Source organism: Lithobates pipiens, unplaced genomic scaffold (genome assembly GCF_037356315.1).
Source record: "Lithobates pipiens isolate NorthernLeopardFrog02 unplaced genomic scaffold, aLitPip1_a1.2 Scaffold_23, whole genome shotgun sequence".
Classification (NCBI taxonomy): domain Eukaryota; kingdom Metazoa; phylum Chordata; class Amphibia; order Anura; family Ranidae; genus Lithobates; species Lithobates pipiens.
The window spans coordinates 37,252,002-37,324,090 of NW_027507785.1; the positions used below are offsets into that span (position 1 = coordinate 37,252,002).

A 72,089-nucleotide genomic window follows, 5' to 3' on the forward strand; every position below is an offset into this window, starting at 1 on the left:
ACTACCTTAAGCATAACCATGTTGTGTCTGAGGGTTCTGTCCAGGCGACCTTCCTAGTTCTGCGGTGTCCGTCGAGACAAGATTCCGGTAGCTCCAACCTATCAGGGAGCAACAAGGTAGGCTGGAATGAAGGGAAGCAAGAAGGGGGGGCAGAGAGGAGGATGGGGACAAAAAACAAAAAACAGAAACACAGAAAAAGAAAAATGAGGGAAAGAAAAAGGAAAGCATTAGTACATCGCATAAAACAAATAACATCCTGTGGTCTAGGTCCACCTGCGCCGCAACAATGCAGCACAGGGGTATCAAAAACTGTTTGCCCACCGCCCCCCCATTACAGGGGAGCAGCCAGCGCCCGGCAAAGCGCCCAATCCTGGTCTATTACCCAATACGGGTAGTCCTACGTGGGGAACGTAACTGGACATGGACAACCCGGAAAACCCCGCCCTTCACTACTCAAAACGCTGTAAGTGTCCGGGGGATAAAAAAAACCTTTTAAGTCACTGATATGCCATAAAACTTGTAGTGCACAATAAGCAACTGTGATCTCTCACGGCAGTTCCTTCGGCCTTGCGCCGTGCAAATTCTGCAAAAAGTGCTGTCAGCACACCCCCCAAAAAAAAAAAAAGGGGGGGAAAAAGAAAAGGAAAAATAAAACTGAAAACAATACTGACAACTAGAGGAGCCGTAGACTAGGCAAATAAGGCACACTTCGCCACTGCGTATACAGTTGGTAGCTCAGCCGTAAGCTGTGGGCTCTTGGTCAAAAGTCATCCAAGGGTTAACATGAAGAAGATGGCGGCAAGTGGAGCGCCGCTAATTCCCTGCCATGGGCTCTTGTCGCATAGCCGTCGAAGATGAGCGTTTGCGGTGCCGCGGAGGTCGGTTGGGTCGGGCCTGCTGCCATGGTGGGGGAGCTTGCACTGTCTGTATATTCGTGGAGAGCCTCCAATCAGGAAAGTCCACGGGGTCCAGGTTCAGTTGCAACAGAAAACGCTGAAGGTAGTCCTTAGTACGCAGAGTGGCTGACTTCCCATCTCATTCAGCATGGAGGTCAAAGGGGAACCCCCATCTATAAGTAATGCCTGCTGTGCGGAGGGAGTCCAAAAGAGGGTGTAGTGCCCTGCGCTGCATCAATAAATTATTTTAAAAACTTGTGTTGTGTTTTTTTATTTATACGTTTTTTCACCAGGTGAATGGGTAGGGGTACATCGTACCCCATACTCATTCACATAGGGTGGGGGCCCCCTTATTAAAGGGGGCTCCCAGATTCCGATAAGCCCCCCGCCCGCAGACCCCGACAACCAACGGCCAGGGTTGTCGGGAAGAGGCCCTTGTCCTCATCAACATGGGTACAAGGTGCTTTGGGGTGGGGGGGCTGCAGGGCCCCCCTTACCCAAAGCAGCCCCCATGTTGAGGGCACGCAGCCTGGTTCGGCTCAGAAGGGGGGGAGCTCGCTCGTCCCCACACCCTTTCCTGACCGGCTGGGCTGCATGCTCGGATAAGGGTCTGATGTGGACATTGGGGGGACCCCCACGCCGTTTTTTCAGCGTAGGGGTTCAACTTTAAGTCCATACCAGGTGACGGGGCTGGCGATGTGTCAATCTCACAGGTGGAGGCAGCGACATTGACTTCCTGCGCTAATCCCGTCTACCTGGAGCCGCGTTCTCAGTGTGTGGGCAAGTCCGTTCATTTCAAAAGTCCGGCGGATTGTCCGTCAGACCTAGTCCGCCGGAAAAGTCCGGTCGTGTGTGGGCAGGCGCGCTCGTTTGGAAAGTCCAGCGGACCTCCGCTGCAAAGTCCGGCGGTTTGTCCACTGGACTAAGTCCGCCGGATAGTCCAATCGTGTGTACGCGGCATAAGAGTCCCCCCTTACATCCATGTCCCCATCAGAGTTTCCCCTTACATTAGGGTACCCATCAGAGCAGCAATTACATCAGAGTCCACCTTAGGAGCCCCCCTTATATGAGTGTCCTCATCAGAGTGCCCCTTAAATCACTGTCCCTATCAGAGTTCCCCTGTACATCCGTGTCTCCATAAGAGTCCACCATTACATCTGTGTCCCGTTCAGAATCCCTCTTTACATCAGGGTCCCCATCAGAGCTCCAATTACAGCAGAGTCCACCTTAGGGGCCCCTCTTACATCAGTTTCCACATCAGAGTGCCCCTTACATTACTGTCTCGATCAGAATCCCAGCTTAAATCGGAAGCCCCCCCCCCCCCTTCACCATCAAAGTCCCTGCTTACAACAGTGTCCTGCCCAGAGTCCATCATTACACCTGTGTCCCCATCAGAGTCCCCCTTTTAAATCAGGGTCCCCATCAGAATTTCCCCTTACATCTGGGCTCCCATCAGAGCATCAGTGTCTCCCTTATATCGGGGAAGCCATCAGCGGGGATCAGCTGCTCTGGATCCTCAGTCTGTACACATCAGCGGTGGGCCAGATAAAATCCTGTGGGGGGCTGTATGTGGCCCACAGGACCCCGATTAAGATAATATAATCCTAATTTCTTGCAAGGTGACATTTTGCTCAAGAATGGTTGCACAAGCCATATCCATTTCTGGGGCTTCACTTTTGCTGTTTACCAATGACTTTGTATCTTCTTCTTGTTGGGTACTTGTGTTCATAAGATGCAGAAACAACATGGTGACACAATGTGGATGCCAGGTGCTTTGCAATGGAGAACATGAGTAAAACACAAACATGGACTTATTTAAATACAGCTGTCCTGTATCATAAGACTAGGGGCAGCAGAGCAGCGGGGAGTCTATAATTCTTCTTTACGTGGAAACAGGAGGAGGTTTAGTAACAGCGCTGCATAACTGTGCTTCTAAAGGACAACAGGGTCAATTCACTTAAATACATGAGTTATTGTTACTGCATTCTTTAGTTTATCTGATGATAATTTTCTTATGAAAACATCCAACATTTACAAACTTGTCATGACATACAGTAGGTGTGGAAATGGTTGAAAAAAATGTCATTGGGTATTTAAAGCTCAATTCCAGCTTCAGGAAAACAAACAAAAATGGATCCCCCAGCAGCTGTTAAAACAAATAACAAAAAAAAGGCTGTTCCAACTACTAGACAATCTCCTTTCTGGACGCGGTCACCCGCAGACTCACTCAGGATTTGAGCGCCGTTTCTTTTCCTGGTCGAATGATGCCCATTACCATGCACCATACTTTCTGTGAGCCCAGGCTGTCAAGATGCTACTCCCTTCCTAGGACTCACTGGATAATGTTGCAAAGAAAGGTACCACATCATTGCTCTACAGCAGTGGTTTCCACTGCTGTGGCCCTTTGCTTGCCATTATCTGGCCCTTGGGACACTATTTCACCAACTGACACCAGTGATGGAGAACCATTCCCCCTACTGACACCAGTTCTTCCCATTGATATGAAAAATGAGCCACTATTTCCCCCATTAAAACCAATGATGGGGCACTGATGGTGGGGCATTTTCTACCCCCGCTGGCCACAGTCTGGCCCTCCTAAAGCCTGAAGGACAGTATACTGGCCCTTTGCTTATAAAGATTGGAGACCCCTGCTCTACAGCAATAAGGATTCACCCACTGCTAGAGAAAGAAAAAGGTGAAGGGGAACTGACCATCACCAGACCAAACTCATCTGGAAAGAAGATAATTATAAGAAGTTTTTTATCGATGTGGGGTGCTCAACTGGGTAAATGGGGGATCCCATGGAGTTGGGATTTTACCTATTAAAGACTCTTTTTCATATTCTCCTTAGAAGTAAAGTAAAGTTGGCCTTACACCTGTAGAATTTGGTTCTAAAGATGGAATATTTGGAACTTTCAATCACTTAGAGATATTGGGGATGATTCAACAATCAGATTAGAGCAAGTGTAAAAAAATTGAAGGACAATTTTTGTTGAATCTAATAAGAACTAATGAATTTCTAATCATTAAATTTGCTCTCAGACTAGAAAAAAATCATAACTAGTCTTATGTGCATTAATTTGCCAAGGTTAATCCAGAAGTGGTTCGTTCTACGAAAATGGAGACATTGGTGTGGTACTCAAATAAAAAGTAATTCAAAATTGGTCACATCACCCTAATGGTCAGGTGAGTGTTTTTTATACTTGTGTGAATGAAATTCTATAGGAGTAAGACCAACTTAACAAGTAGCCCAACATTGCTCAACAGCAGTTAAGAATCCCCAGTGCCCATCTCCATCAAGTGCAACAAAGAAAATACCCACTCAGTGCAATTTATAACTAGCAGTGCAGGGCAGTGCAATTCATGTAACAGTGCAAATATTTCCTAGTATACTCTTCAGCTACTTATTTCACCATTTTAGGTTAGGCTTGTTGCATTTGAAGCCACACTGCTGTTCACGGACCAGAATGGCCTTCGGTATTGTTAGCTAGACAAGACAGGAGCATTGCTAGGTTCCTCTAGGGCCATGTGGGAAGAAAAAGGATCAGACCCCCTTCTTTCAGCAATGGAGGTTTAAAGTAAAAGGGCTGCAATCTAAAGTAAAATTGTCAGCCCTATGAGATTACTTGTGTAGCGATACCCCCTTAGGAGCCGCTGCGTATTCTGGGTACCCTGTTCACTCCAGAGCCCTGAGCAGAGTATTGTCCCTGCTGACACCACCGAAATACCTTGGTCAGGTGACTCCCTGGCTGTCACACAAAGGATAAACACACTGATGGGATAAATGTTTAACCTGTATTAGTTTCACATAAATAGCAAAACAGGTAAAGGGAAACAATTGTTTGAGTCTTTCAAACAACAAATCACCAACAGGAAATGTCAATATAACACAATACAATACCACTTTGAGCCACTCCCGCCCATCCTGCAGGAGTGAAGATTAAAAGATGAGCTCCCAAACTTAGAGGTTTTCCCCAAGTGAGCAAAAAAAATGAGAAGAAGGAACAAACTCTGGGCTAGCTCACTTGTGGGCTCTCAGTGAGAAGAGTCAGGGTTTCACTCTCAGGAATTTAGGCTTTAGCAACTTTTTAGCAGAGACCCCAAGCACATGAAGAACTCTTTTACTGGCTAGTTGAGGCTCTTATATTGGTGCACAATAGAGATGTAGTCTCTTCAAAGAAACTAAGTTGCCCAAAGGATGGTAAAATGGCAAATGGAGTTCCCCTTTAATAAGCACTGGTAAGGTGAAGAGTCACTCTAATGCCACGTACAAACAAGCGGAATTTCCAACAGAAAAAGTCTGACGGGAGCTTTTCATCGTATGTTCCGAGCGTGTGTATGCCTAATCTGACTTTTTACATAAAAAATTCTGACGGACCTAGAAAGAGAACATGTTCTAAATTTTTCCGACGGAGCCAATTCCTATCGGGGAAACCGCTCGTCGGTATGCTGTTCCAACGTACCAAAAACGACGCATGCTTTGAAGCAAGTACGAGACAGAAGCTATTGGCTACTGGCTATTGAACTTCCTTTTGTTAGTCGTGTTGTACGTCACCGTGTTCTTGATGGTAGGAATTTGGTGTGACCGTGCGTATGCAAGACAGCTTGAGCGGAATTCCGTCGGAAAAACCTTCAGAGTTTATTCCGAAGGCAAAAACGCTTGTGTGTATACGGCATTAATATGTGAGATTAAGTGAAGTATCACTTTAAGGGTGTCAGATGGTAACAGAAATTGCTGTGGAAGGAAAAAAATGGGAAACAGATTGCGGCTGGAGTATGTCCCTTAAAGTGGAAACCAATTAAAGCGGCGTTCCACCAAAAAATTGAACTTCCGCTTTAAGGGAAGGTGACCCCCTGACATGCCACATTTGGCATTTCATTTGTTTGGGGGTGTAAACCCTCTAAAAAGAGGGTTCCAGCTCCCACTTCCTCCCGAGGCTCCGCTGATCTGGAAGTCAGTTCACCTCTCCCCCCTCCCTCTCAGCAATCATCTATCACAGGTCCCAGATGATTGCCCGGCCAGTCACAGCGCGCTGCACGGCTCATGTATGCGCAGTCGGGCACCCACAGTGACAATGCCGGCACTGCAGAGAGGAGGGGGAGATGAGCGGGGCTTCATTCCCCCGCATCGCTGGACCTTGGGACAGGTAAGTGTCCAATTATTTAAAGTCAGCAGCTGCAGTATTTGAAGCTGCCGACTTTTTTTTATTTTTTTCAAGCGTAACTCTGCTTTAATGTCTTCCTTGGATTGCTCAAGTCTGAAGTGGAGTTTGTGTAGAATTCCTGCCTAGCAGGGGAGCCAAGAGGTGAGTCCTGGTATCCTATAGGCAGTGTTGATAAAGGCAGTAAGGAGGTTAGACTGCAGCACTGGATGGGTTATAGTTTCTGTGCCTACGGATATAGGTAAAGCTCCTAACTGTCCTTAATTTCGAGGGACTGTCCCTCATTCAGAACAAAGTCCCTCTGTCCCTCTCTCCTCTTCTTTTGTCCCTCATTTTGATTTGATCTATATAGTTGTATATAAAATGTGTTACTTATCTAGCAAAAAGGGTTTACAGAGCTAAATCTTACATCTAATTGCTGCATTGTTAATTCCAAAAGCAAATATAAAGGAATTGTAGTTGTAAAAAAGCACTTGTGGGTTTAACTATTATTTATCATTATTATTGTTATTATTACTATACAGGATTTATATAGCGCCAACAGTTTGCACAGCGCTTTACAACATGAAGACAGACATTTACAATACAGTTCAATTCAATTCAATACAGGAGGAATCAGAGGACCCTGCTTGTTAGAGCTTACAATCTAGAATGGACGGTCAAGTGAAACAAAAGGTAATAACAGTGGGGGGATAACCTGATGGAGAAAATGAGAATACAGTTGTTAGATGGAAAGAAAGAAAAACACGATGTGGGAGCCCTTAAAGCTGCATAACCCAAAAGTATACAAAAAACAGGAAGTTTCCCGTGGGGGGGGGGGGGGGTTAGCAGCAGAGAATTTGTATGAAAATGGTTGATGTAAAGAATCATTTATTTTACAGACATTAATAATTTCAAATGAACAATAATGAATTCATCCATATAGGTGGTGCGACACAAAAATATACATGGAACATCACTCATAGCAAGGAACACTCTATGTACAAGCATGGTTTGCCTATTGTATTTATAACATATGTATCCACATGTAATCAACCCCAATGTATTTCAACAGTTGTTAGATGTGGGTAGGATAGGCTTCTCTGAAGAGGAGGGTTTTCAAGGATCGTCTAAAAGCTAATAGAGTAGGAGTCAATTGGACAGATTGTTTTAAGGGGTACCATAGGATTGGAGAGACTCTGGAAAAGCTCTGGTGGTGAGCAAAGGAGGAGGTGACAAGGGAGCTAGAGAGCAGGAGGTCTACGGAGAAACGAAGAGAACAATTTGATTGGTATTTTGAGACTAAGCTAGTGATGTAGCTGGGGGCTAAATTGTGGGTGGCTTTGTAAGTTGTTGTTAGTATTTTGAATTTAATTTGTTGGGTGAGTGGAAGCCAGTGGAGGGATTGGCAGAGAGGAGTAGCAGACACAGAGCGGTTGGTAGGGTAAATGAGTCTGGCAGCAGCATTCATAATAGACTGAAGGGGGTTAGACTATGTAGAGGTAAACCAATATGAAGGTAGTTGCAGTAGTCGAGGCGAGAGATGACCAGGAAATAAATTAAGAGCTTTATTGTGTCATTGGTTAGAAAGGGGCGTATTTTGGAGATGTTCCGGAGGTTCAGGTGGCAAGATTTGGACAGTGATTGGACGAGGGGCTTAAAGAAGAGTTCAGAATCTAGGACTAAACACGGGACCTTGGCATGTGGGGATGGACTGACAGTTTTTGCCATCGATTTTAGAGAGATCAGGGGAAGAGACACGCGGTAGAGAAAAATTATAAGTTTGGTTTTGAATAGATTGAGTTTGAGGAAGTGGAGTGACATCCACACTGATATATCTATTAGTAAATTTGTGATACGGGAGGAGACTGAGGGAGTGAGCTGAGGGGTAGAGAAATAGATTTGGGTGTCGTCAGCATAGAGGTGGTATTTGAAGCCATGGGAGGCTATCAGCTGACCCAGGGAGGAGGTGTAGATTGTAAATAGGAGAAGCCCAAGAACCGAACCTTGGGGAACCCCAATAGAGAAACAAAGAGGAGAGGAGGAAGTAGAATTGTAAGTATCGCTAAAGATGAGGTTGGATAAGTAGGAAGAGAACCAGTGAAGAGTACAGTCACGGAGACTGATGGCGTGGGGTTTTTGGAGGTGGAGGGGGTGGTCAACCATATCAAAGGCAGCAGAAACGTCCAAGCGTAGGAGTACAAAATAGTGTCCATTGGTTTTGGCCGTTAGTAGATCGTGTGTTAGTTTCTGTGGAGTGTTAAGAGAGGAAATCCAGACTGAAGGGGATCAAGTAGGCTATTCTCGGCAAGGTGGTCGCTCAGTCGGTTGTAGAAGAGATGTTCAAGAAGTCTGGATAAAAAGGGGAGCAAGGAGATGGGGGCGTAGGTTGTAACCACTTACCGGCCAGCTCATGTACATATATGTTGGCAGTTTGAAGATGAATATCTCGGTAACGGCAGCAGCTGCTGCCACAACCAAGGCATCCATCTTTAGAGCTGGCGCTTCGGTTTACGATAATGGTGGTCTCTGTGGCGGATTCACTGCAAGATCACCATTATCTGTGGCGGGAGAGGTGCCACCCCCCTGCTGCTCTCCAGCGCCCTCCGCCGCTTACCGGAGCCGTCGACAGCAGGGGAGGTGATCAGGTCCTGTCCGTGGCTGTGTATGGAGATGAGTGAGGGGAAGGTGGCCCCCATCCGTCTCCATACTATAGCAGGGCGGAAGCAACATCAAAACGTCACTTCCGCCCATACCTCTTAAAGGCACATTTTTCTGTTGTAATTTTTTCAAATGACAATTTTTATTTTTATTTTTTTAATGCATTTAAGTCCAAATATAAGCTCAGAGGTCTTTTTGACCCCAGATCTCATATTTAAGAGGACCTGTCATGCTTTTTTTCTATTACAAGGGATGTTTACATTCCTTGCAATGGGAATAAAAGTGACCCATTTTTTTTTTAAATAGTGAAAAAATAAATAAAATCAAGTAAAAAAAAATAAGAATTTTTTTTTTCTAAAGTGCCCGGTCCCGACGAGCTCGCACGCAGAAGCGAACGCATACGTGAGTAGCACCCGCATATGAAAACGGTAGTAAAACCACATATGTGACGTATCGCCGCGATCGTTGGAGTGAGAGCAATCATTCTAGCCCTAGACCTCCTCTGCAACTCAAAACATGTAACCTGTATAATTTTTTTAACGTCGCCTATGGAGATTTTTAAGGGTAAAAGTTTGACGCCATTCCACGAGCGGGCGCAATTTTTTCAAGTGTGACATGTTGGGTATCAATTTACTCTGCGTAGCATTATCTTTCACAACATAAAAAAAAAAATTGGGCTAACTTTACTGTTGTCTTATTTTTTTTATTCAAAAAAGTTAATTTTTTCCCAAAAAAGTGCGCTTGTAAGACCGCTGCGCAAATACGGTGTGACAAAAAGTATTGCAATGACTGCCATTTTATTCCCTAGGGTGTTTGAAAAAAAATTCATAATGTTTGGGGGTTCTAAGTAATTTTCTAGCAAAAAAACTTGTTTTTAACTTGTAAACACCAAGTCTGAAAAAGAGGCCTGGTCTTTAACCACTTCCTGTCCGGTGCACGATGATGTACATCGGCAGAATGGCACGGACAGGCATAAAGGCGTTCAGGTACGTCTCTTTAAGAATGCCACCGTGCCATCACGCGCGCCGGCGAAAGCGCACGCCCACCGGTCGGGACTCCGGTGAGTCCGGTCGCAGGTCCCGCTGACTCAAACGCAGTGGGGATACCCACGATCATCTCACGGGGAGGCAGAATGTGGAGATGAGGAAGTAAACAGCATCTCCCCATTCTGCCTAGCAACAAGTGACACAGATCTCTGCTCCCTGTGATTGGAGCAGAGATCAGTGTTCACTAACACACAGCCACGCCCCCCACAGTTAGTAACATGCCCCTAGGACACACTTAACCCCTACACTGCCACCCCCTGGTTAACCCCTTCACTGCCAGTGTCATTTACACAGGAATCAGTGCATTTGTATAGCACTGATTGCTGTATAAATGACAATGGTCACAAAAATGTGTCAAAAATGTCCGATGTGTCCGCCATAATGTCACAGTCACAATAAAAATCGCTGATCGCCGCCATTACTAATAAAAAAAAATTATTAATAAAAATGCCATAAAACTATCCCCTATTTTGTAAACGCTATAAATTTTGCGCAAACCAATAAATAATCGCTTATTGCGATTTTTTTTACCAAAAATATGTAGAAGAATACGTATCGGCCTAAAATGAGGAAAAAACTTTTTTTAATATATTTTTGGGGGATATTTATTATAGCAAAAAGTAAAAAATAATGCGTTTTTTTTCAAAATTGACACTCTTCTTTTGTTTATAGCACAAAAAATAAAAACCGCAGGGGTGATCAAATACCACCAGAAGAAAGCTCTATTTGTGGGAAAAAAAGGATGTCAATGTTGTTTGGGAGCCACGTCGCACAACCGCGCAATTGTCATTTAAAGCGGCACAGTGCCAAATCACAAAAAGTGGTCTGGTCTTAAGCCAGCAAAATGGTCCGGTCTGAAAGTGATTAATTGGAAGATCGGTTGGGTCCAGTGAAGGCTTTTTAAGTATGGGGCTGACTAGTGAATGTTTTAGACAGTTGAGGAAGATGCCAGAAAAGAGGGAGAGATTGCAGATGTGGGTTAGAGAATGTAGAACAGAGTCAGAGGGTGAACTAATGCAAATCTACTTTAAGGGGGTGTGGCGGGGGTGTGTCCTAGGCCTACATACATTTGCTAATAGGTGTCCCTCTATCCCATCTCAGAAAGTTGAAAGGTATGATATAGGCCTGTACTGTAAACAATTCTAGACTCTAGCAACTGGGTGAAAACAACAGGCTGGAGTGCAATGGCAGCATTGTGCGAGTTAAGAACCCTCTCACCCAGTTCCACAGAGCAGCAGGACGAAGCGATGACCTCCTGTGTGGACTGTGGAGGGGGCCCCATTTGTCCTCCTCTGGGATGGGTGTGAAGGTGGCAATCTTGTGACTCCCCCAATCCAGCATGGGCCCATGTGGACCCACTCTGCTCTCTTTCTCATTTTCAGCCTCCCAATCTCTCCCATTTACCCGTGGACCCCCGGGCCTTTCCCTTTTTAAATGCTTCTGCCCCTTTGCCACTCCTCATGGGCAGTGTAGTTCAGCTACTGCTGATCTGGATGAAGAAATCCTGCTTACTGCATACAATTCCCAGAGTTCCCACCATTTCTGTATGGGTTGAGTGATAAATAGATTGCAGCACACTGTCATCTTGTTGCAAAAAACTGTTCTGCATAACAGTAACATTGCACAGTGTTACACTTGTGTAAGTGCAGGTAAGGGCATCAAGACTTTGGGCAAGCCCCCTGGACTTCTACCATGGCCTAAGCTGCGTATTCCTCCTTGTTAGTGATCGGACTCTGAATCTATTAAATGAAAATGAAATATAAATTTTAAAGTGTAAGTAAATGTGGAAACCTAGTAGCTGATTTTTTTTAATTAAAAGGGTATATTCTCTACTTTATTAAGGAATCCACCTAATAATAGAACTGCAACAGAAAAATACAGATGTGGCTACAACACACTACAGACATGGTCTTGTGGTCCACAACAACCAAGCTGGCATACATTGTGAAATTGACAGTACCATGGGAAGATGGTATAAAAGAAGCTCATGAGAGAAAAAAAAAGATCAAGCACTCCAAATTGACAACTGAAGCTACTCGGAATGGCTGTAAAATCAAGATTTTGCCTGTAGAAGTGGGTTGCAGTGGTTTTGTTGCTACATCTTCAAGCAGCCTTCTGTAGAAGATTGGAGCAAGGGCTCACGCCTTCCGAAAGCAATTGTCCTTAACCTCCCTGGCGGTATGATTCAGTCTGGATTTAGGTGCTGAAAGCGGTACAATTATTTTGCATGGAAATTTGGCGTTTTACATTGTAGTCCTGTAATTCTTAGGAATAATTCTCTTAAATATGTTCAAACCAGAGTCTAGCAGACATGCCGGGTATGATAAAGTTTATAATATAATAAAGAATAATAAAAAATATTCAATAATGTAATGAAATCCTAAAACACTGAAAAGGGGACACTTTTTGGTTGCTATGGACAATCTCCAAATTCCAGGCAGAAAAAACAGTATTTATAATATAAAAGTGCATGCAGGGCACTGCACAGACCACTAGGGACACAGGGGGTGTGTATTTTTTTATACAGTACTGTAATCTGTAAGATTACAGTGCTGTGTGTGTTTTGTGTACTTTTACTTTTTTGAATTTGCCGCCGTTCTCCGCTCCCGTGCGCCGTAACGTCGCAGGGAACGGAGCTCGGCGGCATTCGGCACTGTGAATCGAGCGGAGGACAGCTCAATCACACAGCGCGGAGGAGGCGTCTGCCTCGGGGTTACCGCTCCTATCGGTAAAATCCTAACCCGAGCCAGACTCGGGATTACCGCTAGGGGGGTTAATAAATGTAACAGAAAATTGGATTTGGATTAAAAAGAAAGACAACAATTGAGCTGCAAGATGAGACATGGAGCTATGGAACTGACAGATTGTATCTGGGACCTCAGATAATACTGCTGAGCCTTCTGGAGACAACATAGGCCAATTAATGAAATGTGAAAAAGTAGGGTGCCCACTTGATGACCCAATGAAATACCTATCCTCCCCTTTTCCACTTCACCTATTCCAACATCAGCGGTGCTGACTTACCATAGAAAATAAAACATGAATTTCTATTAGCGCTACTTTGTAAAGGTATACAGATAAAAAATGTACTAGATACAAAAAAACTCAGAACCAAGAACCAATAACTAGACACCTTATTATGAGGTAGGATCACTGGAACCTAAGCATCACTTAATTAGTGTCTAGTTGTTCCACTGGAACAGTCCATAAACTCTACTCATAGAAGCCATAGTTTCCCTACACCGCATTTATGATGTCCAACTGGTCTAAAACAGTGGCATGCAGTTTGGCTATATAATATTAGGTTGGATGTACATTTGGCCACAGGGGCATAAAAGAATGATTTGCATGTCCCAACCCATCATCGAAAAATGAGGAATAAACCCTTAATTTTTTTGGATCTGTGATGGAAATAAGACAAGCATTTAATCTATTTTTTAAGAAGGCTCTCCTGTGTTTCTAACCAAGGTCTACCAAAAGATTGATTGCCTGTCATACTTTGGATGATTTCTTGCAAAGAGGATCTGAGACTCTTAGTGGAGAGGACCTGGGGAACATGTTCTGGATGGCAAGTTCTAACAACGCCTCTGAATCTCTCATAGATCCAAGAAAAACTGGTCTGAAAGTTCATTCTTCTATTGTTCCTACCAACTCTTGATTGAATAACTGAATGATATATAAAAAATGTTTCTATTATTGGCTCAGAAAGATTAATGTTCTGTTGCCTTGTGCTAACTTTTCAATATGTTACCCATTAATAAAACTCTCAGTGTAATTAAACCATAATTCATGTGTTCCTGAAGTTCAGATTCCAAGAAACAAGCTGTCAGTAGTGGAAAAGACAACTGTTTATTAGTTCCTGCTGCGATTCTTCTAGGCAAATGTTAAACATGTTAAATGATTTCTGATGCAATTATTTAGAAATATAGTGTATGGGGTAAACTAGTATAGGAATATCCAGGCTATGGGTGTAATAACTGAATAGCTAATATTATCCAGTAAGTCTACTAAGGACCAGGGCTGGCTTTGGGGGAAGGAACACTGGGCACTGTTGTGGCCATCCTTTGTTTCATCATGATGTCATCGCTTGAAGACTTTTGGACCCTGTAAGAACCCCTCAAAGTAGACTATGACCACAGGTTCAGGTAAGAAATTGGAGCTATTATCTCACAGCCTTTATATTGTGATGACGACAAATGTAGGAGCTAGAATCCGGGCTGGATTTCTGCATAGCCAAAGTATTAGGAAGGTATCTGATACACCTGACAGTGTCAGATATGGGTAGCAGCCAGAGATCTGTAACATGGTAACGTTTTAATGCCGATCCACTCCAAAACACGGTGTCGGAAAGGCATGTTCTATGTATGTTTCCCACACTGCAGGTGAACCCACAGAAGGCCCCCTTTTGAAAGCTTGCGGGTGCCAATGACTTGTTAACAGAACCCCAAACACATCTGGCAAATACCATGTTGTTTGGTGCAGTACATTCTGAAAAAGTAGTGCTTGCACTACTTTTACCACATTCCAGTGCATTTTGCAGCCCACTGTACAAGAAAATATGGCAACCACCCCAACCTATAGCTAGCCAGTGCAATAAGGTGCACTTGAAAGGGCAATACACATCACAAACAAACAAAAGATTTCCCAGCTCACTTTCCGTCCAAAACGAAACCAAAGAAATTCCCAGCTTAATTTACCGACCAGACTGCAACCAACCAAATTACCCTGTCTAACAGTTTGCGTTAAAAAAAACAGGGGTTTAGTTTGCACACATGTGCAAATATATGCGTAAGCTACAGAGCCCCATCAAGGCTCCCCAGTATTTTTTTGTAGTCCTAACTCTGCATGCTGAGAGCTTCCACAGTGGAAGCACATGCATTAGTACGAAGCTGTTGCAGAAGTCCCTGAACACCGATGTGACCGGCGACATATCTCCTGGAGATATTTCTGGGTTTGTGAGCTCCAGCGCTGTGATTGGCCGGAGCTGCCATGACTTCACTCCCGTGCATGCACGTGGGCACTGATGGTCACGGCACAGCTACTGAGGAAATAGCACAAGTGAGCTGTTTCTTCAGCCCACATGTCCTGATGACATTGGTGCATATGCGGATATAGTGAATATCTCCTAAACGGTGCAAGTTTAGGAGATATACACGATACCTACAGGTGGGCCCTATTATAGGCTTACCTGTAGGCAAAAGTGGTAGTAAAGGGTTTACAACCACTTTAAAGGCACAGGGGCGCACTGGACACAGCCTATAACACTATGACAGAAAAGGTGTCCAGTGTGTGCCCTCACCAATAGTTCAACAGTACAAACAAATGGCCACCTATACCTGGCCTTTGCAGCAAAGAGCACATGGAAGGACAATGCATGCAAAACAAAACCAAATAAATTCCCAGTTCAATTTACTGTATGTTATGCAATAGTATGCTTTATAATTATAATGCTGGGATGCCTTGACGGGGCTCTGTATCTAAGGCATGTATTTGCAAATGTGTGCAAACTAAACCCCTGTTTTTAACACATACTGTAATGCCGCATAAACACGATCGGACTTTCCAGCAGACCAGAGTCCGTCGGACAATTCGATCGTGTGTGGGCTCCAGCAGACTTTTTCTTCCCAAAAGTCCGGCGGACCTAGAAATAAGACTGGCTTCAAATTTGTCCACTGGACTCGGCTTTTAGCGGACAATCCGTTCGTCTGTGTGCTAGTCCGACAGACTAAAACCGATGCTAGGGCAGCTATTGGCTACTGGCTATGAACTTCCTTATTCTACGTCATCACGTTCGAATCCGTCTGACTTTTGGAGTGATCGTGTGTGGCCAAGTCCGTTCGCTTGAAAATCCGGCGGACCTCAGCTGCAAAGTCCGTCGGATGGTCCGTCGGACCAAGTCCCTCGAAAAGTCCGGTCGTGTGTACGCGGCATTAGGATAATTTGGTTGGTTGCAGCCCGGTCAGTAAGTTGAGATGGGAATTTATTCGTTTTTTTTGTTTTACGTGTTTTTCCCTTCCATGTGCTCCTTGTTGCAAAGGCCAGTTATAGGTGAGGGCAGTGGCCATTTGTTCGTACACTTATCAGCCAGCCTGCAAAAAACAAAAGAAGAAAAAAAACAAATTGTCCCTGTCTACCAATTCAGGTAAAAACAGAGGGTTTCGTTTGCACACATTTGCAAATATATGACTAAGCCGCAGGCAAGGCTCATTTGTATACTGCGGTCCTAACTCTATAATTTTCAGAGCCTCCTAAATAGAAGCACATATAGCAGGGAATAGATTAAAGTGGATGTAAACACTTTTATATACCCAGTGAAGTGAACAGCCTCAGATGATACACAGGGATGAAACAAATCTCCCTACATAAGTTTTACATCAGGGGTAGGCAACCTCGGGCCTCCAGCTGTGGTCAAACTACAAATCCCATCATGCCTCTGCCTTTAGAAGTCATGCCTGGGATTGTCAGGGTCTTACAATGTCTCATGGGACTTGTAGTTTCAAAACAAGTGGAGGGCCGAGGTTGCCTACCCCCGTTTTACATGTATATCTGCTGTCTTCATCTGTATATATCCTTTAAAAAGTGCTCTGCGTGTTAGGAGATCTTCTCTACCTGGTTAGCACTGCAGTGAAGCTTGGGCATACGGCCAAGACAGCTGATTGGAGGAAAGGCACACACCCCCTCTCCTTATAGGTAGAGACTTTCAGCTCTCTCACTTGAATAGTTCAGCTCTGTGCTGAATCTCCCCAAGACAAAACTCAGGCTGATTTTATCATGTGTGATGGAGTTATCAGGGTGATAACAGAAGAACGGAGCAGGAGAAAGCCATGGGATATAGTGCTTTGAAGAGAGATAACAAAACACTACAGATATATGTGCCCAGCTCAAATTTCATGAATTGGGTTTACATCCACTTTATGTGCAGGTGGGCCTGGAGGGAACCCACCCCTCTTTAAAGGCACAGGAACGCATAAGAGCAAGAGCACAAAGGCAGCGAAGGCATCCAGTGCTTCCCTGCATCCAATTATAGGTTGGTGTAAATATTTGCAAGAAAATATTTACACTGTGTTATGTAAGATCAAGTCTCCAGCTGGCAGAGCCTTTTCCAGGAATGTATGCAATGGGAATATGGATGGTTATCAATTATAGGTTGGGGTGGTTGCCACTTTTTGGTACAGTTGATTGAATTGCTATATGTGCTCCTACTTAGGAGACTCTGAAAATTATAGAGTTAGGACCGCAGTATACATAGAGGAGCCTCAATATGGGTCCTGCGGTTTATGCATATATTTTATTATTTATATATAAGTGTGCAAACAAAATCCTCAGTTTTTAATGTAAATTGTTAGACAGGGTCAACTTGATTGCTTTGCAGGCATTTTGCAGCCCATTCAAATTAATGGGCTGTCAAAACTGGACCGCGTGGAAAGGCTTTGCAATGTGCACATTCCGATGTGAGCCGGGCCCTTAAGCCTAGGTTCACATTGAATGCGGTTTTGAAGTCGTGCAAGTCCAACTGAACTCACACGCTTTCAAACCGGTATTTCAGTGCGAGTTTGGGGACATCTGTGCGGGTTCATGCCCCCCCCCCCCCCCCCCGAAGTCGCCAAAAGTAGTGTAGGAACTACTTTCGACAATCGGTGCTGCGTCGAAAAACTCGTCACCACACCAATTTGGACAGTGGCATTGCCGGCAAAAGCGTTGCTTGGGCATGCAATTTGACATGTCAAATCGCATTTTAAATCGGCCCGATGTGAACGGGGGCTGAAGCCCAAGTGAACCTTCAGTTTAAATGAGCTAAATACATTCCAGGTGCATAAAAACTAAATGTGCATAAAGTTAATTCTTTAACCACTTGCTGACCAGCAAGGCAGATTACCGTTCTGACAGGAATGAACACAGTGATCTTGTGTTCCTGCTAATCAGGAACATGAACCTCTGTGTTCATCCAGTGAATCCATCCCCCACACAGTTAGTAAGCACCCCCTAGGGACACACTTAACCCTTTGATGGCCCCTGGTGTTAACCCCTTCCCTGCCAGTGTCATTATTACAGTATCAGTGTATATGTTTAGCACTGATCACTGTAATATGTCACTGGTTCCCAAAAAAGTGTCAAATGTGTCAGTTAGGTGTCTGATCTGTCTCCCACAGTGTCACAGTCCTGTTAAAAATCGATGATCGCTGCCATTACTAGTAAATAAATAAATAAATAAATAAATAAAATTGTCATAAATCTATCCCCTAGTTTGTAGATGCTCTAACTTTTGCGCAAACCTATCAATATACACTAATTGGGAATTTTGTTTTATACCAAAACTATGTAGCAGAATACACATTGGCCTAATTTGATGAAGAAAATCAATTTTTTACTTTTTTTTATTGGATATGTTTTATAGCAGAAAGTAAAAAAATATATATATTTTTTTTATTTTCAAAATTATCAGTCTTTTTTTTGTTTCTAGTGAAAAAATAAAAACCACAGAGGTGATCAAATACCACCAAAAGAAAGCTCTATTTTTGGGGGAAAACGGACATCAATTTTATTTGGATACAGCGTCACACAACCGCGCAATTGTGAGTTAAAATAACACAGTGCCGTATCGCAAAAAATGGCCTGGTCAAACCTTCCGGGGCTGAAGTGGTTGGAAATCACAAATCAGGGACAGCTTGAATAGAAAAGCCTCTCCCCTACCAGCATGCTACAGAATAGGAGAATTGCCCTCTGTGGGGAAGCAGTGATCTTTTGCAGAAGTATGACATGTCCCCTGCTGAGTCAGAGCAAGAGTTCTCCAATCAGTGGAGAGAATGAAACTTTGCTGAAGCTATAGACAGGGAATTCTCAGACCTTTGCAGAGAGACCACTACTCGCTACAAAAAGCAAAGGGACCCACTCTGCAGCTGCTGGCAGGGTACAGGCTTTTCTACTTACACTGTATGTTTAATGCCACGTACACACGACCGGACTTTCGGCGGAGTTCCGACGGACTTTCCAAATGAACGGACTTGGCCACACACAATCACACCAAAGTCCGACGGATTCGAACGTGATGACGTACGACTGGACTAGAATAAGGAAGTTCATAGCCAGTAGCCAATAGCTGCCCTAGCGTCGGTTTTTGTCCGTCGGACTTGCATACACACGAACGGATTTCTCAGTCCGCGGAGTTCCGGTGGAAAAATGTAAAACATGTTCTATTTCTAAAGTCCGCCGGATTTTTGGCAAGTAAAGGTCCGATGGAGCCCACACACGATCGAATTGTCCGACGGACTCGTTCCGTCAGACCTTTGCTGTCAAAAAGTCTGGTCGTGTGTACGTGGCATAAGAGTAAAGAAAAACTGCAAGGCATTGCACACTTTTTGTTTTGATACCCCTGCCAAGTATTTAGCTGATTTCAACTGAAGGTTCAACTGGGCTTTAAGACATACAGAAAGGTAGGTATATATCCTCTTCTTTTGCAGACCAGCTTTAATGTTCTTTGGATCTCTTAGTGTCAGGATTCAGAAGCAGAGATCCCCAGATCTGTATAGCTACTCAAGGAAGCCAGACTATATATGCTTAACCCTTTCATGACTAAGCCTATTTTTGGAATTTGGTGTTTACAAGTTAAAATCCATATTTTTTGCTAGAAAATTACTTGGAACCCCCAAACATTATATATATTTTTTTTTTAGCAGAGGCTCTAGAGAATAAAACGGCGATTGTTGCAATATTTTATGTCACACGGTATTTGCGCAGTGGTGTTTTAAACGCAACTTTTTGGGAAAAGGGACACTTTCATGAATAAAAAAAAAAAAAAAACAGTAAAATTAGCCCAATTTTTTTGCGTAATGTGAAAGATAATGTTACGCCGAGTAAATAGATACCAAACATGTCACACTTTATAATTGCGCGCACTTGTAGATTGACGACAAAGTACGGTACCTAAAAATCTCAATAGGCGACGCTTTAAATTTTTTTTACGGTTACCAGGTTAGCGTTACAGAGGAGGTCTACTGCTAGAATTATTGCTCTCGCTCTGACGATCGCGGCGATACCTCACATGTGTGATTTGAACACCGTTTACATACGCGGGCGCGACTTCCGTATGCGTTTTCTTTGCTTCGCGAGCTCGCGGGGACGGCGGGCGCTTTGAAAATTTATTTTTTATTTTTTTATTTATTTTAAAATGACTAAATTGTTTTAAAAAATAAAATAAAAATTTGATCACTTTTATTGCTGTCACAAGGAATGTAAACATCCCTTGTGACAGTAATAGGTGGTGACAGGTACTCTTTATGGAGGGATCGGGGGTCTAAAAGACCCCCCACCCCTCCTTTACACTTCAATGTATTCAGATCGCCGAAAACGGCGATTCTGAATACCGGATATTTTTTTAAAACCGGCGCCATTGGCAGCCGAGTAAACGGGAAGTGACGTCATGACGTCGCTTCCGTGTTTACGATGAGGAGACGGGAACGAAGCTGATTACGGCTTCGTTCCAGTTCCTCCCCAGCAGCCAGAGCCGACGGATCACTAATCGGTGCTCCCGATCGAGCGGGAGCACCGGTAACAGCGGCGAGAGGCGGCGGGAGGGGGGGACGTCCCCTCCCGCTCCTCCGGCATAACAGCCGAGCGGCTTTTAGCCGCATCGGTTGTTATGGCTGGAAAGCCAATCGTCCGCTGTAAAAAACGGTACCGGGATGATGCCTGCAGGTGCGGGCATCATCCCGGTATACCCCCCGGAAGCCGAGTACGCAGATCTGCGTACGCTCGGCGGGAAGGGGTTAAAGCAGAGTTCCACCCAAAAATGGAACTTCAGCTTTTCCAGTTCCTCCCCCCCTCCGGTGACGTTCAACGCAATGTCCGGCCCCTCCTCCACCCCCCCCCCCCCCACTTGCTTCTGGGAGACACACAGGTCCCAGAAGACAGCAGGGACCATTGAGGACGTGCATGTGCATGTGCAGTAGGGATCCAGGCTGTGAAGCCGCAAGGCTTCACTTCCAGATTCCCTTACTGAAGATGTCAGCGCCTGCACCTAGCAGCCGAGGGACAGAACGGCTTCGGGTGAGGACATCAAGGGCATACTGAACAGGTAAGTGTCCCAATATTAAAAGTTAGCAGCTACAGCTGCTGACTTTTATTTCTATTTTTTTTCAGCTGAACTCCGCTTTAAGTGAGATTTTTTTTTTACAATGAAACAAAAAACATCAAAACACCAACACACAGCAGATCCTCCAGGACATCACTCAAAAGTGAATCACCACCACACTGGGACTCAATAAAGCTTACCATAGCTATATGACTCTAATATTATGAAGATTCATATGTCGCTTGTGTTAGTAAGTCTTCACATCAGGCAATATGGTCTCCACAAGATGAAATCAATCACTCCAGGAAGGATACTATAATGGACACCAGCTCTCCAACCAGCATCATCAGGTGAGTACCCGAAAATAAATCACAAACGCCACATAGTGTGAACTCCGATAAGACAACTTTAATAAAACCTAAAAATTATACTCACATTAAATATAAAACACAATCAGTGCTGTATAAAACCATCAACTGTAATAAGCCTTATCACCTAATTTTCAACTCTGACCAGCTTCCCTGTCCCTGCTGAAGAAAAGCATCCCCACAATATGATGCTGCCACCATCATGTTTCATGGTGGTGATGGTGTGTTAGTAGGGATGGGCCGAACATCCCTCGGTGCCGCACCAGAACGCCTCGAACAGGCAAAAAGTTCTAGCAAACATACAAACATGAAAAATAAAAAAGACCAAATTTGAAAGGCTTATATGCAAGTTATTGCCATAAAAAGTATGGGGACCCAGGTTCAGGTGGAATTTACGGTAGAAAGAGATGCCATCCAAGGCTCCGCCTACACGTTTTGTCATAATGACATCATCCTTGCTTTGGAATCCTCTGTTACACATCAAACAGCTGCCGCCATATGTTTTATCAGAATTACAAACCGTCCACAGTATCTGAAATAACATTATAATTCTGACTTTTAAGAGCTGTAATACACACTGCCACGACAGACAGGAATAATTAATTTACAATATCTCTTCAATGAGACAGGGATACTTTAAACTCTGGCTTAGAGCATTAGAGATAAGTTAAATGATTTAAAAATATATTTTTGCAAGAAAAAAGGTAAAGCGGTGCAAGCAGAAAATTTACAGAATAATGTTTTACAAAAGAAAAGAGACAATTAGGCCTCCTTCACACTACCATTCATAGTGCCTTGAAAAAGTATTAATACTCCTAGAAATTTTCCGCATTTTCTCATGTTACAACCAAAAATGTAAATGTATTTTCAACTCTGACCAGCTTCCCTGTCCCTGCTGAAGAAAAGCATCCCCACAACATGATGCTGCCACCATCATGTTTCATGGTGGAGATGGTGTGTTAGTAGGGCCGAACATCCCCCGGTGCCACACCAGAACGCCTCGAACAGGCAAAAAGTTCTAGCGAACATACAAACATGAAAAATAAAAAAGACCAAATTTGAAAGGCTTATATGCAAGCTATTGCCATAAAAAGTATGGGGACCAAGGTACTGCCCCAGGGGACATGTATCAATGCAACAAAAAGTTTTTAAAACTGACGTGTTTTCAGTAGCAGTGATTTAAATGATGCTTAAATTGAAACAAATAAAATTAAATATTCCTTCAAATATCATGCCTGGGGGAGGGGGGGGGGGGTCCCTTAAGTCTGCCTGTAAAGTGGAGCATATGTGCAATGTGTAGAACAGTGCCACAGCAATAATGATATTTCTAAAGGAAGTGTAATGTAAACTTGCTTGCAGCTGTAATGTATTGCTGGCTCCCAGCAAGATAGATGAAAAATCAATGAAAAAAACGGCGTCTGGTATAGGTTTTACGGAGAACTCTACTCCAAAATAAAAAAAAATTGTCGTGGAGTCCCCCCCAAAATCCACACCGGACCCTTATCTGAGCATGCGGCCTGGAGATCAGGATGGGGGGGGGGCTGAGCACTTCACTTACAGCACACTGTTCCTCCTCCAGAACTTCGCTTGCTGGTGACCGTTACTCCTTCAGGTTAGCTAGCCCAACATGGGTAGGCCTGACACTACTTCAGCAATGAACTGCCTTTTTCAGGCAGGGACCCCGGGCACCTGTGGTGTAGAAATAGTTCTGGTGCTAGCTATCCTCTATTAAGCTACCACTCCCTGATAGCTCTTTTCAGGCCCTGCCAGCCAGCCTGACTGCAATGACCTCTTTCCACTACCCTTTTCACAGTCCTCTCTTCTGTTTCTGCACCCATGTTTACGTGCAATCTCCCAGTTACATAGTAGGTGAGGTTGAAAAAAGACAAAAGTCCATCAAGTCCAACCTATGTGTGTGATTATATGTCAGTTTTTCATTGTATATCCATGTATGCTGTGGTTGTTCAAGTGCTTATCTAATAGTTTTTTTAAACTATCGATTCCTCCCCCAGGTTAAACCTCTTTTCTTCTCATTTAAATGAGTGGCCACGTGTCTTGAAATCATATCGCCTCTCAAGCGTCTCTTCTCCAGAGAGAATAAGTTCAGTGCTCACAACCTTTCCTCATAACTAACATCCTCCAGACCCTTTATTAGCTTTGTTGCTCTTCTTTGTACTCGCTCTATTACCAGTACATCCTTCTTGAGGACTGGTGCCCAGAACTGGGCAACATACTCCAGGTGCGGCCGGACCAGAGTCTTGTAGAGTGGGAGAATTATTGCTTTATCTCTGGAGATAATTCCCTTTTTAATGCATACCGATATTCTGTTTTCTTTGTTAGCAGCAGCTTGGCATTGCATGTCATTGCTGAGCCTATCATCTACTAGAACCCCTAGGTCCTTTTCCATCCTAGATTCCCCCAAAGGTCCCCACCCCAGTGTATAGATTGCATTCATATTCTTGCCACCCAAATGCATTATTTTACATTTTTCTACATTAAACCTCATTTGCTATGTAGTTGCCCACGCCATTAATTGGTTCAGATCTTTTTGTAAGGTTTCCACATCCTGCGGAGAAGATATTGCCCTGCTTAGCTTAGTATTGTTCGCAAACACAGAGATTGAACTGTTTACCCCATCCTCCAGGTCATTTATGAACAAATTAAATAGGATTAGTACCAGCACAGAACCCTGGAGGAACCCGCTACCCACCCCTGACCATTCGGAGTACTCCCCATTTATCACCATCCTCTGAACTTGCCCTTGTAGCTAGATTTCAATCCAGGTAGTCACCCTATGGTCCATGCCAATGGATCCTATTTTGTACAGTAAACGTTTATGGGAAACTGTGTCAAGTTCTCTCAGGCGTGCCTCCCCAGTCCTCCCAACCGTGCTTACTCACCAGCCCTTCTGGCTGTGACCAGTAGACCTCCCTGGAGACTCTTAGAAGTGTTCTATCCCTCTGTCCTCTGCTTGCTCTCTCATGTGCCTCTCCTTCCAGGATCTCATCACTCCTCCTGGTTGCACCCCGGCCCCAGCCCAGGGTCGTCGTCCCTCCAAACTGGGGAGTTCTCCATGGGCCCCGACAGCCTCCACACTCTCTCACTCCAGCTCTTCCACCCGACAACTCCTCCCCAGCTGGGCTGACTCCAGGTATTTAAGGAGGCCTGGCCCCTGCTAATCCAAGCTGGGCATTGGTCAAGGCTCCTTAAAATACCCCAGGCAGCCCCACCTCTCTTCCCCTCCTCCCATTCTATGACTTTCTAGAAGGAAGAGGGAGGTGACAGTGAAGTGATGTGGCCTGTGAGTCACCAACTGCTACCCTGAGCCACTCCCAGCCCAGAATGAAAGCAAACAGGCCTAGCAACCAGCTAGGCCTGCCTAAATTTACCCACTCTGCCAACAAAAATCCTCACTCTAGCACCTACCCAACTAAAGGGTGGTACACTAATATAAAGGAAAAGTTTGATGAAAAAGCACTTGTCAGTTATACCAACAATTATTTATTTATTTTTAATCCATTTTGGTCCATGGATGTGGAAAGGTTCCACTATACCTCCAAACCTTTTGAGATGGGAATGAGGGACACCTATCAGCAAAAGTATGCAGGCATAAGACACACCCCTTGCCACGCCCCCTTAAAGGAGAATTGTACAAAAGAACAAGATTGTTTAATGCCACAAGTCCTTTTTTTACCACTACTATTCCTTTATATTGGCTCTTGGAATTTACAAATGCAGCAATTTAGAATTCAGATGAAATGTTTAGCACTTGAAAACTATTTTTGATAAATAAAAAATGCATTTTATATACAAGTATATAGATCAGACTAAAATGAGGGACAAATGAGGAGCAAAGAGGGACAATCCCTTGAAATCAGGGACATTTGGGAGCTATGGTTCCACTCTAATAAAACACTTCCAATTACAGGAGCTGTGCCCCGCTTGAAAGATTTCCCTCACTTCCTGTCCTAGTGGACCTCTATCTTTAGGACAGGAAGTGAGGGAAATGCTCCCCAACAAGTCTAGAAGGCTGAATCCAAAGTCTAGAGTGCTGCATTGTAAAAGCCAAATATTTAATAATATAAACCTTATTATTTTTTTATTTTTTTAACAATGAAATGAGCAGTTACCTTGTACACCCATCAGGAATCCCTTCACCAAAATAAACTTTATGATCATGGATACCAGATGCTCAGGACCCGACCACTCACTGTTTACAGCATTGAACTGCCATAAAACAGAATTTGCTTTCCCTGTCTATTTAGCTAGACAGTCCCCTGCCAGGAGATAAATTACTATGAGCACATCTGATAAACAAGCAGAAGGCCGAGCTGAGTCATGGAAAAACTGAACGGGCGCTCAGAATGATTTTAGTTGTCAAATGGAAGTCTTTTTCCTCTTTGTTGATGCTATTTTTTTTTTTAGAACATGCTATTTTTGTTTGTCAGTAGAATAATGGACTTCCTCTGTCATCCGTAATGGACATTATAGGCTTGCAAAACTTTCTAGTAGATTGCACACAAGGGAAAATGAAATGAGCTGACCCAGTGCCCATGGGCTAAAACAAGGACAGACATGTCTTCCTGTCCTCTGCAGAGGATACTGATATATACACGTTTCCTTGAGCATATGGCTTGCATTTTCCATTATAGATAGAGCAACCCTACCATTATATTAACTGCCATCTAACTATAGTTAAAGCACCACTGCCATTATACCAACTAACTGCCATTTAACTATAGCCTAAAAGTCCCTGGCATTTTACTAATTGCCATTCAACTAAAGTTAAAGTGAACCTGCCATTACACGAATTAACTGCCATTTAATTATAATTAAAGCAACCCTCTTTCGAATGCCCTATACACACGAGCGGAATTTCCGACAGAAAAATTCTGATGGGAGCTTTTCATCGTATACTCCGACCATGTGTATGCCCCATCGGACTTTTTACGCCGAAAATTCTGACGGAATTAGAAATAGAACATGTTCTATATTTTTCCGACAGAACTAAATCCTATCGGGAAAACCACTCATCTGTATGCTGTTCCGACGGACCAAAAACAACGCATGCTCTGAAGCAAGTATGAGACAGAAGCTGTTGGCTACTGGCTATTGAACTTCCGTTTTCTAGTCCCTTCGTACGTGCTGTACGTCACCACGATCTTGGCGGTCGGACTTTGGTGTGACTGTGTGTATACAAGACAGCTTGAGTGGAATTCCGTCGGAACTCCGTCGGAAAAACCTTCAGAGTTTAAAACCGGTCGCGTGTACAGGGCATAACTGCCATTTTACTATGATTAAAGCAACCCTGTCATTCTACTAACTAACTGCCATTTAACTATAGTTATAGCAACCTTGCCATTCTACTAACTAACTGCCATTTAACTATAGTTGTAATGACCCCGCCCATTTTACTAAGTAACTGCCATTTAACTATAGTTAAAGCTACCTTGCCATTATACTAACTGCCATTTAAAGAGGAAGTAAACCCTGATGGGTTTACTTCCTCTTTTTTTCCCTGCAAAGGTAAAGCATAATGGACTACTATGCATCGCATAGTAGCTCATTATGTGTCACTTACCTGACACAGGAGCCAGCGAAGTCGCCGCTGTCCCCTGTAGTCCGCCGCATCCATGTTGCTTGTGGCGTCTCGCAGCTCCGACGAATCACAGCGGCGCAACCGCGATGACGTCACTCCCGCGCATGCGCACGGGAGTCGCGCCTCGCAGCTCCGCCGCTGTCATACGGCGAAGCCGCGATGACGTCACTCCCGCGCATGCGCACGGGAGTCGACAAATTTGGCAAATCCATTCTTGGATTTGTCGCATTTAGTGCGCATGCGCGCCGCTGTCTACGACGCATGCGCCGTAGACAGCGGTGCCCATTTTCGGGCAAATATCTCCTAAACCATATAGGTTTAGGAGATATTGCTTGGACCTACAGGTAAGCCTTAATCTAGGCTTACCTATAGGTCCAAGTTGTTTGGAAGGGTTTACTTCCTCTTTAACTATAGTTAAAGTGACCCTGTCTCTTTACTAATTAACTGCCATTTAGTTATAGTTAATGCAGCTCTGCCAGTATGCTTTCTAACTGCCATTTAACTAAAGTTAAAGCAATCCTGCTATTCTACTAACTAACTGCCATTTAAATATAGTTGTAATGATCCCGCCATTTTACTAAGTAACTGCCATTTAAATATACAGTAGTTAAAGCAACCCTGCCATTATACTAACTGCCATTTAACTATAGCAAAAGGGACCCTGCCATTATATGAATTATTTGCTATTTAGCTATAGTTAAAGTGCCCCTGCCATTCCACTAACTAACTAACTGTCATTTAACTATAGTAAAGAATGATGAAGGAATTGCCCTAGCAAATTCGATAAAATCTGGTCAGGATGGATAGACGCTTGTGGCTCGGAGATTGCAGACGATGATCTGGATCTTGGGGCTGCACCCCGATAAATGCTTCCTTATCTGTTTTTTTTTTGCCTGCTAATACTTATGTGGAGTTTGTAACTAATCTTATCATTTGGGGTCCCTCCTCCCCCCTTCCTTCCTCTCTTCCCCTTAGACTTGGTGTTTCTGGATTTTGCAAAAGCATTTGACACAGTTCCCCATAAACATTTACTGTACAAAGTAAGGATGTGGAAGCCTTGCAAGAAGATCTGAACAAATGAATGGGGTTGGCAACTACATGGCAAATGAGGTTTAATGTGCAAAAATTTAAAATAATGCATTTGGGTGGCAATCTATACACTGGGGGGAGAACCTCTGGGGGAATCTAGGATGGAAAAGGACCTGGGGGTCCTAGTAGATGATAGGCTTAGCAATGGCATACAATGCCAGGCTGCTGCTAACAAAGCAAACAGAATATTGGCATGCATTAAAAAGGGATCAACTCCAGAGATAAAATGATAATTCTCCCACTCTACAAGACTCTGGTCCGGCCGCACCTAGAGTATACTGTCCAGTTCTGGGCACCAGTCCTCAGGAAGGATGTACTGGAAATGGAGCAAGTACAAAAAAGGGCTACAAAACTAAAAAAAGGGTCTGGAGGATATTAGTTATGAGAAAAGGTTGTGAGCACTGAACTTATTAACTATGGAGAAGAGACGCTTGAGAGGGGATATGATTTCAATTCACAAATACTGTACTGGTATACAATAGGGATAAAACTTTTCCGCGGAAGGGAGTTTAACAAGACACGTGGCCACTCATTAAAATGAGAAGAAAAGAGGTTTAACCTTAAACTACGTAGAGGGTTCTTTACTGTAAGAGCGGCAAGGATGTGGAATTCCATTCCACAGGCGGTGGTTTCAGTGGGGGCATCGATAGTTTAAAAAAACTAGTATCGGTATCAGTGCCGATTCCGAGTATTTGCCTGAGTACTTGTACTCGAGCAAATGCTCCCGATGCCTGACCTGATACCTTTTGTACGAAGAGGCAGGTCCTGGAAGTCAGTGGTTGGAGCAGAGAGGGAGTCCTGACAGTGGAGAGCGAGTCCTGGGCTGGCAGCAGCAGAAGGTAAGCTGACAGGGATGTGGGTCGCACTCGCAGCCATCAGAATCGGTGACCTGGGCCATCACCTTCATTAACGGAAGTGACACCCCCGGTCTCCGTCAGGGATTGAACAGCGCAACGGCCATCTTGGTACACCCTGCCTCAGTAAGCCAGTAGTCACAAGGTGGCAGTGGACATCTTTTTACACCCAGCCCATATAGTTCACTAACTATATGGGCTGGTTGTAACAAGATGTCCGCTGCTGCCTTCAAACTGCTGGCTTACTGAGGCTGAGTGCAGGGTGTACCAAGATGGGCGTCGCAGCACTTGTATATTAGAGAAAGTTTGAACTTTGAAGTTAGACTGTTATTGATTGTCTCTCTCATCATTTCATTGCCACTGTCTGCCCATCAGTCACACCTATCATTGCCCATAATTGCCACTATCAGTGCCCAGAAATGCCACCTATAAGTGCCCAGAAATGCCACCTATCAGAGCCAGCTTATAAGTGCCCATCAGTCAGTGCCACCTATCAGTGCTGCAAATTAATGCCATCTATGAGTGCCCATCAGTGCTGCTGTCACATGACATTAAAAATAAATTATTGGTAATCGGTATCGGCGAGAACTTGAAAAACAAAATTGGTACTTGTACTTGGTCTTAAAAAAGGGGTATCGGTGCAACCCTAGTAACTGCCATTTAACTATAGTTAAGGTGACCCTGCCATTATACTAACTGCCATTTAACTAGTTATAGTGACCCTGCCATTATACACATTTTAACAAAAATGTACATTAAAGTGCCACACCACTGATTAAAGGTCCGCATATGACTTTATTCCAGTAAAAGTCAAGGAGGCAAACAAAAGAATATCAAACATGTGTAGCGGCCATAACCCTTGGCAGGGCGGCCTTAACTTTTGGGCTTACCGGTTACCTCCGCTTGGCTGGTTCTTCCACGTCTAGGGGTTCCCAGGGTTAGTACCCAACACTTTGGACGCTGACACCATAAAAGTCCTTTAGAAGAGGTTTTTATTTGCAGGGGTAACATCCAACAACACAGTCTCGTATGGGAACAGAGGGCAAGGGTGAAGAAACTCAGGCACCTTGAACTGCTAATATCAGAAAGTCTCTAATACCACCCAGAGAGTAGCCACTCGCAGCTGGGCGCTCCAAGGCTAAACAAATCTCTAGCCAGAGATTATGTCAGTCAGCACTTTGATCCAGAACCTGTGAAATCTTTGACCTTGAGTAACTGGTAACAGAAGTGAACAGGAGCCCTTTTCCTCAGTACCTGGAACGTTTTCTGTCTCCTTGGCAGCACTGGAAAAAGCGTGAATTCGTCAGTGTCCTTCACAACTCAGCAACCAGGCACTTCTCAGGATGCCAGCTTGTTGGCCCTCCTCCAAAGAGTCCTCCCCGATCGCTTACACGAGCTGCGGTGCCCCTCCAAGGCGAGAGCACACCCGGACGCCTTGAATCCTCCCTCAGTTACTGCGCCTCGGACCAGCCGGTTCCAAGACTCGGGAACAGACGGATCCTTACCCCAGACCAGGCGGGTCTATTGGGGTTAGCCAACCGAAGCATGTTGCGGAGCGACAAACGCTCCCATGACCGGGACCCCTCGCGGGGCTACCCCGATACAGAGTCAGAAACAGACTGCTAGGGCCTCACGAACGAACTAGAACACATGACTTCAACATCTTAAGTACCCTTCCCCAGACTCCTCAGCGGGGCCTGGCGTACCCACTGATTGGCTCCGGGGAAGCTGATATCCCAAACGTCCAACCAGGCCTGGTTCTGAGCCTGTCATGTGCACCTCACCGTACACATGACCAGGCAGAACTCTAACACAGCCCAGCCAAACTGATGTCAAAGTTAAACCTACACAATTAACTCTCAGAACCCCTTTACTGTTCTGAGGCAAAAACTAAATTTGTACATGACTGACACTTTGTCCAAAGTGTCATCGCTACACATGTTTCAGAGGTCCAAAACCACCTCCTTCATCAGGGCTAGGAGAAACATAAGGACATCTCTATATCAATAATACAACATCAATATAGTATTCCCTCCTCAGGATCATAAATAGAACCAAATAGCCGATAGTATCGGATGTGGAAAAAATCAAATATACCTAATATACAAGCACCTCAGACAAATGTGAAAATATGAATACTGTAATAAAACAATACTATTTCCATTCATCAACTAGGTTGAAAAACAGAAATAATAATAATAATAATGATTATAATAATATTATTAATAATAGTGATAATAATAATCCCTTATTAAAAAAAAATGGATCCAGTGCTAATTTTTTTAATTCCCTTAAAGTGGAACTAAAGGCAAAACTTTTTTTTTTTTGGATGGCACTGATGGGTGGCACTGATGGGCGGCAGTGGAGGGCATACTAGGTGGCACTGATAGGTGGCACTGATGGGCACTGATGGGTGGCAGCAATGGGCACTGGTAGGTGACACTAATAGGCAGCACTGCTAGGTGGCACTGATTGGCACCACTGGTGAGCATTGATAGGTGGCACTGATTGGTGGCACTGATATGCACTGGTGGACACTAGCAGGGAGCACTGGTGGGCACAGATGAGGGGATTGTGGGTCTTGCTCTGCGGGACTGATGTCCCTTTCACAGAAGCCGGTGATCGGCTTTTTTCTCTCTTGGAATCATTACCGATGTTCTGTTTACATCAGGTGATCAGCTGTCATTGGCTGACAGCTGATCACATGGTAAGGGGCCTGGAACAGCCCCTTACTCTGATCTGTGATCAGCCGAGTCTCATTAACTCAGTGAGCACAGAGCGCGCCGCAAGCGCCCCCCCAGGAGGGCGTGCAGGCAGCTAATGCACGGGAGGATGTCAATGTAGGTCCGCGCTGTAGCCTTCATTCGGCTGTAGCATGGATGCGAGGAGGTTAAAATTGATGTGCGTGTAAAGGCAGGTGCCCCAATACTTTTGGTAATATATTGTGTTTTTTTAGTATCTGAATTGGACCTGGTTTTTAGCCTCTTGCCATCCCTGTACAACAGAGCTCAGAAAGTGAAAGGAAAAAGAATTGTGTGGACAGCTCTGATTGAAGGTGAAGATCACAGCCACAGTTTTTTTTTTTTATTATTATTATTATATCTTGTTATTTTGGCATAGGGATGATTGTAGTTTGATTTTCCTAAATTAGAATTGGGTTCTATTTAGCTAGCCTGGATAAGGGTAAGTGGGGGTCTTCCTTGGTAATACTACGTTATTTTTTTGAAGACATTGGAGAAGAGGCAGTTCATGCAGCAAGAATCTGAGATATAAAAGGAATATCCTGGCTCCTTTCTTTTCCTGAGATTTGGCAGAGAAGGTGCCAAATTATGAAATATAGTTTTCAATATTCTTGAATTTCATGCTCTGGAATTTGGAATCACTCATCCGAACAAGGTATGCTGGACAGATCCAAATTGTTATCAGGAGTATGTGAGAGCAGAGGTGACTGCAGCCAACGGGGATGAGTTATTGAAGATGTAGAAAGTTAATTTAGCCCATTAAGTCGTGTTCCCTTCAAATTCCCAAATATGCGCCAAGGAATTACTAGGGCTAAACTGCCCAAAACTGATATTTTAGCTTTTGGTTGATGCTGAAGAGTTCAACAACCTGAGAATTGCTTCTATCTTTCGGGGACTTTTTTGGTGAGGTCTTTGCACTGAGCTCCCAGGTCCTTCTGCATTATTACTTTATTTTAGACCATGGAGAACACACAAGGACACATTGCCAAATCTGCCAGATGAACAGGAACAGAGCTGGGAATTATGGCAGGGAGATGTTGCTGTTAGAATACCTAAGCCCTTGTACACACAGTCGGACATTCCTATGGAAAATGTCCGATTGGACCGCATTGTCGGATAATCCGACTGTGTGTGGGCTCCATCGGACTGTTTCCGTCGGAATATCTGACCAACAAAGTTTTAGAGCTGGGCTATAAAATTTTCCAACAACACGATCCGATCGGACTTTGTCCGATCGTTTTTTAGAGAATTCCAATCGGACAAAGTGCCACGCATGCTCAGATCAAATTCCTAGACCAAAGCTATTGGCTACTAGCCTGAATGTAGTCCCGTTGTAACGAAATAACGTCATCACGTTACGAATGATCGGATTTTTCGACAACTTTGTCTGACCATGTTTATGCAACACTAGTGTTGGACAAAATCTGACGGATTTTGTTGTCGGAATGTCTGACCGTGTGTACAAGGGCTCAGACATACACTCACCGGCCACTTTATTAGGTACACATGTTCAATTGCCAGAAATGAGTGTAGCGGATGACATCTGCGACCAAATGTCACGCGCTTTGTAAATTTCGTTTTTGCCTCAGGACTTTAAAGTACTGGGGGTTAATTGTGTAGGTAAGCCTTAACACCAGTCTGGCCAGGTCATGATTGATGTTCTGCCTGGTCATGTGAGCGGTGAGGTGCACATGACGGGCGAGAACCAGGCTTGGTTGGATGTTTGGGTATTGCCCTCTCGGAGCCAATCAGCGGGAGTGCCGGGCCCGCTGAGTAGTCTGGGAGGGGGTACTTAAGCAGATGTGGGTCGTGTGTTCGGGGGTTCTGGAGTTGTTTGTGAGACCCATGTGGTCTGTTCTGGTTCCAGGACCGGGGTAGCCCCGTGGGGGGTCCCGGTTACGGGGTGTTTGACATCCCGCAGCATGTTCCTGTCAGTGGCCCCTGTTAGACCCGACTGGTCTGGGGTAGGGATCCGTCTGTTCCCGAAGTCTCGGAACCTGCTGGTCCGAGGTGCAGTAACTGAGGGAGGATTCAGAGTGTCCGGGTGTGCTCTCGGCTTGAGGGGGCACCACAGCTCGTGGAAGTGACTGGGGGAGGACTCTTCAGAGGAGGGCCGACAAGTGGCATCCTAAGAAGTGCCTGGTTACTGAGTTGGGAAGGACATTGACGAGTCCGCACTTTTCCAGTACCTCAAAGGAAGCGGGAAACAGGGGTACAGTTGGAAAAAGGTTCCTGTTTATCTTCAGTTGATTGTTCAAGTTTGAGTCAACGTGCTGACTGCCATGATCTCTGGCTAGAGGTCTTTTCAGGCTTGAAGTACCCAGCTGCGAGTGGCTACTCTCTGGGTGGAAGTAGAGACTTTGTTAGACCTGCAGTTCAAGGTGCCTGAGTTCTTCACCCGTGCCCTCTGTTCCCAAAGAGACTGTGTTTTGTGAGAGTTCTACTGCAAAATAAAACCTTTTAAAAGGACTTTATCTGTGTCAGTGTACAAGTCGTTGGGTATCAACCCTGGGAACCCCTAGACGCGGAAGAGTAGGCCAGGAGAAGGTAAAAGGTAAGCCCATTAAGTCAAGGCCGCCCTGCAACAGGTTATGGCCGCTACATTAGCATCTCAGATTACTAGCAGACTCCTTGCATAAGAAAGAGTACAAGGTCAAAACCATCAATACCAGCATAAACGTGGCCCTGAAAACTCAAAGAGAAAATCTCTTCCAATACAAACTTCTAATAATTACATGTAATCCTGTATTAGTAGGGATAAGAAAGATAGTCAAGGATTTACAACCCATCATAACAGAGAATGAAACTCTGAAAGAAATATTCCAACAACCCCCAATACTGGTTTTCAGGCAATCACCCAACCTCAGACATAAACTAATCAGGAAACTTCATTCTAACTACAAATTCACAAAAACAAAGGAACAAGGCCCTGTAACGAAAAACACTGCAAATAGTGCAGCCAAATCAATCCATCAGAAAGTATCACACACAGGAAAGGGACATTCAATATCGTAGGATCATACAGCTGCACCTCCAGTAAAGTTGTGTATCTCATCCAATGCACGAAATGTAGCCAAGGATCTCATGTTGGTGGAACAGGACAAAAATTGCAAGCATGAATGAATTTGCACAGACACAACATTAACCACTTCCCGACCGGCGCATGCCGATGTACGTCGGCAGAATGGCACGATCGCCGCGGGGATACCCACTATCGTCTCACGGGGTGGCTGAACGGGGAGATGCCGTTGTAAACAGCATCTCCCTGTTCTGCCTAGCAACAAGTGACACTGATCTCTGCTCCATGTGATTGAAGCAGAGATCAGTGTTCACTAACACAAAGCCCAGCCCCCCACAGTTAGTAACAGGCCCCTAGGAACACTTAACCCCTACACTGCCACCCCCCGGTTAACCCCTTCACTGCCAGTGTCATTTACACAGGAATCAGTGCATTTGTATAGCAATGGTTGCTGTATAAATGACAGTGGTCCCAAAAATGTGTCAAAAATGTCCAATGTGTCTGCCATAATGTTGCAGTCACAATAAGAATCGCTGATCGCCGCCATTACTAGTAAAAAAAAAAGAATAAAAATGCCATAAAACTATCCCCTATTTTGTAAACGCTATAACAATCAATAATCGCTTATTCCTTTTTTTTTTTTACCAAAAATATGTAGAACAATTCGTATGGGCTGAAACTGAGGGAAATTTTTTTTTTTTATATATATTTTTGGGGATATTTATTATAACAAAAAGTAAAAAATAATGTGTTTTTTTCAAAATTTTCGCTCTATTTTGGTTTATAGCGCAAAAAATAAAAACCGCAGGGATGATCAAATAGCACGAAAAGAAAGCTCTATTTGTGGGAAAAAAAGGAAGTCAATTTTGTTTGGGAGCCACATCGCACGACCGCGCAATTGTCAGTTAAATCGACGCAGTGCCAAATCGCAAAAAGTGGTCTGGTCTTAAGCCAGCAAAATTGTCCGGTCTGAAAGTGGTTAAAGTGGTAGTAAACCCCTGATTGTTATTTTTACCTACAGATAAGCTTATAACAAAGCTTACCTGTAGGTGAAATGAATATCTCCTAAACGTGAACCATTTAGGAGATATTCGCATGTTTATCAGCCGGTGACATCACTGGCACCAGTGCTCTGAAGGAAGGGCATACCTACGGCATTCCTTCAGAGCCGTGTGCCATGGCCGAGACTTCTGCACGCATGCGTCATCGCGGCTCAGCCTTTCAAGAGGCCACAGCCCGCGAACCAGGAAGGAAGACCGGGTGATGATGGAAGCCTCTGCAGCGGTGACAGCGCACCGCTAGAGGGCTTTGTTTCATGGTAAGCCTTACATAATGTGCTAGTATGCAAAGGCTGCCATGGTGGCTATGATGGCCAGCACATTATGGCTTTACTTTGCAGGAAGAAAGTTGTTTTTTTTAATTTGTATGTTTACTACTGCTTTAACCACTTGCCGACCTCCACACACAGATATACGTCGGCAGAATGGCACAGGCAGGGCAAATGGGCATACCTATACGTCTCTTTGAATTTGCCGTCTAGTGGACAACATGGATCCTGGGAACTCGATGTTCACCGGCGGCCCACGATTGCGGTGAGGAGAGGCAGAATGGGGAGATGCCTATGTAAACAAGGCATTTCCCTGTTCTCCCTAGTGACATGTCAGAGATCACTGCTCCCTGTCATTGGGATCAGTGATCTCTGTCATGCTGAAGTGTGCCCATCCCCCCTACAGTTAGAACACCTCCCTAGGACACACTTAACCCCTTGTTTGCCCCAAAGTGTGTAACCCCCTTCCCTGCCAGTGTCATTTACACAGTAATCAATGCATGTTTATAGCACTGATCACTGTATAAATTACAATGGTCCCAAAATCATGTCAAAAGTGTCCCATGTGTCCGCCATAATGTCGCAGTCACTATAAAAATCGAAGATCGCAGCCATTACTAATAAAAAAATAATAAAAATGCTATAAATCTATCCCCTATTTTGTAGACGCTATAACTTTTGCGCAAACCAATTAATATACACTTATTACAATTTTGTTTTTACCAAAAATATGTAGAAGAATACATATCAGCCTAAACTAAATTAGTTTTTTTATATATTTTTGGGGATATTTATTATAGCAAAAAGTAAAAAATATTGCTTTTTTTCAAAATCGATGGCCTTTTTTTGTTTATAGAGCAAAAAATAAAAACCACAGAGGTGATCCAATACCACCAACAGAAAGCTCTATTTCTGGGGAAAAAAAGACATCAATTTTGTTTAGGTACAACAATTGTCAGCTAAAGTGGTGCAGTTCCGAATCACAAAAAATGCTCTGGTCAGGAAGGGGGGTAAAATCTTCCAGGGCTGAAGTGGTTATTTAGCATTAGCAGGAAGTTGATTTCTGCACACCTGCAGGACATCATTTCTCACAACCAGACCACACTATAACCGGTACACACAATGAGATTATCAAATGAATGATTGTACAATTTATTTTTTGCATGCTATAAAAAAATGGAGATGTTATTAACCACTTTCAGACCGGACCATTTTGCAGGCCAATGACCAGACCACTTTTTGCGATTCGGCACTGCGTCGCTTTAACTGACAATTACGCGGTCATGTGACGTGGCTCCCAAACAAAATTGACGTCCTTTTTTTCCCACAAATAGAGCTTTCTTTTGGTAGTATTTGATCACCCCTACGTTTTTTATTTTTTGCACTATAAACAAAAATAGAGCGACAAGTTTGAAAAAAACGCATTATATTTTACTTTTTGTTATAATAAATATCCCCCAAAAATGTATAAAAAAACATTTTTTTCCCTCAGTTTAGGCCGATACGTATTCTTCTACATATTTTTGGTTAAAAAAAAATAATCGCAATAAGCGATTATTGATTGGTTTGCTCAAAAGTTATAGCGTTTACAAAATAGGGGATAGTTTTATGGCATTTTTGTTAATAATTTTTTTCTACTAGTAATGGCGGCGATCAGCGATTTTTATTATGACTGCGACATTATGGCGGACACATCAGACATTTTTGACACATTTTTGGGACCTTTGTCATTTATACAGCAATCACTGCTATACAAATGCAGGGATTCCTGTGTAAATGACACTGGCAGTGAAGGGGTTAACCAGGGGGTGGCAGTGTAGGGGTTAAGTGTTCCTAGGGGCGTGTTACTAACTGTGGGGGGCTGGGCTTTTTTTTGTGAACATTGATCTCTGCTCCAATCACATGGAGCAGAGATCAGCGTCACTTGTTGCTAGGCAGAACGGGGAGATGCTGTTTACAACGGCATCTCCTCGGTCAGCCGCCCGGTGAGACGACCGCGGGTATGCCCGCTGCAATCGAGTCCGCGGGACCCGCGACCGGACTCATGGGGGTCCCGACCGGTGGCGTGCTCGCGATGGCAGGGCGGCATTTAAAACTGGACGTACCTGTATGCCAATATGCCTGCCCGTGCCATTCTGCCGATGTACATCGGCGTGCACCGGTCGGGAACTGGTTAAAGTTACAAAAATTCTTGTACGGCAGAATAAAAATTCATAAGTGATGTAATGTATTGTAGTGTATTTGTATTGTATTTTCGGACAAAAACTGTACTGATTAAACAAAAATCATACGATCTGATATAATACAAGAAAAATGTTCATGTTTGTCCTTTCGGATAATTTCAGATGAACCGTCCGTCGTGATTGGCTCTTGAAAGCTCTGTAACGATCAAATTATCGTACGATTGCTTCCAAAGTGGTATTTTTTCGTATGATTTTCTAATCGTGTATACAGGCCATATGGGAGACCCGAATGCTTTGGTTCATAAAGTGAACTTTAAAACTACTCTATGAAAGGAAAACTTTTGAACTAAGAATGGTAATTCTATTTGACACAAAAAATAATGGTCTAAATGTGGCCCTCGGCTTCCTAAATCACTATTCGACCTCTGTCGCTCCCCTCCCGCTAAATCCACAGCCCCCTTCCTGATTTATCTCACCAGCAATCCAAGCTTAATTACCTATCCTGCGTATGTTTGTGCACGTTTTTTTTCTTCTTAGAGATTGTCTCATTAACACTCTACTAATACTTGTTGCATTATTACTGCATAGATGTTAATGAAAGGGGCACACCCCAAAAGCTTGTCCTGAAAAATTGTGTTAGTGCAAAAAAAAAAAATCACGGAGAGAACTTAATCGTTTATGTAGTAAGTTAAAAAAATGGCATAGACAATGCCCCAGATTTATGGTGAACTCCAACTGCCCACATTGACTTGTCAATCCCTACCCCAAGCTCACCCTCCAAGGAAGGTGTAGCCCAGCCTTTCTCAACCTTTTCAACACAGAGGAACCCTTGATACAACTTTCTGGTCTCAGGGAACCCCTGCTAAAAATGACTATATCTACAACTCATGATACGTTAGTGTGATGGTCAGTGGAAAGAATGCTCCTTACACTTGTAGACTCTGTGAAGAATGACCCCCTTACAAATAGTTAAAAAGATCAATGGTGGCAGTGGGAACTTATCTGAAATTGGTCATTTCTCAAGGAACCCATAGCAACCACTGGAGGAACCCTGGTTGAGAAACCCTGGTGTAGACCAAGATTTCCAGCACGAGCAACTTCTTTACTGAGCCAACATGGGTCCAAATGGCAGATAGTTGACAGTTCTAGAACTCTTAGGGAACAATTCACCAAACCAAATCAAAAACCTTAAAAAAAAAATGTGAATAACTTCTTGAAGGATCCAAATTGCTGTAGGAAACTGATAAATCAGAGGAGTCAGGATGCTGTGCAAATTAACGTAACTGCTTCCATATGATCTTATGCAGAGGATATGGGAGGAGGCCTTAGTCCTTGATGGGGAGGAAAATAAAATTAGAATGAGGCGAAGGTCACCCTGCAGATGAACCTGACCGCAATTTATTATCTCAGCCAGAAACTATGAGATGCAATGAAGTCACTTTTACTTTAGCTCTCCATGAAAAAGGAAGAAGACAACTGTGGTCCGTATTTCATGACCAGTTGTATTCTGTTATTAAAGATGGATATTAAACTAGAGATGTATGATTTACAGTGCACACAAACAGTTCTGACCTTGTACTTCAGTCATATGGGTCTCCCTGGTCACATGTTCATTCTGTGTGGTCATGTGATTCCCAGGCATCACGGAGTCCAAATTGCCCTTCTAGTGCTTAAGAAAGACCACACATAGTCTAGGTTCAGTCCACCCAAAACTGTCTCTGGCTTCTTTTATGTCTTGGAGACTTTGTGACCCCTCCAGTTGTTTTATCCAAAATGTAAATGATAAACCCAGTAGGTGGAGGGCTTCAATGTCAGGCATGCCTCTTGCTTATTTGCTTCCCAGGAACTACACCACTCCTGTGTGAGAACAGTTTATTCATCCAGGAGGGTATATTCTGTTATTATTATTGTCTTCATCATGATACATGCATGACCATGTAAACTTGCAACTAAAACCAGCAGCTATCCCCCCTTCAGTCTATTATGAATGCTGCTGCTAGACTAATACACCTCACTAATCGTTCCGTGACTGCCACCCTTCTCTGCCAATCCCTTCACTGGCTTCCCCTACCCCACCGTGTAAAATTCAAAATGCTAACCATAACATACAAGGCCATCCACAACCTCGCCCCCATCTACATCACCAATCTCATCTGCAGATTTTGCCCAAATCGTCCCCTCTGCTCCTCGGAGGACCTCCTGCTTTCTAGCTCCCTTGTTACCTCCTCCCATGCTCACCTTCAAGACTTCTCCAGAGCCTCTCCCATCCTCTGGAACTCCCTGCCCCAGTCTGTCCGATCAGCCCCTAACCTGTCCACCTTTAGGAGATCCCTGAAAACTCATTTATTCAGGGAAGCTTATCCCACACCAACCTAACTGTCCCCGAGCCGCCCCCATCAAATCATTCTCTTCCCTTTAGAATGTAAGCTCTACAAGCAGGGCCCTCCTGTACCTTTTGTATTGTACTGTAATTGTGTTGCCCCCCCCCTATACATTGTAAAGCGCTGCGTAAACTGTTGGCGATATATAAATCGTGAATAATAATTAAAAAATAAAAATAATAAAACCAGTGGTGGCTGGTGGTATATTTTTTGGGTGGCGGCAAACAATCACCTGCTCTCCCCCGCCCCCCAGTCAGTCGGTCGGTCACAGGCACCCACCCCTCCCCCGGCCAGTCGGTCGGTCCCAAGCCACGCACTTACCCCATCTAGATCGCGGGCAGGGCATCGTTCGGCGGCAGGTGGAAGGTGCCGGCTCCTCCTCCTGGTGCTTCACGGCAGCTTCCCCTGCGTCTCTTACCTAAGCAGCCAATAGGATTGCTTCTCCTCTTGGGCAATTGGGTGACATGTCTCAGAACCTACTTGCTAATTGGCCGGGAGGAGAATCAGGAAGACAATAGTGAATATTAATTCGCTATTGTCACACAACTGCGTGGGCTTGGGGGGGGCACCCTTTTTTGAAGCCTATTAGAGCCTCTGGCTCTAATCACATACTTAAAAAAAAAAGAAAATCCCCATTGGAATTCATGCCCCCATGCCCTGCATGTAGGTTAGGAGGGCCAGACACATTGATGGGGGGGCGTCGCCCATGCGCCCTGCATCATGAGCCGCCACTGACCAAAACCCAGAACTTTAGTTCCTGCTTTCTTCCCATCCACACTACCATGACTACATTGTTATCTTTGGTGCATTTCTACTTTGAATCCTTACTTTCTTCTGTGGCTCCAGTGTCTAAAACGTATTCCAGAGGCGCATTAGCCACTCAACAAAGTGCTACCAGGGTCCACAATTGAGATTTTCAGACCTGCACACACATACTAGGGCCAATTCTGACTGCAGTCAATTAACCTTATATCATGTTTTTGGGAAAAAAACCTAACAAGCACAGAGAGAACATGCAAAATCCCACAGGTGGGGTTGTTTGGAGATTCTCCACTCTCAGTAGTTTCCCAATATAGAATTTGTTAGCACAAGGGTGCAACTCCTTCTGTGCAATCTGGACTGACTGCAGTTGCTGATTGTACTTGTTATGACTTCATTAAAAAGGGAGTCCGGCAATTTTTTTTTTTTAAAGTCAGCAGCTACAAATACTGCAGCTGCTGACTTTTAATAAATGGGCACTTACCTTTCCTGGAGTCCAGCGATATCGGCAGCTGAGGTCGAGCAATCGCTCGGCTCTCGGCTGCTGCTGGCGCCATTCTCGTGAGGGAATCAGGAAGTGAAGCGTTGCGGTGTAGTGTCATATTTTGATCCCCATTGTAGAATGCTCCGGAATATGTTACACCGGAGGGGGGGAAGGGTTCCAAAAAGCGGAGGTTCGATTTTTGGGTGAACCTCCGCTTTAATACTTTGCCTGCCCTGATTTTGGCTGTCTTTTCTATGTGTTGTCCCTTGTTCTGGTTTTGACATTTGTCTCCGTTTGCCCCTGTTAACAACCTTGGCTATACCTCCCAACTATGTTCTTGGTCTCACCTTTTTAACCCTGACAATCTCCTTGTTAAAGCGGAGGTCCACCCTAAAATGGACCTTCCGCTCATCGGAATCCTCCCCCCCTCCGGCGCCACAATTGGCACCTTTCAGGGGGGAAGGGGGTGCAGTTACCTGAATAATCCAGGTAAATGCACCCACTTCCGGGATAGCTCTCTGCGGAAAGGGGCGTAGATTACGCCCCTTTCCGCAATCGGTAGATTACGCCCCTTTCCGCAAGTGCCCCGCTGCCTGCTGGGAAAACACACAGATCCCAGAGGCAGCGGGGACCGTTCTTATCGCGCAGCGCGGCTCGCGCATGAAGCTGAAAGGCTCCATTTCCTGATTCCCATACCCAAGATGGCGGCGGCAGCACCCGAGAAACGATCTACAGATCGGCTTCGGTGCCGACATCGCGGGCGCGCTGGACAGGTAAGTGTCACTATTTTAAAAGTCCGCAGCTGCAGTATTTGTAGCTGCTGGCTTTTAAAAAAAAAAAAAAAGGAGGTGCGCATGCGCGGCGCCCTGTGATGGACGCCTGAACACAGGGCTCCGCAATGTCCCAGCCTTTCCACTCGCCCAGCAGCTGAACGCTGGCGAATAACTCGGCGCCTTGTACGGCGGAGGTTCCCACCGACACAAGGGCACTAGCGGATGCCTAAAGGGAAAGCGAGGAGAGGGCTGAGCACCCGTCTCGCTGTCCTCCCCGGAGCGGCCGACATAGCCAAGATGGCGGCGGAGCAGCCGCCTCACGAGGCCCTCACTGGAGCGTCAGGCACTTCTCCCTGGAGGGACAGACTCCATGCAGAGGTATGTGGAGGGGGCCTCCCCCATCAGCTCCAGGGAGGTCCACAGTCCCCTGCTTCCACAATTTCACTCATTCAGCATACACTGGAGGACTTTCCTAACCTATCTCCTGAAGGGGAACACAGATCACCACATACAGAAGCTTTTATAAACGCAGCTCAGCTCATACCTCAGCCATCCCAGTCCCCTCAATCACAGGACATGTCTGCTATGTTCTCCAGATTTGCAGAGCTGCTTGATAAGGGGCTAGCGCAGACGGCATCTAGAATTACCTCAGATATTAAATCTGATCTCCATATGCTAGGCTCCCGCATTGAAAGTATTGAACTTAAAATGGATGCCACGATCGATCGAGTGAACCAGAATTCCGATCGTTTCCAGGAACTACACGATCAACTTGAGGGGGCTTACGCCAAAATCGACGATTTGGAAAATAGATCCCGCAGACTTAATTTCCGCATCAGGGGGCTCCCTGAATCGGTAACAGATATACATGACGCTGTTCATTCACTCATTAAGACCCTAATCCCTGATATCAGATCACACCGAATGGAGCTGGATCGCGCTCACAGAGCACTGGGCCCCCCACGTCAGGATGGGCTCCCACGCGATATAGTGGTTAAACCCCACTACTACAGCGTCAAGGAAGAGGTGATGAAGAGAGCTCGATCATCACCCCAACTACAAATTCTGGGTCACCAAATTCAACTATATGCTGACATTTCTCCCTTTACTATCCAAAAAAAGGCGATCACTCAAACCATTGCTGACAATCCTGTCTCAGAAGAACATTAAGTACTGGTGGTTATTCCCATTTGGCTTGAAGTTTGATTATAACGGAAAACCTCACCGCTTCACCTCATTCCATGAAGGAGAACTGCTGCTCCGCAAGCTAGGCCTCCTCCCTGCGGATCCACCGTCCCCCATGCAGACTGCTTCTTCTGGGATGGCCAAACGTCCGCCACCATCCAGCCCTCTCACTTCACTCTGGATCTCCCCCAAACACAAGAAAGCTAAAGATGGTCTTCCTCCATGACAAGGACATAGTCCTATTTTTGGCACAAAAATTTTCTTTTTCTAAGGGACTCCTTGTGGTTTTTTCTTATCTTTTTATGGAGTCTGAACCTTTTTAGGTTCTTTGGTTTCAGGATCTTCGGTTTACTGTTTCATATCGTTTTTACCCCTTTACAACGCCTAAGTGGTGTCCAAGTCATATATCACATTCATTAGTTATGGCTTGCTACAGGTGTTCAGTTTTCTCTGCTAATTTTGTACTGCTTGCTTTAAGATTGGTGTTGTGGGGGCTGGGACGTTCCTACTGAGCACTCTTTCCTTTCTGGGTGGGACAGTTCCTGAGGGGCCTGTTGCATCTAGACTGGACGTTTCCTCCGTTGTGAGGATAGAAATGTCGTCTTCCTTCGGTGGGAGGAGCCGATATTATCCCCCACCAGGGAAAATTGTGTATGTTTTATTTTTGTTTTTCTTTATTGTCTGCTTCATTTTCTTCTTTTTCCTCCTTTCTCTCCATGCTATAGCTCAAGAAGCGGTCTCTCTCTCCCTTATGGTTCCTAGGGAAGCATGGTGGTTTTCCCCGGCGTTTCGCAGTCTGCAGCTGGTAACAAGCGAGAAGGTAGGTCATAAGGATATCCCTACCTTCTGTACCTTTCTGCTCCATGGCTAACAATCCCCACCACAAACCAATATTGCGACTAGCCTCCCATAATGTGCAGGGCCTTAACTCACCAATCAAACGTAAAAAGATTTTCCAGCATTGTCACTCCCTAAAAATTGATATCCTCCTTCTTCAAGAAACACATTTCCCGAAATCTTATCAACCCTCTTTCATTCACGCAAAATTCCCCAAATTCTACTTAGCTAATTCTGACAACAAAACCAAGGGGGTAGGTATTTGCTTTTCCGGAAGGGTGCAATTTTCTCTAGTTTCCGAATTTAAAGACCCAGGGGGTAGATTTCTTCTTCTTAAAATTATTATTGATGAACAAATTTACTCTCTTATCTCATACTATGCTCCCAACAAGGGGCAAGCAAAGTTTTTCCAATCCATGCTTAGCACCTTGTCTCCACTGACGGAAGGAATAGTTATTTACGGCGGTGATTCTAATTTAGCTTTTGATTATGGGGTGGACAAATCACGACCCCATGGAAGGGATAGGGTTCGTCCGACTAAGCAGAGCCTTAAGGTAGCCAGACAATTATATCACTATGGTCTGATCGATGCCTGGAGGGAACTTAATCCCAAGGTTCGGGATTATACTCACTACTCTAGTCCTCACCAAACTTTTGCAAGAATTGATCATTTCTTTATCCTCCAACAACATATCCCACTAGTGTGTCGGTCTTTCATTAGGGACTCTGCTTACTCGGACCATTCCATGGTCGTGCTATCCATTCAGGGAGGTTCGATCCCTCGTTCAGAGTTTCATTGGCGTTTAAATGCCTCCATTCTCAGCAACCCTGTACATGTTACGGAAATAGAACAACATATCCAAGATTACTTCCGCATCAATGATGTGGAAGACATTTCCCCCTCAATGCTTTGGGCAGCTCATAAGGCCACCATTAGGGGAGTCCTCATCCAAATATCTTCTAGGTTACGCAAGGCTCATAAGGCAGAAATTCGCAATCTTGAAAGGGAATTTTCTTCCCTTAGCAGAAGTCATAAAGCTAACCCAACACAACTCTCGTTAGATAGGATGGATGTAGCCCGCAACGCTTTAAATCTTGCACTTACTGCGGTGGCTGAAAAAGAACTCAGATGGGAGGGAGGACGCCATTACCAACATAATAATAGTCTTGGTACCCGTCTGGCTAGACGTCTTACCCCTAAAACCAAAATGTTTTCACTTCCCAAAATCCGAATGAAGGATGGTTCACTAACCCAGAATCCCCCTAAAATTTTGGATGCATTTCATGATTTCTATCTCTCCCTCTATGGCAAGGCAGATGGTGGCTCGCATTCCGACGCCATTAATTCTTTCTTACAGTCAATTCAAATCCCCACATTGAAGGATCACCACAGGGACGATTTGGAAGCTCCAATTTCTGCAGAAGAAATAGAAGGGGTCATTAAGGACCTTAAGTCAAATTCGGCACCGGGGCCAGATGGTTTCTCGGTGCCTTACTATAAACATTTCTCGCAAACTCTTGCCCCTTATCTAGCACGCTTCTTTAATCACCTCAGATCTGGCTCTCCCTTGGATAAAGCCCTAAATTCAGCTTTTGTCACGGTTATTCCCAAACCTGGGAAGGACCCCAGCTGCGTGTCTAATTATAGACCCATATCTTTGATCAACAACGATCTTAAAATCTTAACTAAGCTCTTGGCGAATCGTCTCTCTAAATTCATTAGCTTTTACGTACATGCTGACCAAGTGGGCTTTATCCCGGGGAGACAAGGCCCAGATCAAATAAGGAGGGCCGTGGACATAATCTCACTGATGCAGTCCAAGTGGGACGGGGGTCCTTCTCAACAGGGGTGTCTCCTATCACTGGATCTAATGAAGGCGTTTGACTCAGTTTCCTGGTCGTTCCTGTTCCCTACTCTTGAAAAGTGGGGATTTGGACAATATTTCATGAACATCATCCACGCACTTTACTCGACTCCAGAGGCTCGAATAAAGATGCAGGGATATTTCTCGAACCCCTTCTCGATCCTCAGGGGCACAAGGCAGGGGTGCCCCTTATCCCCATTGATTTTCGCCATGGTCATTGGAAACACTAGCCATATCAATTAGAGCGAACCCTGATATTAAGGGTATAAGCTGTGGACCGAAAACTCACAAGTGTGCTTTATTTGCTGATGATGTTTTACTTTTCATTTCCTCTCCGTCCACCTCGCTCCCAGTAATATGCAAACTCCTTAATGATTTTGGCGATATCTCTGGGTTAAGGGTCAACTATGCCAAGTCCTTAGTGCTTAATATCAACCTTACACCTACTCTAGTTTCACACCTTAAACATACTTTCCGCTTTGATTGGTCGGAATCGAACCTCCCTTATTTAGGGATATTCCTTACGGCTTCAATTGACAAATTGTACTCAGCTAATTTCCCCCAGACATTCCGAAAGTTAGAGGAAGATCTGGCCTTCTGGGATACCCTTAAGTTATCCTGGCTGGGAAGAGTTAATTCAGTTAAAATGACGCTTCTGCCAAGGATATTGTATCTCTTTCGGTCGTTACCTATCCCTGTCCCTAAGGACCGCATTCGTAGTTTTCAGTCTAGAATCCTGAAATTTATTTGGGGATCCAAGGGTCACAGAATCTCTAAAAATACGCTTTTCCGCAATAAAAATCAAGGGGGTCTAGGGGTCCCAAACATCCTTGCATATTATCAGGCGGCGCAGCTTTCACAATTATCTACTATTTACTTTAAAACTTCTCTGCCAGATTGGGTTCACATGGAGAGACAGGCGGTACCTAACCATACTTTAGATTACCTCCTCTGGAGTACACCTAAGTCCAGACCAGCCGTGATGGCTCCTACCCTTTCCCATTCCATAGCACTTTGGGACTCTTTGAAAAATAACCATAATATCACTTCACACTGGAAACCACTCTCCCACATTTTTAGGAATCCACTCTTCCCGTCGGGGCAGGATATTATGGCCTTCCGTTGGTGGCTAGATAAAGGTTTATATAGGATTGGTCACTTTATCTCGCCCTCTGGTCCTTTCTCTCTGGAACACTATATTAAAAAGCATCATCTACCCGATACTGAAAGATTCCGATTCAATCAAATTTACCACTTTCTAAAGTCGTTTCGGTCTTCAACTGACCCCCCTCTTTCTATCACTGAATACGAACTTTGGTGTGGACAAGCCATGGAGCAGAAGGGAGGGATATCGGTCATCTATCGCGCTCTTGCCAGGGCGGAAGGTAAAACACTTTTTATGCGGGCATGGGAAACAGATCTACAACAACAATGGTCCTTAGAGGAGTGGCATACGGCGTCTCTTATGGCCTCCAAAGGCTTTCTGAATGTGACTCTCATGGAAGCTAACTTGAAGATTCTTATGAGATGGTACATGGTGCCCATGAGACTAGCTACAATCTATCCGAATGCCTCTCCCCTTTGTTTCAGAAATTGTGGCCATATAGGTTCTATGTTACATATCTGGTGGGATTGTCCGAAAATTAGGCATATATGGAACAAGGTTTTCCACATCATTCGGAAGATCACAACCTTCCCCATTCATAAAACACCTCAAATAGCTTTACTCAATTTCCCCTTGCATGGGGTCCCGAAATCAACTCAACAACTCATTAGATTTATTCTGGTCGGAACTAAAATCTCTATTGCTAGGGCTTGGAAAAAAAACGACGGTCTCCCTGAGAATGGTCAAAAGGAAAATTTCTTGGATCATGGTACAAGAAAAAACAGTAAGCATATTTCTAGATACGGTAGACAAACATACAGCGATATGGGATCCTTGGTTAAATTATACCGCTAAGTGCTTATCTTGATCGGGGAATCCAGGCTGCTGTAGTGTGAGAGAGACCTGCTTCCTTTTTAGCTATCATTTTTCTGTCTCCTTTTCTTTTCTTTTCTTCTTTTCTTCTCTTTCTCTCTTCTTTCTTTTGGTTATATTTTACCTATGATTTAGTGCTTCTTATCAGGCCTAGTATAGGTACATCATGAGGCTTAAACCCTCAATAAGATCATAAACCTCTGGCTTCAGATCTGTATCTTGATTTTCATTATCCTATCTGGTTCACTTGGATTAGTTATCTTTAGTTTAATTTTATTCATTGTCCTCCATTTTGATGCATTCATTTACCGATATTGATTTTTCAGTAGGAGGTTTCATGGAACCCAAAGCCTGGGTTAGTTGGGGTCTCAGGGGTCCCGACACAGCAATGTTCCCATATGGGGTGTCGGATCCACGAGGCTCGTCCTCTAAGTTCATTTTTGGGTTCTCTGTAATCATTGGTTCTAATGCTATGAAGATGTTGTTATGGAAAAAGTGTTTATTTCAAGTTTTGCCTGATTCTCACCAGATACCTTATACTGCTCTGCCTTGCTCAATAACTATCAGGGTTTATTTTCTGTAGATTCGGTATTCTATTGACTTTTATAATACAAGTGTGCACTGTATTAAAATTAAAATATAATTTGTTATTGTATTTAAGCTTTCAATAAAAATCTATTGAAATAAAAAAAAAAAAAAAAAAAAAAAAAAAACGCGGAGTCCCGGCGGACTCCCGCTTTAAGATCAGATGATCCAGCACTTAAAGTGGACCTGAACTCAAAGACCGAAGATTTGTTATATTTTAGGGAACCTTTAGAAGTGATAATTGTGCCTAAGCAGTACTCTGAAAGATCTATCATTTGTTTGGAATTCCTCCTGAAATATGGCAGCACAATTCCTGGAATGTGTGGGTGCCTAGGTACTCCTGTGCGCACTACCCACATGGCTATATATCCGTGAAATGTAATATAATTGTAAAAGATCACCTTCTAAAACAACACATTCAGTTTAAAACAGAAATGAAAAAGGCAAAACATTTGTGTATAGACATAAAAAAACATAAAAAATATATTTTTTCCCCCTTTTTTTTAAGTGATCACATTCCCTTTGTCCTCAGCTGCATAAGAGGTGGCGGAGGAAAAGCAACAGCACAGTGAACATCCCAGTGGAAGGCTGTGCAGGGAGGGAGTGTCAGGACACGTCTGATCATTGGGGGTGACCAGGGTGAGTTCCCAGTGGAGCACTGACCCCCGAAGGAGCTGCTGGTTTTATTGGGCTTACCGTTACCTTCTTGACCTTGTCTCCGTCTAGGGGTTCCCGTGGTAGATGGCCCAAAGAATTGCAGAAACTGACACTGGATCCTCTTTTTGGGATATTTATTGAAAAGGTAACACAATTTCTTAATGAAAGGTAGGGGGTTAGGATGAAAGTTCAGGTACTTTTGGAACTGCAAAAATAGGAAGTCTCTCACAATAGAAATCCAGAGAATCACCGTTTCACAACTGGATCCTTACAACCACTGGATAGACCTCCTCTCACTAGGCCTAGCAGGTGGTAGGGTGTTAAGTAAAGCAAAGTCTCTGCCACAGACTTGGATGTAGAACTGAGGGACGTAGATAAATTTAGAGAGCTATCATACGGTACCAGTATCTCTCAGCTGGTCTGGCGATACTGTATGAATATAGATCCACAAAGTGTCCTTCAACTGAGCCTCCAGGCTCCTGCTGAGAAACCAGCCTTACGCATGGCCTTCTCCCGAAGAGTCCTCCCCTGGATGCTTCTCCAGGTGCTGGGCCTCTCCCTAGATGAGACGGTACCGGACCACCTTTGAATCATTATGGCCTCATATCCATTCAGGCCTGTCCCTGCAGTTGCTTCGCCTCGGGCTATACAGCCCCGAGACTCGGAATTGCACGGATCCGCACCCCAGGCCAGGAGGGCCATGGGGGCTGGTCAGGAGGACCAGGACCGAACAGACAGAAAATCTCTTCTGGACCGGAACCCAGAACCAGTGATGTCAGTACCTTAAATACCCTCTCCCAGAATGCACAGCAAGACAACACTCCCACTGGGCTGGTTCCGAGAGAAAGAAGGGCATTCAATGCACCCAGCCAAACTGCGTTCTCATACCCACCGGTGGTGACAGCGACACCTACGGTCAAGGAGAACTCAGTGCAATCCAGCTAGACTGGTACTGAAACCATAATTTGGCAAAATTAGCCCTAAAACCCAACTGTGGTTTCAGGAATATTAATTTTTAAAACAAATAGCGCGTGCTCTTCGGGAGCCAGCGCTACACCAGCATAGCTAGAGAACTGACCATGCTGTGCTCTCATGTCTAGTTTGGTCAGTTTTTAATAGGAAAGCAAAGGGACTGGTGGGATCACCAGGGATTTCACACAAAGGAAGTAATACAAAGAGAAGAGGATACTTTTTCATACAAGTACATGGCACAGCAGACACATATCAGGAATATGAAATGTTGGGTTTACACACTCTTTAACCACTTCCTGCCCACCGTATGCATAATGATGGCTGTGGGGTGGTTCTATTATCCTGACTGGGCCTCATATGTCCTTTTCCCCCCACAAATAGAGCTTTCTTTTTTGAGCTATAAACAAAAAAAGACCGACAATTTTGAAAAATAAATAAATAATTCTTAGTGAAAGGAAATCTCCCCAACGGGACACAGATGGCAAAAGAAAAAAAAGTGACAAGTATTATAGCCGTCCCTTACTCTATACAAAAGAAAAAAAAAAGTTTGCCTTTAGTTCTTTTTTAAAAGGTCCACAGCACCAAGCACCATTTATATGAGAATAATCATTTTTCTGAAATAAGACGTTTAATTATGGGACAACTTTTTTCTTTTTCCCTTTATTTATCATATAAAGCACCAGCCACTTGGTTCACTTGCCTATATATTTTTTTATATAATTCTTATTGAGATATATATATATTGCACTAGAGTTCTTATTTATTATTTTTTTATATTTTTTTTTAATTATGTTTTTAATAATTTTTTTATGATAATATTTTACGGAACAAAAACGGTAATATTATAATTGGTTTCATATTTTGGCTATAATTACCTTTGTATATCACTTTGTGAGCACAAAAAGTTTGCTTGGAGCACAAGCTATACATTCGCTGATATATAGATTTTTTGATATTGATTTCATTTTCACTCAAGCACTTTATTACACTCATATTTACATTTATTTTTATTTTTTGTATTTGGTTTGGGGCATATTAAGTATTTAAGAAGGTTTAATATAATATGATTTAACAATCTTTTTTTTACAAATGAATTAACTTATTTGTTTAGATCATAAAAACTTCAGATCCAATTGATAAAATCCATTCATTAAAAACACTACAGAGTATATAACACATCATTTAATTTAGCTTGGCCTAAATTTGTCACCCATATTAATCCAGAGGGGCAATTAAGAGCCTCACACCTTGAAAACGGAGGGAAGCAATCAGTAGGAAACTCAAGCTCAGCAGTTGAGCTCAGGCAGGGGACCAAACACACACCAATATATAATTCAGAGCCCATCTCACTTCGCCGTGGGGCAAATTGGGGATACATATTCACAATTTGATCAAGCCTGTATTTAGTGGGCTTATCCAAGAAATGATCTGTGCCCTGTTCCATAGATAATGTTATAACCTGCAGAGGGTATAACACAACTCCATTGGTCTATAAGGACAGCGCCATACCTACCATAAACATTCTCTTCTCAAATCCTTACTTCACCAAAGGTGCAAGTAAAAGTGTAGGGGCAACAGTTCTGATTAGACATCCTTAACCAATATATATATTTTTTTTAAATCTATATACCCTCCCTTCTAGATTGTAAGCTCTAACGAGCAGGGCCCTCTGATCCCTCCTGTATTAAATTGTATTGTAACTGTACTGTCTGCCCTCATATTGTAAAGCGCTGCGCAAACTGTTGGCGCTATATAAATCCTGAATAATAATAATAATAATAATATATATTTTAAAAAAATGCTATATATATATATATATATATATATATATATATATATATATATATATATATATATATAAATCTTCCTCCTTTTTCATTGTACTTACTCCATTGCGCGGATCAAATTATACCCGTTTTCTTCTTTAAAGGTGCTTAAAAAAATAAAAATAAAAACTTCTGCCCTGAGATCAGCTTTAAACTGGAAGTTCAAGTTTTTTTTTCTTTTTTTTTTTTTTTTACAAGACTTCACTGTAAGTGACTCCACACTTTTATAATCATTGGGGAAGCTGCCCATGCACCCAATGATAAAGAGGACCAACGGTGTGTACATGTGTTTGTTCTGTTCGGTGACAGATCTCCTAGAAATTCAAAAGGTGAAATGAATGTAGCAGATTAAAAATATTGGTCCTGCTTCAGAGATATCCACAACTTATCATTGAGCAGATGAGGACATGATGATGAGCACACTGCAATATGAGGGGTCGCTATGATGCCCAATAATGTCTCATTGCTAGAATGTTTATTAATACCGAGGGACACTTTGCTGCTGAGCTGGTAAAATCTATTTTTCCAGCTTAGTCCTGTTCCAATAAATACCCACCTAGGACACTTCTATAAACCTGAAATATAATTTTATTTTAAGTGCTTTTGATTAATGAACATAAAAATCCATAAAATTATTAATAAAAGGGAATAAAGTGTAAAAATTAAAACCTATCAAGATTTTTTTTTTATTTTTTTTTTTTATAGTTTTAACAACAGGGGAATCACCAGGGATAAATCTTTAAAACTGTCCTTGTAAATCCAGGAAAATGGCAACTAGTCTTTCAGTGTACCAAAGAATTGTGTGTGCGGGATGAACCCTTCATCTGCAGTGCTATCTGGTTTCTGTGTAATTCCAAGAGTGCCATCTTGTGGTTTAAATAGAGATTGCGTGTGTATATCCTAAGTGGGTGACATTGATTTTTCTGAAACACTGTATTATAAATTATTGCCATGTTTTTTATGTTTTCACCTTTTTTTTAAAAAAAGGATTGTAAATTACTTTTGAAATTACATTAATGTTTATACAATTTTAGTGATTCTGTATACATACACTTTAAATGATAACAAAAACGTTTAGGGTGCTTTCACACCTGAGCGTAGCAATTTACAGCCCTTTTTGTTTGAGAGTTTTTTTTTTTTAGCATTTTTAGAAGCGTATTGCAAGTGCAAATGCATTTTACAGGTTTTTGTTTTGCCAATAGAAAGCACTAGCACCTAATTAAGCCCCTGAAGAAGACCATGACTGTACAGGTCGAAACGTGTCAGGATTTCAATATGGCTGACATTTTGTAATGTAACAATTATTTCCGTATTGTGTCCATTGCTATACTTGAAAAATTTACTGATTCGGTAACCAGAGCTCACAATTTACTGGAACATGATATTATTATTATTATACAGGATTTATATAGCGCCAACAGTTTGCACAGCACTTTACAAAATGAGGGCAGACAGTACACTTACAATAAAATCAATCAGGTATCAGAGGGGCCTGCTCAGAGCTTACAATCTAGAAATTGAATATCTTTTTGATAATAAAGTATTTTACTGATAAAAACATCCTTTGATTTGCACTATACTTTGCTGCTAAAAAAACCCTTGGAGGAACCCTTCCATATTATAGAAAGCACTAGGGGGAGGAGAGGGAGAGGAAATTAGAGGTGGAGAGCTGTTGTCTAAGCAGAAAACACATGACTAAATGCTCGTAAAACCATGCACCAGTCCACACATACTGGCTACAATGAATTGTCTAGGGGTTGTCTTTTTTTTTTAGTCAACCAGAGGAGGAAGGAAATTGACGATTGAGACAGTTCCTCAAGCTAGTCTCCAAAGAACCAGAGAATGGACTATCTCAGTACCAATAGGACAGACTACACATTTGAATAAAAAATATAATTTTATTTATACACAATGTTCATAACAAGACAATATTAAAAATACAAGGGTGTCTATACAGGTGTGTTACTGATACTTAATGTATTGCAGAGATGGAGACAGAAGGTATATTAGGTTCTCACAGGACATGTGATCCTCTACATGTTTCGCAGGGTGCTATCACTTCATCAGGAGGATAATGTCTAGAATGGAATAGCAAGATATACATAATAGTCAAAAGGTACAAAGGACAAGCACTTAATAATGGATACAATTGGTAAATGGGTATACTGCCGCTTACCCATGGGCCCACACACAAAGCCAAAGCCAAGGCACCGCCAACGTTCCCCCACAGCGGTTATGGGAGATATATGCAAGTGGATGAGTTTATCTTGCGCAGTAACTAAATGACATATATGTATACATGTATAAGTATGCTTGTGTATGAAGGGCAAGAAAAAAGGGGGACGTAAAAAAGAAAGGAAAGAAAAAAGGGAAAGGAAGGAAAAGAAATAAAGATAGTGGGAAGAAAAGGAAATGGGAAAGAAAAAATAGGACAGGGGAGGATAAAAGAAAGATAGCAGGGAGGAGGAGGAAGGAAAAAGGGGGGGGGGGGGTGTAAGGGGAAAGAATAGAAGGGGAAGGGAAGATGGGATAGGAAAAAAGGGGGGAGAAGGGGAGGGGAAATGAGAGGGCAAGAAGGGGGGACCAGGGACAGAAAAGGGGGATAAAAGAAAAGGGAGGGCTGAAGAGAGGGGAAAAAGGGGTGGGGAGAGGGAAAAAAAGGGAGGGGGGGAAAGGAAAGAGACCAATATTGGGTGAAGAGGCCTTGCAGCTCACGCATGCACACCTAACCCCCCCACCTAACCTGTATGAAAAGGTGTGTACTAATGTATTTTTAACCACTTGCCGACGACCCGCCATCATTGTATGAGGCATGTCGGCTCGTACCCGCAAATTGCCGTCAATGTACGTCGGCTCGGGAACACTATTTTGTGGGCTCACGTCCTACTGGCCATTAGGGGAGCCAATCAGCGGGTGGGGCGGACTCAATGTCCGCCCGCCACCCGCAAACATTCCCCGCAGTGACAGAATGGGGATCTGCCTGTGTAAACAAGGCAAATCTCCATTCTAACAGGGGAGATCACACAGATCCTGTCTTTCTGCTATGCAGGAAGACAGATCTGAGTGTTTTTCCAGGCAGCCCATTCGCCATGCAGTTAGAAAACACCTGCAGGAAACACATTTAACCCCTTGATCGCCTCTGATGTTAACCCCTTCCCTGACAGTGTCATTAGTACAATAACGGTGCATATTTTTAGCATTGATTACTGTAATATTGTCACTGGTTCCCAAAAAAAGTGTCAACAATGTCAGTTAGGTGTCCGATCTGACCGCCGCAATGTCGCAGTCCCGCTAAAAATCACAGCTCACCGCCATTACTCCAGAATTGCTCCCCAACCCAAAAGACTGGCATCTGTTGTTACCACCTTCCAGGTAACTGGTAAGAAGGATTTCCCTTTCTGCAGATTCTCGTAAATCCTCCACCAACTGAGGTTATGGTGCACTTTTGGTGACAAATGCATTGAAAAATCTAGTGCTTGGACCTTCTTGTTCCAGGCAGACAGGATACTGTTTTGCAGCAGTTTCGAATGAAACTGAGCATAGGGAACTGCTTTGAATGAAGCCACCATCTTCCCCAACAACCTCATACAAAAGCGAATAGAAGAACCCTTCTTCGCCCTGACCACCTGAACCAGCTCCTTTATGGCGCTAATCTTTTCCTGGGGTAAAAAAACCCTCTTCTGGGCTGTATCTATAACCAGACCCAAGTACTCTAATCTTCTTACTGGCTTTAAAGAAGATTTCTCTAGGTTGAGGACCCAACCTAGGTATTCCAGGTAGTTGACTGTGGTGATCATGCTTTGGTCCAAGTGGACTACCAACCGGTCTATCAAGAACAGGTCGTCTAGGTATGCTATTATCATTATATCTTGAGTCCTTAATCTGGTCAGAGGAAGGACCAGAAGTTTTGTAAACACCCGAGGTGCAGTAGCTAGACTGAAAGGCAAGGCTACAAACCGAAAATTACGTTTTTCTACTTCGAAGCGCAGATATTTCTGGTGAGAGGGGAAAACAGGTACATGCAGGTATGCATCCTTGATGTGGATTGATGCCAGAAGTTCTCCTCCTTGTAAGATGGAGACTACTGATCGGATTGATTCCATGCGAAAGGAGCGGATATTCAGTAACCGGTTTAGATCTAAAATGGGTCTGACATTTTCATTTGGCTTTGGCACCGTGAAAAAGTTTGAATAAAACCCCAACCACTGCTCTTCCATGAGGATCACCATGATCACTTTTTGCAACACAAGTCGGTCTAACGCTTGAAAGAGAAACTTCTTTTTCTCTGGATCTTTGTGCACACTTGACCTGAGGAAACGAGAAAACAGGAATTCTCGGAACTCTAGTTTGTAACCTAGTGCTATTGTGGAGACCACCCATCTGTCTTGAAATTCCTCCTGCCAGACCCTTGAGAACTGCAGAAGTCTTCCTCCCACCCAAACGAGCGGGAAAGAGCCTGTTTAAATGAGGGATGTTTACTCTTTTTCTTAACTGTCAAAAGGGTACTTTTCCCAATTGATATCTTTTAGATATATTTGTCCAAATCATCCCCAAACAGCTTTTCACCGCGTAAAGGAAAACCAGCCAGCAGCTTTTTGCATGGCTCTTCGGCTGACCAACTTTTCAACCATAAGATTATAAACATATGTGCCAACCCAAGCGTAAGGCGAGAGGTTTGAAGAATCTCTGATTGCGTCAACTGCAAAACACAAAGCTGATGGCAGCTCGGCTAAATCCTGGGCCTGCTGTTCAAGGAAAACCTTGGGCACCTGTTTCAAAAGGTCTCTCAAGGATTGACATATACCAATTGCCGGGACTGCAGGTTGAACCACTGAACCTGCCAAGGAGAAAATGTTTTTTAACAGGAATTCCAACTTTTTATCGGTTGGATCACTAAGCATTTGTGCATTGTCAACCGGACAAGTCAAACTTTTATTCAGCATAGATATAACAACATCAATTGCTGGTATACTCCACATCTTAGTTGTTAGGAGGGAAAAAGTGCTTATCTGGGTGATCCCACTCCGTTCCCACTATATAAGCTTTTCCAGCAGTGAATGGACAGGAAAGGCATGCAAAGCTTGAGGAGGCTTTAGTGAACCCAAACAAGAAGTGGGCTCCTTAACTGAGTTAAGGGTAGCTTAAATGTGGAGCGGACCATTTCAGTAAGAGAATGCACCAGCAATTTTTCAGCTTGTGAACCTGCAGAAGGTCCTTCCCCCCTTGATCCCTCGGAAGAGGAGTCATCAGCCTCTTCACGGTCCCCTGAGGGGGATTCATCTTACCTCACCCACTGTTCCTCTGCTTGAGGATACTGGGTGGTAGAAGGGGACCTAATGCGTTTTCTTCCACTCTGTGAAGATGTGATTAAAGCCGCTAACCTTTCCTCCAATCCAATCATAACTAAGGAGAAAACCTCCTCAGTTATATAGATAGGGGCTGAAATGTTGGAAGCAATTGCAGCCCCTGACAACCCCAATGGCTTACTCTGACCAGCCTCCCTAGGCCTTTTCTGAGGGGGGGGGGGGGGTGGTGTTGTAGAGGGGGGGATGGTGTTGCAGAGGGGGGGTCCCTAGAGCCTGAGGCTGACCCCTTTATGGACTTGTCTTTTGAGGTATTTGTACCTCTCCCTCTGGTCATAGTGCTGAGCACAAATGTAGAGGTACTACCAAAAATGCACCCACTGCTGGGCAATAGTCCAGCAACTGCTGCTGCTATTAATGCTCAGCCTGATGCTAAGTGAACATGCCCTGGGAATGTCTGTGTCAGCAACACTCACATGCCTCCCGTCTGCCCCGTGTCCCTCCTTCAGCTGTATGCACCTTTACACAGCCCGTGTTGTGGACGCTGAATCACAACAATGCCGCGTTAAGCCCCGGCCCCTTCCACCGTCCTCCCCACTCATCTTTTTCAAAAAAGCCTGTTGTCCCACGCGAGCTGGCTCCAATCCGGCCGGATCGCATGTGGAAGGGGGCCTGGGGTGGAGAAGAGGAGAATAGCTGCTAGACTGAGAACCTCTGTGATGGTGGTGGCAGCAGGAGTGGCGCGGCATACCGCTGACTGGCCCATCCTCCCTCTGCCTTCTGGAGAGAAGCTGTGCAGGTGGGGGACATTCAAGAGAAAAAAAAACCCTTCCCACATCTTACCTGGGGCTTGGGCTGGAGGAAGCGTGCAGCTGGAATGACACAGAGCAAGACTGGAACAGCGTGCACTTGACAGCCCTCGTGGTGGCTTTAGCATGACAACATTTACTTTAAAAGGAGAAAACTTACAAGAATTAGAAAAATTCCTTAGGAATCTCCCTCACCTTATCCAGCTGCAGGGTTCTGTGGTAAACCAGACAGAACCAATCTTCACCACTCACGGTGGGCTCCGTTAAAAAACCTTCAGGGACCGGGGCCCATTTTTATCGAGGGATCCACACCCTTGGACTTGTAAAGCACCCCGCCAGGAATATGGCTGAAAAAAACCAAAGCACTGGATCCCAGGGTCCAGCTCACTAAAAAGAGAAGAGTTACAGGCAAAACCTTGTTTCTTCCACCACAAGGCCTGGATACCATTCAATTCGGCCTGAAAAAGACACTTTGAATGGATCCGGTTGCATGGCTTACCCCAGCAGGATTTCTCTCAGTGGAGCTCAGCACAGCACATCTTTAGTTGTGACCAACACCTAAGATACTGGCGAAAAAACTAAGGTATTCTCGGTAAGGGGAGGGGTTATATGGGGAATTTAGGGAACTTCCTGTCTAGGGTGTGCCAGTGCCCATCACCTGAAGGTGCCAGTATCCAGTGTGTGGCAGTTATGTGGAGTAAAATTCTTTGTTGGTTGCAGAGGTCAGAGGAGAATGGGCAGATTGGTTCGAGGTGGTAGAAAGGCAACAATAACTCAAATAACCACTTGTTAAAACCAAGGTATGCAGAATACCATCTCTGAATGCACAACACATCGAACCTTGAAGCAGATGGGCTACAGCAGCAAAATACCACACCGGGTGCCACTCCTGTCAGCTGAGAACAGCAAATTGAGGCTACAAGTTGCACAGGCTCACCAAAAGCAGACAATAGAAGATTGGAAAAAAGTTGCCTGGTCTGATGAGTCTCCATTTCAGCTGCAACATTCAGATGGTTGGGTCAGAATTTGGTGTAAACAACATGAAAGTATGGATCCATCCTGCCTTGTATCAACGGTTCAGGCTGGTGGTGTAATGATGTGAGGGATATTTTCTTGACACACTTTGGGCCCCTTAGTACCAACTGAGCATTGTTAAAATTTCACTGTCTACCTGAGTATTGTTGCTGACCATGTACATCCCTTTATGACTACAGTGTACCCATCTTCTGATGGCTCCTTCCAGCAGGATAATGCACCATCTCACAAAGCTCCAATCATCTCACCACTGGTTTCTTGAGCATGATGATTAGGTCGCTGTACTCCAATGGCCTCCACAGTCACCGGATCTCATCCAATAGAGCACCTTTGGGATGTGGTGGAACGGGAGATTTGTATCATGGATGTGCAGCCGACAAATCTGCAGCAACTGCGTGATGCTATTATGTCACTATGGACCAAAATCTCTGAAGAATGTTTCCAACACCTTGTTGAATCTATGCCACAAAGAATTAAGGTAGTTCTGAGGGCAAAATCTGGTCCAACCCGGGAACTAGCAAGGTGTACCTAATAAAGTGACCAGTGAGTGTATATATTCCATAGTTTCCCTTTAAGTGCCTGGATCTACTTTTATGGTGACCAGATGGCCTTGTAGAATATTATTGGGAATATTTATGGGAAGAGTATGGTCTGTATGATGGCTGTGTGCCAGAAGAATTTTTTAAGATCAGGGAAAAGGTCCTCTGGGACAGCCAGCTTGACACAAGGACACTCATCTTCAACGACCAGAGGCTTTTTCCCATATAAATCAATGCAATCACTTCCCTTTATAATCACTATTTAAACACTGAAAAATATAACTTTCTTGTGGGAAATACTGTTAATGGTATATCCATAGCAAAAAAATTTTTGGTACCAGAAATTTGATCATCAATGGTCCCCCTCCGTATTTATCTCAGTTCAGGTTTCCTGATACCCAACCTGTGGCCCTTGGTACTTGTGCGGCCCTTGGACCCCAGCCATTAATAGCGGGATCACTGGTTAGAGAAGGGGGGTAATAGCAGTGTAAGGTTTATTCCTGAAGGAGCCATTGATGTTTGGGTTTCTTGATTCTGGGTGACAACGACTCTTCCTGCCATGCCACCAAGGCTGAAGAAGGAGGATTTATTTGGAGACCAGAGTCCTGTGTTGGACCGGTCAGATTTGTATCCCACGCTAAAAGGATTAAGTCTCCAAACGAAGCCCCAAGTTAGAAGATTGCAGCCAGTGGCCTCTCACCACTATACAGTCTGTTGTGGAGCCTCCTACCATTCTCTGGAACCCTTCATGGGGTGCTTTATGCAGAACCCATGATGGTTGGGTTACTATGAAGCCAGTGACACCCCTCTCCTCTAGCAAGCTGGATCTCTTTACCGAAAGTGGCCTATAAGCAAATGTACAGTCTCACTCCAACATAGCAGGCCAACACTGGTGACCATTAGCGCCTCCACCTCGGCAGCACCCCAACTGTCTCCTCTCATTCCTTACATGAGACTGTGCCATGCCCGGACTTCTTCTTTCCTTTCATCCTTTCTGCAGCACACCGTCCTCCTAGGACTTGTAGTCCCATACGGTACTTTGCTTATTAGAGACTACATCCCCCACAACTTCCTGCAGTTCCTAGAAGTCCTTTCTCTTGTCAATCAGTGCTCAGTCTTTCCTCTTCCTTACCTGCAGCTCCATAGCTCCCAACTGTCCCTGATTTCGAGGCACTGTCCCTGATTTTGGAGTCCCTCTGCCCCTCATTCCACCTCATTTGTTCCTCATTTTGGTCTGATCCATATAGATGTATATAAAATGCACTTTTTATCTATCAAAAAGTGTTTTCCAGCACTCAACCTTTTTATCTGATTTTAAAATTGCTGCATTTGTAAAATTCCATAAGCCAATATAAAGGAATAGTAGTGGTAAAAAAAGGCACTGGGGGGTTTAACCAATCTTGTTTTTTTTTGTACAATTCTCCTTAAAGGGGGCGTGACCAGGGGGTGTGTCTTATACCTGCATACGTTTGCAGATAGGTGTCCCTCATTCCCATCTCATAAAGTTGGGAGGTATGCAGTTGCAACTCAAGTATGAAGGAGAGAAGAAAAATGTCCTGCTGACGATTATTCTTAGCCCATGTACACACGGTCGGAGATTTTGCCAACCAAATCCGTCGGATTTTGCCCGTCGGATTTAGTCCGACGGATTGTGTCCGAAACTGTTGCATACACACGGTCGGGCCAAGTTGGCGAAAAATCCGATCTTTCAGAACGTGATGACGTAATTTCTTTACGATGGGACTACATTCAGGCTAGTAGCCAATAACTTTGATGTAGGAATTTGATCTGAGCATGCGTGGCACTTGGTCCGATGAAAATGCTCTACACATGATCGGATTAGGTCCGTCCGGCCCAGTTGGTCCGGAAATATTTCCAACATGTTGGAAAATTGGGTCGGACGGAGATTCGGACGGAATCAGTCCGATGCATACCACACACAGTCGGATTATCTGACGGCACGGTCCGATAAGACTCATTCCGACAGATTCTCCGACCGTGTGTACAAGGGCTAAGCATTGCTCAGCAGAATTTAACCCATTCCTGCACATTTTACATCCTGCGTAACGTCTCAGTAAACACTCATACTTAACAGCTTCAGCCCCAGAAGATTTGGCTGCTTAATGACCAGGCCATTTTTTGTGATCCGGCACTACATCAGTCTAACTGACAATTGTGCGGTCATGCGGCACTGTACCCAAACAAAATTGACTTCCTTTTTTTTTCACACAAATAGAGCTTTCTTTTGGTGGTATTTTATCATCTCTGCAGTTTTTATTTTTTGCACTATAAACAAAAAGAGTGACAGTTTTGAAAAAAAAAAAAAAAAAACACACAATATTTTGTACTTTTTGCTATAATAAATATCCCCATTTTTTTTTTTTTTTCTCAGTTTAGGCAGATATGTATTCTTCTTCCTATTTTTGGTAATAAAAATTGCAATAAGCATATATTGATTGGTTTGCGCAAAAGTTATATTGTCTACAAATAGATTTATAGCATTTTTATTATTCTTTTTTTTTTTTTACTAGTAATGGCCGCGATCCGCAATTTTTATCGTGATTGCGACATTATGGCACACACATCGGAAAATGTTGACACATTTTTTGGGACCATTGGCATTTATACAGCGATCAGCTATAAAAATGCATTGATTACTGTAAAAATGTCACTGGCAGTGAAGGGTTAACACTAAGGGTGCGATCAAGGGGTTAACTGTGTTCCCTGCTACGTGTTCTAACTGAAGGTGAAGGGAAATTGCTAGGGGAAGAGATAGATTGGTGTTCATACTTAGTATGAACAGACTATCTATCTCTTCTCCCTTTAGAGAACCGGAATCTCTGTGTTTACACACAGAGGTCCCGGTTCTTGACATGACATGAGCGATCGCGGGAGCCCGGGGGTCATCACGACCACCGGGCACTGGCATCGGCTCCAGAGGTGAGCAGCGGGTGCACGGGCCCCCATTGGCCACAAAAAGCAGTGACGTAACATGAAGGCGATTTGCTCAGCCGAGCCGTTGCCACAGTACAAATGCGGTGGCTGGTCAGCAAGTGGTTAAAGTCTATTTCAACCTAAAATGTAGCATTTAACCCCCTTTTTTACCCATACACAGCATCCCTTTAATAGGGTCTATATGCCCAGTGGCGTGGAAAGGACTGACGATCACGCAGCATATTGGAGCCTGCCAGTCCTTACATGCAGCATTTTACATTTTTTTTCCAAGTTCTTTATTTTTACCTAGTGATCCTGCCAGTAACATACTTCCTGTCCTAAGGTGACAATACTGATTCATTGTACTCTACTGTTATCATCCTAGGCCAGCCTTTCTCAACCTTATCAACACTGAGGAACCCTTGAAATAGTTCTCTGGTCTCGGGGAACCCCTGCTAAAAGTTAGGAATCTACAACTCATGATACATTGGTGTGATGGTCAGTGGGAAGAATGGCCCTTACACTTGTGGTCATTGGGAAAAATTACCTCCTTACAGATAGCTAAAAAGATCAATGGTATCAGTGGGAACTTATCCGAGAGGCAGAAATTGCCCAATGCTGAAGGAGCCCCTAGCAACCTCTGGAGGAACCTTGGTTGAGAATCACTGTCCTAGGCTATTCCCCTGATTTAGACTACAAACACCTCCTCTCTCCATTGCCATAACCTAAAAGGGGAGAGTTTTGTAGTAAAGAGAATGTAGCTAACAGGGCTGATAATGTTGGTTGAGAGATTTCAGAACTGGAGATCCTGAGTTGACTAGGATTAAAGAAATCCCAGCAACCAGGTAGCCAAAAAAATGCATTTAGAAAGCTGAAGCAGAGTCCACTTCATGTCCTGGCTGGAAGTCGCCCCTTCCAGCATCATCTGGTACTTTCTCCCCACTTACTGGTCTTGGCCCTCCCCTTTTATTCATTGAATTTCAGATCTTTTAATCATGGAGGCTCAGCGTCACAGGTGGGTGCTGCCGTAAGCAGTCTTCTTCGCCCACTTCTCCAGGCTAACATCCACCCATCAAGATATTTTGATTTTTTGCATAACTCATTACTAGATCCAGCCCACTTCTAGCACCAGCACTGAGGGCTCTTGGGAGGAGTAGTGAGGCCGGGTGTTGGGATGTTTTCGGGAAGAGATGTACAGCACCCTGCTGCCCCTTCCACCAGCCGTGATCTGCCTGCTCTGCATACGGAAACATAGAGATGAAGTGATCTTTTACCCGTTGTACCTGGTTGTTTTGTAGCTCACAGAAAATGGCTACTACAGTGAGAGAAACAAATATTTGATCCTCTGCTGATTTTGTACATTTGCCCACTGACAAAGAAATGATCCGTCTATAATTTTTATGAAAATGTTAGATAATACTGCCCAAACTATTATCAAATATCAGAAAGAAATAACATGAAAAAGCTGCTACACAAGAATGTGACAAGTATTCAAATGAGAAGGTGGATAAAATGTAGCACTAAAACTAATTATGCAGTGAAAAGTGCACACACAAATGATAAACAATCTAATAGACATTCAAAAAAAGTAAGGCTCGGAGCATTACCTGCAAGGTAATTTAGTGCAAGGCCAGCATGACAGGGGTTAACAGGGCTATAGTGAGGAAGGAGGGTGGTGCTGTTCCTGGGGATGGAAGTGAAGAGTAGAGGGGGGGGAGGTAGTTAGAACGGAAGGGGAGGCACCAGCCAACACGAGGAGTGAGGGGAAGGAAGTTCCCTCCCGCCCGCCCTACAATTTAGAGGATATGGTGGAGGTATGCAGCAACACAGGTGGTGGGTTGCGGCAATTGGCGGGGCGCAAGGTCCTTTTTTGGGTCAGGTGGGCACAGTAAAAGGCATGGCGTAGGGACCAGTCTGAGGGACGACTCCCAGTTGGTATATGGGTACCTGCTAGTCGTCTCCGAGTTGAGGATTCCACGACTGGAGGCCAAAAAGCGACTAGCAGGTACAGTTATGGTTATGCCTGTGGGGGACCTTGCGCTTAATTTTGTGTAAAACTGGATATATATTAAAATTATTATCAACCAAACTGGAGGTGCAGATAGTCCAATTGGAACGCCACAGCAACTCACATACAAACACGGTATTTAGAAAAAAGGAAGGGGGGGGGGGGGGCTCCAATAGTGCAGGTCAAAAAAGTAGGTTTATTTTAAAAAAAACGAAATACATAGAATAAAAATTGATCACGATTAATAAAAGCAATGTGGGGAGCAAATCTTTTTTTTGTTTTTTTTTTTTTTTTACAGAATTTTCAGACTTTTTTTCTTTTATAGCGCAAAAAAAAAAAAATGTTGTGTGAAAAAAGGACACAAATTTCATATGGGTACAGTGTTGTATGACTGAGTAATTGTCTTGCAAAAGAGAGAGCACCGAAAGCTGAAAATTGGTCTGGTTATTAAAGGGGTTGTAAAGGTAAATGTTTTTTCACCTTAATGCATTCTATGCATTAAGGTGAAAAAACATCTCACACTGCTGGCGCCCCCAGTCCCCCCGTTTTACTTACCTGACCCCTCGAAAATCCCGCGCTCGCCCCCGCCGTCCTCTTCGCCGCTCAGCCTGGCCGCTGATTGGCTGGAGTGGATGGATTGAAAGCAGCGCAGCCATTGTCTCGCGCTGCTGTCAATCACATCCAATGACGCAGCGCGCCGGGGGGCGGGGCCTTGTGATACAGCGAGCGGCTATAGCCGCCGGCTGTATCACGGGAGCGCGCCCGCAGTGCTTCTCACCAATGCGAGGGAGCTCGCATTAACGTGAGAAGCACCTGCGGGAGGAAGCAGAGACAGCCGCCGAGGGACCCCAGAAGAGCAGGTTCGGGGCCACTCTGTGCAAAACGAGATGCACAGTGGAGGTAAGTATGACATGTTTGTTATTTTAAAAAAATAAAAAATTTTACTTTACAACCCCTTTAAGGGTGTTTAAGTGCCCAGTGGTCAAGTGGTTACATAAAAAGTGGATTGCTGTTAGATTGTAAGCTCTTCTATTATAACTGTATTCTCTCCCTTTTATTTTCTAAAGTGCTGTGTAAACTATTGGTGCTATATAAATCTGGATAATAATAATAATAATAATACTTTTTCTAATACAGCGGTAGGCAACGTTTTGAGCACAGTGTGCCGAAAAATGTTTTCAAAGATTGAGAGTGCCGATTTTATAACAAAAGAATATTTTCCCAGGTCTGAGCACTAAATAAAGAAAGCTTTCAAGGCCTTTGATAAAGTCATGTGACATATGATGCAACGCGTCGGAGGAGCCAGTGACGTTACCCGTTTGGAGCCTTCGTGAACACAGCTAGCAGGGAAGCCTGTGTGGGGAACGCCTCCTTCCAGCTGACTGTTTGAATGCGCTACTTGGCGGTCATGGTTATGTGAGTGAAATTGTGTGAGTAGCACGCAGGAATGGTAATCATTGCGCAATGAAAGCTTTCTTTATTTAGTGCTCATACCTGGGATAATACGATCTGCTCAGACCTGGGATAATACGATTGTGATTAATATCGTTTGCAAAAGTGTTCATACTTTCGAATAATACGATCACGAGTAATATTACTTGGAGAGCTATTGTGAAGATAGTAGTGGCACCCTCTTTTGATCGTGATCCAACTGCATTTGAAGCTGCATATGGATTAAGTGACTATCGTACAGTGGTGTGAAAAAGTGTTTGCCCCCTTCCTCATTTCCTGTTCCTTTGCATGTTTGTCACACTTAAGTGTTTCAGAACATCAAACCAATTTAAACAATAGTCAAGGACAACACAAGTAAACACAAAATGCAATTTGTAAATGAAGGTGTTTATTATTAAAGGTGAAAAAAAATCCAAACCATCATGGCCCTGTGTGAAAAAGTGATTGCCCCCTAAACCTAATAACTGGTTGGGCCACCCTTAGCAGCAACAACTGCAACCAAGCGTTTGCGATAACGTGCAATGAGGCTTTTACAGCGTCCTGGAGGAATTTTGGCCCACTCATCTTTGCAGAATTGTCTTAATTCAGTTAGGGTTTTCGAGCATGAACGGCCTTTTTAAGGTCATACCACAACATCTCAATAGGATTCAGGTCAGGACTTTGGCTAGGCCACTCCAAAGTCTTCATTTTGTTTTTCTTCAGCCATTCGGTGGTGGACTTGCTGATGTGTTTAGGATCATTGTCCTGCTGCAGAACCCAAGTTCGTTTCAGCTTGAGTACACGAACAGATGGTCGGACATTCTCCTTCAGGATCTCTTGGTAGACAGCAGAATTCATAGTTCCTTTTATCACGGCAAGTCTTCCAGGTCCTGAAGCAGCAAAACAGCCCCAGACCATCACACTACCACCACCATATTTTACTGTTGGTATAATGTTCTTTTTATGAAATGCAGTGTTCCTTCTACGCCAGATATACTTGGACACACACCTTCCAAAGAGTTCCACTTTTGTCTCATCGGTCCACAGAATGTTGTCCCAAAAGTCTTGGGGATCATCAAGATGTGTTGTGGAGAAATTGAGACGAGCTTTGATGTTCTTTTTGCTCAGCAGTGGTTTTCTCCTTGGAACTCTGCCATGCAGGCCATTTTTGCCCAGTCTTTTCCTGATGGTGGAGGCATGAACGCTGACCTTAAAGTGGAGGGCCAGTTATAAAAAAAAAAAAAAAAAGTCAGCAGCTGCAAACACTGCAGCTGCTGACTTAATAAACACACTCACCTGTCCAGGGCGCCCGCGATGTCGGCCGCCCGAGGCCGACCCGTCCCTCGGCTCTCGGCGCCGCCATCCCTTGTAAGGGAAACGGGCAGCGGAGCCTTATGGCTTCACTGCCCGTTTCCTACTGCGCATGCACGAGTCCCGCAGCTACTGCGCATGCGCGAGTCCCGCAGCGCTTTCTGAATGGGACGCGCTGTGTTCTGGAACACACAGTTCCCAGAACACAGCGCGACTAATTACCCAGAAGACGCCGCGACGAAGACAGAAGACAGAAGATCTCCGCGGAGGAGGAAGAGGAAGATTAGGAGAAAGTGCCTAGCAACAGGCATTTCTGGTAAGTAAAAAAAAAAAATTTTTTTCATTTTTTTTTTTTTAGATTTTTTGTCATTTTTAAAAAATTTTTGTTTTTCAGGGTGGCCCTCCCCTTTAACTGAGGCAAGTGAGGCCTGCAGTTCCTTGGACGTTGTTGTGGGGTCTTTTGTGACCTCTTGGATGAGTCGTCGCTGCGCTCTTGGGGTAATTTTGGGCGGCCGGACAATCCTGGGAAGGTTCACCACTGTTCCATGTCTTCACCATTTGTGGATAATGGCTCTCACTGTGGTTCGCTGGATTCCCAAAGCTTTGGAAATGGCTTTATAACCCTTTCCAGACTGATAGATCTCAATTACTTTCTTTCTCAATTGTTCCTGAATTTCTTTGGGTCTCGGCATGATGTGTAGCTTTTAAGGATCTTCTGGTGGACCTTACTGTGTCAAGCAGCTCCTATTTAAGTGATGCCTTGATTGTGAACAGGTGTGGCAATAATCAGGCCTGGGTGTGGCTAGAGAAATTGAACTCAGGTGTGGACAACCACAGTTATAATATGTTTTAACAAGGGGGGCAATCACTTTTTCACACAGGGCCATGATGGTTTGGATTTTTTTTCACCTTTAATAATAAACACCTTCATTTACAAATTGCATTTTGTGTTTACTTGTGTTGTCCTTGACTATTGTTTAAATTGGTTTGATGTTCCGAAACACTTAAGTGTGACAAACATGCAAAGGAACAGGAAATGAGGAAGGGGACAAACACTTTTTCACACCACTGTATATGCTAATCTGTGGTCATAAATTGATTTTAAGTATTTTTTGAGCATAGTACACTGCTATAGTTGTCTGCACAGATATAGATTATATATATATATATATATATATATATATATATATATTTAATTTTGCTATTTGCACGATTGTTGTATTATTATATATGGTTTATCTGCAATCTTACGCTGATTAGTAGGCGTGATGATGGGAAACAGCACATTTGCATTTTAATAGATTTAGAATTTGGCATTTAAATATTTCCTGGTATATACTAGTGTTTGCACATATTTAATATTACATTATTTGCACAGCACTTTTGATATTTGTTTACATAAGTTTTGCACATTATATTGTATATTTGCACAGGGGTGACTATAGTTTGATACATATTGGTAAGGGAGCCCTAGCCATTGTGGGCTTGTGTGAAGCAATTATATTTTTTTGAGCAGTCAATGTAATAGAAAGTTGACTTGAGCACACCATTAGTTATAACATTAACCTTAAAGTGACAGAACACTGACATGGTCGCAGCCTAGTCATTTACGTTTTTTCTATTTGTTTTATCACTATATCTCATCTCTACATATTTGCAATATCAGCGCTAAGGCTTATTTACACCCATATGAAATGTTTGTCCCTTTTTCACACAAATAGAGCTCTCTTTTGATGGTATTTAATAACCGCTGGATTTTTTATTTTTTGCGCTACAAAATAAAAAATGGAAAATTCTGTAAAAAAATAAATAAAAATTATTTATTTGTTTCTGTTACCATTTATTTGCGAGTATTGGCAGAGTACTGCAGATTATTGGCAGAGTATTACAGAGTATGGACACTGAGCAGCGCTGGGGACACTACAGATCCAGCCCACAGCGCTGCTGCAAACAATCTCTTCCCCCTCTCCCCTCGCACTGTACAGATCGGTACAGAGAGGGGAGGGAGGAACCGGCGTCATGACATGATGCTGGTTTGTTTACAAGTGATCAATCCCTCATTTGACGGAGCGATCACTTGGTAAACGGCCACTACCAGTGCGCATTTACCGTAATCCGTGAAGTTTTCCTGGAGTGTGTGCCAGGGGGCGTGTGGGAGCATGATTCTAGGAGGACATCCATGGACACCCTCCCAGAATAAGCCAACCGTGCTGTAGCCGTCTTTCGGCTATGGCCCGGTCGGCAAGTGGTTAAAAGAGGCATGCTAATGGAAGATAATAATCTTTCTTGCAATCCTGGCACTTTCTTTTCCTAAGATAGTTCTGTTCTGCCAGCCTGTTTGAATACCCTTTAAACGGATGTTTAAATCCCCAGAAACTTGTTTGTTCTAGATATCTATAGCTCATTCATTAAAAAGTGACATAGAAAAAGAGACACAGGGGGTTCATTTAAAAATCAGCAGTATGCCCTTTCCATGGCCATACTTATGCATACTAGAATAGCACCCCGTTATTGGTGTCCCATCGATGGTGTCGATAGGCAAGGAGTGTTAAGTTCTGCCCAAGCTAGAACATGATTCACCTCTTTTTGGGCTGCACGACTTCTCGTGCCCCCCTGTTGATTGATGCAAGCAACAGCCGTGGCATTCTCGGACTGAATCCTGACAGGGCAATCCTGTAGTCTGACCGTCCAAGATTCAAGGGCCAGACGTACTGCCCGAATCTCCTAAAGGAAAGGCAAGGTCCTCTCTAACTTGGACCATCTCCCTTGGACATAATCTTTTTCCAGGGCTGCTCCCCAGCCTAGAAGCCTGGCATCTGTTTTCACCACTTTCCAGGATACAGGTAGAAAAAGATTTTCCCTTTGAAGGTTGCTGGATATCAACCACCAATTTAGGCTCTGACTTACTTCGGGAGCCAATCGTATTGAAAAAATACAAGGCCTGAATCTTTTTGTTCCAGACCGACAGGATGGTGTTTTGAAGCAGTCTTGAGTGAAAACTGCGTGTAAGGGATGGCCTCAAAGGAGGCCACCATTTTTCCCAACAATCTCATGCACAGCCGAATGGAAGATTTTTTCTTTGTTTTGATAAGTTGAATTAGTCCTATAATGGAACTGATTCTTGTCTGGGGTAAGAATACCTTCTTCTGTACGGTATCTATGACCAGCCCAAGTACTGTAATCTCCTTGATGGTTTTAAGGAGGATTTTTCTAGTTTGAGTATCCAACCCAGAGATTCCAGGTAGTTTACAGCTGTGATCAGACTCTGGTTTAGACCTGAATGATCTATTAAAAGTAGATTGTCTAAATAGGCTAGGACCGTTATGCCTTGAGCCCTTAATCTGGCTAAAGGAGGTGCCAGAATCTTTGAGAACACCTGTGGTGCTATGGCTAGACTGAATGGCAGGGTCACAAACGGAAAATTATTATTTTCTACTTCGAATCGCAGAAATTTCTGTGTGAGTGGGAAATATTGGCACGTGGAGATATGCATCCCTGATATCAATTGAAGCCAAAAAAACTCCCCTCCTTGCAGGATGGAAACAACCGATTGGATTGACTCCATGCGAAAGGATCAGATGTTCAAGTTTAAATTCAGATCCTTGAGATCTAGAGTGGGTCTTACCTCTCCGTTTGATTTTGGAACCGTGAAAAGGTTTGAATAAAAACCTGTGCCCTGTTCCTCTAAGGCAGGCATGTCCAAAGTCCGGCCCGCGGGCCAATTGCGGCCCGCATTCCGGTTTCGGACGGCCCGTCTGGTCATGTTCCCATATATATCTTTTGTGGCCCCCAACGAATCCCCGATCGCCGGGGGCCACAAAAGATAGATGTGCTGGCTGCCATGGAGGGGGCGGGACGAGTGCCTTGGATACAGGACAGCGTCCTGTGTAAAAGGAAGTCCCGTCCTGCGCTGCCATTGGACAACCGTTTTGTCCATCACAGGAGGCGGGACTTTCAATTAAAGAGGCCGTCGATAGAAACAGGAGTTTCTCCTGTATGTCTGTCGGCGCTCATCCCGCCCCCCTCCCTGTCTCCTCCAAGGCTGCAGAGGACATGAATCAGGCTGCACTGATGGTAATGGTGAGTCTGCATTCATGAAAATGTGTGGGCTGCATTCATGGCAATATGGGGGCTGCATTCATGGCAATATGGGGGCTGCATTCATGGCAATATGGGGGCTGCATTCATGACAATGTGTGGCAATATGGGGGCTGCATTCATGGCAATATGGGGGCTGCATTCATGGCAATGTGGGGACTGCATTCATGGCAATGTGGGGGCTGCATTCATGGCAATGTGGGGGCTGCATTCATGGCAATGTGGGGGCTGCATTCATGGCAATGTGGGGGCTGCATTCCTGGCAATGTGGGGGCTGCATTCCTGGCAATGTGGGGGCTGCATTCCTGGCAATGTGGGGGCTGCATT

At 44.0% G+C, this 72,089-nt stretch overlaps 1 long non-coding RNA gene across 1 annotated transcript; it reads left to right on the forward strand.

The window, feature by feature from the left end:
• Positions 1-5,848: 5,848 nt before the first annotated feature.
• On the forward strand, positions 5,849-13,852 carry LOC143926933 (uncharacterized). The gene is made up of 3 exons (XR_013262155.1): positions 5,849-6,043; positions 6,583-6,733; positions 11,587-13,852. It is a non-coding gene; the product is annotated as an uncharacterized LOC143926933 (long non-coding RNA).
• The last annotated feature ends 58,237 nt before the right edge of the window (positions 13,853-72,089 follow it).